We start from the raw sequence: 70963 nt of genomic DNA on the forward strand, positions 1-70963 counted from the left end.
GATCTTTATGAAAGATATTGAGGTTGATCCGTCATTGAAGCTTTTAAGTGGGAATGATACAAAACCTATCTGCAAGATTGTGGCTTCAGAAGTAGAAAATCAGGTACCTCTTGAAACTTAATTTATAAGTGAGGTGTTTTTTTACTTTTTATCTTTTCTTTAAGGGACCATATAATTCAATGATGAAAGCTGCTTCGATTCATGAAAATAGTATCTGATGTAGGGTGTATTAAAAACTTTGAAGGAGTAATTGGTGACTCCATAAAGCTGCTATGACAAGTTTACCCCTTGTATAACATCTTGTTCTATTATATGACCAATCTATTGTATTCATTTCCTTAGTATTTCGTGGCTTAGATGCTTGTGCTTCTAAATTTTTTTTGCCCTTTGAGGGTTTGCTGGTTGGTAGGGTGTGGGCATGTGGCTTTCAGGTGTATATATTGGACATTTGTGGATTTTAGTTTTAGCCCTCCATTGTTATCGGGTGTGTATATGTTTTATTTATCTATCTATCGATTTACTTACTAATTGTCATGTCAAGAGTCTATAATATTGGGTTTATTATAAAATTGCTCATGGTGGTTTTTTTTCTTTTATTTTTGATAAAATATGTTTATGTTGGTTTTTGCATTCAACTCTCTGGGTGTAGATTGGTTTTTGCAGAAAAGTTCCCAATTGATGTGTTATGTCTTATTGTATTGTATTTTACTATTGTTTTTGAGTACTAAGATTCATGTCTCTGAGTTTGTGTTCCAACTCTCTGGGTGTAGATTAGTCAATGCAGGTTGATGTTATTGATGTATTCTGTCTAATTGTAGTTGGAGTATTATGGCTATTGCTTCACTGCTGTTCTGTTGGCAAAAAAATCTGTCAAAATTGTAGAATGTAGTGGGCATTGGGGGTCAATGTGAACCTATGTGTGTATCCTCAGCTTCAGCTAAGCCTTCTAGATAATATCACCTAAATACAATGAATTACCAATTTAATATCAGATGTCGTTCTTGCTTGCTGTCTTACAATGTAAAGATATATTTTTGTTATACATAAGTTTGTTATAGATATATTTCCGTTATCATCTGATTATTTTCTTATCATGTATACAATTACGCAGTTTGCAGGTAGGTGAAGGGGGTCGATAAATGAATTGATCCACTAGATGCATACCCTCTGATGTCTGCAGCACTAGTAGCAAGCCTGATTTATTTTTTGGTTCAGACAGATCATTATGTTGCTTGAGATTTAAGTATAGAGCCGACTTTTTCTTATGTGAGCTAAGCTACTTCTGTAGAAGTTAAACATGGAACTACTGTTGTTTACGCATGAGGTTTTTATTCTCAAAAGAAATATGTCTGTAAAATTGTACCTGATTTTTCTGTCCCCGGATCAATATGTAGCAAGTTGAGACCTTAAAATTTATGCTTCTAAACATATCTCTTAATTTTATGCTAAAGCTTGACTCATTGAGCTTCCTACTTATGCACTCAATTTGACAATAATAATGATAGCAACAATCTACTTTTTCTACTTCTAGTATATGAAATTAAAAGAGGTTCCCTGTATGTTCATTTTATGCTTCAATGATGCACATATACCTTTGACTTTTGTAAAATAACGTCAATAATGTTCATATACAAGGTGCAGTCTGGAATTCAGTCTCCAAAAGTCATCACAGTCAATCACTTCATATATCAAACCCCTTGAGAAAATCTGCAATACCCGTAAACAATGATAGTATGAGAGTAAACTTCTCATTTTTCTATCGCGCCTTTGATTATCCCCATCTTTACAAATGTCAAACAAGAACTTTGATAAGCAAACTGCAGAAGATGAAGGAGCATATCCCCAAAAGATCAATTATTGGCATGCTTGGTGTCTGATTGCCGCCATCTCCCCCAGTTGTAGTTGTCACCCTCATTAGTTGTATTCTGATCCAATAACTAAAGTTCATGGTTATTGGCTTTTCCATCCACACTTTCTTCAGTCACATCAGAACTCTGAACATAAGCACCATATTTCTGAATGAGGGAGTACCAAGAGTTGACCTTTGAGTCTTTGGCATGAGGAATTTTCATCTGAACATGGTCGGGTGCTGGGTAAATTCCTCGATCGTTTTATTTTGGGACTTGGATCCTTCTTATGTGAATTTAGAAACCTCAGAACTCCTCTATTCCGTAAGGCAATTTCCAATATGATTCACAGGGTCATTCATGCATAATTCACTGTTCAACGCTTTTTAATTCCTTTGGTTTTCCTAATTGGCTACTCGAACTAACTTCTATTACGCACACATCCATCACTGAAATGAATACTTGGTGATCAGAAGGAGATTTAACAAATGGAAATTAAAAGCCAATGTCTAAGATTATTGATGACCATTGATATCATAAACATGATGAATTATATCTCAACACCATGGGCACCTAGATAGCTAGCAAGTGAATGCTGAGGCTGAGATAGACTGAGACATAAAATAGTTATGCCCTTCCAAAATTTAAAACAAAGGATTCTTAAGATAATGAACATTTAAAGAGGAAGCATGGCCATATATTGCTCACCAGATACACATTTAGAGGTGGGAAGTGGGTTGTTCAGACGTGGTACAATTCAGGCCATGTCAAGTCATGTTTGGGTATGTTCAACTGAATCAGGTCAGTTTGGGCCAAATCATATTTAATTCTATTGCCAACAATCTTACTATGTTAAATAAAACGTATTAGACATATTAAGTGTCGGCAGTCACCCCCCTACGGCCCTACACCCCTACCCCCATTAAAGCATAGGATTTTTATGGTAATGAACATTTATAAAACAAGAAGCATAACCACAAATTGCTTTAGAGGTGGCAAAGAGGTTTTATTGGTTGGTACAAAATTCAGGTCATGATAGGGTATGCTTCAGGTCGGTTCAGGCCAAATCATATTTGATTTTATTGCTAGTAAACTTATATGAAAGTAATCGTAATAGACATACTAAGTCTCGGCATCCTCCAACCCTCCCCCGGGGAAAAAATATAAAATATATAAAAATCTCTTCTGGTATGATATATTGGCAGATCCTACAATAAATTCAACATAAGGATGTACAAAGAAAGAAAACAGAAACTCTAACAAGAAAATTGTTGAGGAATCCATGCCAAATTTCAGACACCATCTCCAAATACAGAGGTATAGGACAAACACAACAACATCAACGGTGTCTAAATCATAGCAGACATGGTGATAAAAAGGATACCTGAGCTTGGAGAAGTAGCTTCACAAGACAGAGTCTCAGATGAACATAAGTTGTTTGACTGAGAGAGATGATTACTGGGATAAAGGTATTCCAACATCTTCAAAGATTGAGATGCTAGGTCCTCTGCTAGTTTATATTTGATCCAAGCTATGACTTTTAGATTCATTTGAGTTGTCAAAAATAGAAGGCTGCAAATCGAAGTATGGAGAATCTAGACTTGTTAATTTCTGTTACCGGCTTAGGAAATTAAGATGCATATCACACTGTGTCAATTTCTCAAAATGCTTGTTTAATAGACCATAAGGCACCAGAAGGAAATGCTTCCTGTAAAATTGCAGTAGTATAAAAAATATAGATTTTAATATTCCCTAGCCAAAAAAAGTAAAATTAATAAGCCTTAAAATTACACAATTTTAAGAAAACGCAGTGCTTGTAGAAAAACTTTATTTAATGCCAAAATAAATTCAGGAAAATTCATATTATATTATTTTAATAATATACATCCTCCGTTTGGTAACAATGGCAACACTTCCTATCTAGCAAGGAGTTAAGCCTACTACAATTTTATTACATCTCTCTCATTAACTGTAACAACCCGCATTACCGTTGACCGGGTAAACAGGGTCATCACTGGGTTCGTTTCTCAAGAAACTGAAATCACACTTCCAAAACTCAAGCAAAGGGGTCACAAGCTCCTTAACGTGACTAACTCAGCTAAATCCCAAAACCAATATCTAACTAAAACACACGATAATCATACAATCCTCTACAAGTCCGTTATAACCAGCACAACCAAAACAAATATACATTTATCCAAAATTCCTAATACAAATCTATAATTCCTATGTGCTCAGCTTAATACACATCCTTAGAACGCTATCCAACACTGCTAACCCATCGTTCCCGACCGGTTCCGATCTGTAAACAAACTAAAAGATGGAAACAACAGGGGGTCAGATTAAACTGAATGAGAAGTAACAATCCAAAACAACAAAACACAGTAATTCAAAACAATGGTTTAAAAGCAACATCAGTTCCCTAGATCTATGTGCGCACAGGGAGTCTAGTTTGAGAGGTGCCCCATAGCTCTAAGGCTATGTCGCTCTCGGATGAAGCTAGTCAATATCTCAATGACAATTCGCTTCAAAAACAGGGAGTAGGGAACAATGTTCCTCAACTCCGTCAATGACCAGCTCGCAAGCCCGATCCATTGACCATATCATAATATCAGCATAAGCATTCACAACAACATTTGTCACAACAATTTCCAATTCAAAAGAACTTTAGTAAAAAGTTTATTTTCAAGAAAGTAGTCTGGCCAGACCCTTTAAGGGACTGTTACCACTCACCAACAAGACGCTTCAAAGAGCCGTGATCGATTCGCAGCTATCAACTAGAAAGGTTCCTCGATGACGTCGCCTCCTGAAGCATAACAAACATAACATCACAACAAAGCGTTCGATACTACAAACTAATATATAACTTATTACATCTCCTCCTAAGACCGTAGCTTAGACCAAGATTCCACCCTAGCGTTTCTATTATTTCTAATTACAGAGATTACGCAAATTCTAACTCCAAATCTCAAATTCTTGTTTAAGACTAGCTTATATTCTTATAAAGATCATACATCTCCACCATTCCCTTTGTATTCCAGTTCAACCACTTCCATGCTCATCTTAAACACAAAACCAAGAAACTAAACCAAAGTTAACAAACTATCCAAGAGAAAGATTCAGCTAGTCTATCCAAGAATACTGAACTAACCAACTATATCATTCAAATACTCTACTACCAAAATCATAATCCACACTTAAATTCTCATCATCACATAACTAACTAATACACATTTCTCATAAATTTCCCAATTAAACACCAACATATATATACATTCAAACTCAACATTCAAGATCCTCCAAGAATCACATAATACCTTCAAGAATATCAAATTATTCAATATTTTACCCATAACAAATTCTCAAGTTAACAAACATCTAGTATTTCATCTAAGAGCATAATTTACTCAAGTACTTATCATTATCATCGTCAAAACCTCCATGAACGGCTAGCATTTACATGAGAAGTTCATTAACCCAATGAAGATCAAGACATCATCATCATCATCATTTACCATAAATTCCTAATTCCTAACAATAATTCGATAACCCAATATCTCATATCCAGCTAATAATCCCAATCAACATAACTCATCCAATTAGTTTATATAAATTCAAGATTCAATAAAATTTAGCGTTTAATACATGATAAAAAGAGTACTCAATTTGAACTCCAACTTTAATTATGAACAAGTAAATCAAAAATATCATTTTCGAATTTACAAGACACCCTGTTAGTATTTTGGGTATAACTTCCTCATACGAACTCATTTTGGGGCGATTCAAGTGTCCACGCGACCGTGACTCGGAGCTCTACAATTCTTGTGAAGGAACCAGAACCCAAAAACAATTAGAACTACTTCGAAAGTGGCCAAAACAGAACGTTCAAATTCCGGACTGAAATTTCAATAAATATCAAACTTTATACTAGAAATCAAATAACCCAAAAACCAATACTAATCAACACTAATAATCCAAAACCAATACTAATCAACACTAAAAAGAACCCAACTAGAGCCTTCAAAATGGATGAACAAAGAACACAAAAGAATTTTCAGATCTTTCTTCTTTAATGGAATAAATTCTACAAATATATTGATTTTTACATGTAATCTCGATTAGAAATAGTTAGGGTTCGAACATATGAGTAGAAAATCGATTATAAAAGATGAGTAAAATGAAATTACACATAGAAGTTAAGAGATTTAATACCTTTGTTTACACCAACAATTACAAGAAGAAGGAGGAAGAAGATGGTGAAGATGGTGCCGGTGCTGCTGTCGCTCGAAGAAGATGAAGGAAAGAATGAGAAGGAAGAAGAAGGGGAAGGGAATGGCGGTGAAGGAACACGTGAAATGAGTGGGAATTGGGAAAAAATTTCTGATTTTTGGGTATTAATTTCTTTTTTTTTTTTTAATGTCATTATTATTATTATTATTATCTACTTAACTCACTTTATTCACGATAATTTCTAATTAGTTAAAGGCCCAAAATGATTTTATTTATTTTTAAAATTCCCAAATGTTACATTAACCCCGGTACCCCACAACCCACTTGTACAAATATGTTATTATTTCTCTCTCCTATTATTATTATAAGGAAATAATTTTGACTTTTGGTACCACAAAAACATTCGGTATTCATTTTTGCTACCGCTCATATTTTTTTTTATATTTTACTACCACTAAAAATCACATATTTTAAAATTCACTATCAGTTAACGGAAGCTGTTAGTTTTACTGTTTGTGGGCCCCACTTCACCCCTGCCCCTCTCTCCTCCTTCCCTAGCCACCAATCCGCTTCCCCTTCCAATCCCTTGCCGGCCTCCCCCCGTCGGCGGCCAAAGCTTGGGGATTGGCAGGAAAAAGGATTGGTGGCAGGAGGAAATAAAAAAAGAGGGACCAAAAAATAAAAAAAAAGGGGAGAATATATAAATTTCAGATATACCACTGATGATTTAGTATATGGTTTATATTTAATAAACTTGGTAATTGGTATGTAGTAGCAAACACAGAAAGCTATGAGAATTATTGTTATTGTTGTTGGAGTTTGGTTTTGGGTGTTCCAACTTTTGGCATGCCAGAATAAAACTCTTTAAACAATCTGATTTTAGATTTGTGAGGAGCTAATTAGGAGGAGAGAGAAAATGAAATATAGATGTTGTTGTTACTCTTAAGTCTTAACTAATAATGGATGATCAGTAATGAGTAACGAAGTGTCATACAAAATTAAGTAACTAAGGAAAAATAATTACATGTCAACTACCTTAGCTTAGTTGGTTAAAATCATGTAAAATGATGCTTAAAACTTGTGATCATTTTTCCGATTACAAAGTAGAGTTTTTTATTTATTTTTTTTTTAATTTTTTATTTTTTTTTAATCATCAACTACAATTAATGTTTCTTTGTCATGTTTCAATTAAAAATTAGGTGGCCTTGTGCCTTGTGGAAGAAGGTGCATAAAAATTGAATCTTATGTTAATACTCCATTAGTTTTTATATCATTTTAAATTTATTTTTAAAATGGGATTTAGTCTGAATAAGACTTGGATAAATATCGAATTAAATTTATTTTGAACACCTATAGTAGTTGGATTGTTGGTTGTTAGGTTGAATGTTTATAGCGTTCAGACCAATTTATGGATTTCGACCATTAAAGTGATCAATATATGGTGAACAGGCTGCCTGAATACTATAAACATTGATACTTTGATGATTGTAATTCGCAAAAAAATATTAAAACTGTAATCAACAAAAAAACTAAACTTTAAAATGGTAATTCGTAATTAATTCTCTTCATGGTTGTTACTCTCACACCTACTAAGGTCAAACATGTATATTAATTATTGAAGATACTCCCTAATCCCTCCTTTGAGTTTGTGCTTTCCTTTGTGAAACTTAATAATAGTAGAAAATTGGGTTGTAGAAAAGGCTGCTGAAAAAGACTGTATATCAACAGGTACATTCACGAATATACATAATTAATTAACTACATTTACATAAACTAATTAACTAGTTTAAATAAAATAAATATACTCAATATAAAATACAAATTAACTACAAATAATCACGTTAACTACATTATGCTATAATCACATTAACCACATCAAAAAACAAATGTTAATGAACCATAATCAAAAAAATTAACAAATAACTTAAAAATAACTAATACATTACCTTAATCAACTTAAATTGAGCTAAATGAGTAGTGATTTAACAAGTAATGCCCTGCATTTGAAACAAATATTGAATATTACATAAAACCCTAATTTTCGTATAAAATAACAAAAAAAAAAAAGAAATGTATACCTTAGACAACTGGAAGTATATGTGTGACATTCGAAAATTTAAAATAAATAAAATAATTTTTGGGCTATAAACTAATTAGAAAATTACCATGAATTAATTGAGTTAAGTAGGTAATAATATATATGTATATATATATATATATATGTATATATATATGTATATATGTATATATATATATATGTATATATGTATATATATATATATATATATATATATATATATATATATATATATATGTATATATATATATATATATATATATATATATATATATATATATATACATATATATATATATATATATATATATATATATATATAAAGAAATTAAATACCCAAACTCAAAAATCAGAAACCCACTTTCCCTTTCCCCTTTTCCCTTCCCGTCCCCTTCTCCTCCCTTATCCTCCCTTCTCCTTTCTTCTTTTTCCTTCCATTCGCATAAACCCAAATCTCAAGAAACATCACACTCTATTAAACACCTTAAAATCTCAAGAACCATTATCCTCCTTCTTCCTTGAATCTTCGAAGGATTTGGGCTGCGAAAGACCAATTGATTTTCCTTCTTTCGTGATTTCATTTAAGAAGTGATATAGCAATCGAAACTTTCCTCCCTTGCCTCTGAATTCTGCCGAAATAGGGGGAAATCGAGAGAAGCTTGGTCTTGTTGATTAGGCATCGAAATTTCAAGCCGAAAATCAATTGTTTTGAATCTGATTCTCTGTTTATTCCTTATTGCTGTCAAACAGAAGGTAAATCCTTCTTGAATCCTTTTGTTTTTCATTGATAATTATACTCTTATTCATATGCTTTCAATTGTATAATTTGTTAATCATGTGTTAAACCTTAAATTTTAATGAATCTTGACATTTATATTAACTAATTGGATGAGTTTGTTGGTTGGAATTATTAGCTGGATATGAGATATTGGGTTATCGAATTATTGTTAGGAATTAGGAATTTATGGTAAATAATGATGATGATGATGATGTCTTGATCTTCATTGGGTTAATGAACTTCTCATGTAAATGCTAGCTGTTCATGGAGGTTTTGACGATGATAATGATAAGTAATTGAGTAAATTATGCTCTTAGATGAAATACTAGATGTCTGTTAACTTGAGAATTTGTTATGGGTAAAATATTGAATAATTTGATATTCTTGAAGGTATTATGTGATTCTTGGAGGATCTTGAATGTTGAGTTTGAATGTATATATATGTTGGTGTTTAATTGGGAAATTTATGGGAAATGTGTATTAGTTAATTATGTGATGATGAGAATTTAAGTGTGGATTGTGATTTTGGTAGTAGAGTATTTGAATGATATAGTTGGTTAGTTCAGTATTCTTGGATAGACTAGCTGAATCTTTCTCTTGGATAGTTTGTTAACTTTGGTTTAGTTTCTTGGTTTTGTGTTTAAGATGAGCATGAAAGTGGTTGAACTGGAATACAAAGGGAATGGTGGAGATGTATGATCTTTATAAGAGTATAAGCTAGTCTTAAACAAGAATTTGAGATTTGGAGTTAGAATTTGCGTAATCTCTGTAATTAGAAATAATAGAAACGCTAGGGTGGAATCTCGGTCTAAGCTACGGTCTTCGGAGGAGATGTAATAAGTTATATGTTAGTATAGTAGCATCGAGCGCACGCTTGTGACGCTATGTTATTCTCATGCTTCAGGATACGACTACTTCGATGAACCCTTCAAGTGATCGCGGTGTACCAGACTTAGCTTCTTGAAGCAGCGTTATCTGTGAGTAGTAGCAGTCCCTTAAAGGGTCTGATCAGACTACATTCTTGAAAATAAACTTTTTACTAAAACTCTTTTGAATTGGAAATTGTTGAGACAAATGTTGTTGTGAATGCTTATGCTGATATCATGATATGGTCAATGGATTGGGCTTGCGAGCTGGTCATTGGCGGAGTTGAGGAACATTGTTCCTTACTCCCTGTTTTGAAGCGAATTGTCATTGAGATATTGACTAGCTTCACCCGAGAGCGACATAGCCTTAGAGCTATGGGGCACCTCTCAAACTAGACTCCCTGTGCGCACATAGATCTAGAAAAGTGATGTTGCTTTTAAACCTATGATTTGAATTACTGTGTTTTGTTGTTTTGGATTATTGCTTCTCACTCAGTTTAATCTGATTCCATGTTGTTTCCATCTTTTAGTTTGTCTACAGATCGGAACCGGTCGGGAACGATGGGTTAGCGGTGTTGAATAGCATTCCAAGGATGTATATGAGCTGAGCATGTTAGAGTTTTGTAGTTTTGTACTAAGCTTTGGAAATGTATTAGTCTAGCCTATATTGGTTATGTTGGACGTTTATAGAGACTTTTATGATCACTGTATATATGAGATAGATGTTTGGATTGAGAATTAGTTGGTTTAGTTATGATTTAGAACTAAAGACTCTTTGCGCAAGTTTTGGGATTGAGATTCGAGGTTTTTGAGAAACAGACCCCGTGATGACCCTGTTTACCTAGTCAACGGTAAGTCGGGTTGTTACAATATGCTAGACCACTTTACTAGTGTTGGATAGGAAGAGGGAGGGATTAATTGAAGGTTTAAAGGTGTTTTAATGGAGGAAAATGGGAGGGTGTTTTTCGAATGAATTTAGGATTAGAATGAATTAGGGAAAATGAGGAAGAAAGGGGCAGAAACTGATTTTAAGTCGTGCTTATTCGTTGTTAGTAACAGCGAACAGAGGCTTTGCAAGCTGGTCAAAATTGGTAAAAGCCTCTGTTTGCTGTTACTAACAGCGAACAAAGACTTTGACTTTTTTTGACCAGTTTGCCTCTATTCATTGTTAGTAACAGCGGACAAAGTCAAACCACAGGTTTGGAAAAAAAGTGCTTATTCTGGAATATTTTTCAAAAACTTTCTATTTTTTGAATTTTTTGTTTTTTGCTTATTGATTTTAATTTTTCTATCTCTGATGCCTCTTTAGAAAAAGATGAAACTCTCATGTTTTTTATTTATTTATTTTGTTTTTTTGAAAGGATTTATTTATTTTGTTTGGGCCATCATCTATTTATTATAATACTATGTTTTTCTTTTTTTTTTTTTTGTTAAATGAATACGTCGATCAAAATAAGTTCAAGCTAGCTAAAGTGCTAAGACTTAGAGGAAAGGGATTTATATACAAATACATTTTATGAAACTTTCGGACTCCCATCTAACCATGTGAGTCAGAGAGTTTTCATCTCTACGAACAAATTAAAATTAATATTAAAACTAACAAACGACTCCATAAATGAAAAAAATATTAAAATTATCATAAAAATTGGGTCCACTCGATGATTCCTAACCTAGTACATTTCAGGGGTCTTTAAAGGTAAGCGAGATGTTCGACCATATTTAGTCCCTTCTTTCTCCCGTATATAAAAAAGTTAATCAAAAAAAATATTTTAAGCTTATTAATAAAATAAATATATATATTTACTATAAATAAGGCATAAAATAAAAGTTTTGCACAAGACCTCTAAATTTTTCAAGACGGCTCTGGTATAATGTTGCAATTACGGTAACAACTCGACATAACTCGTGTTGTAGGAGACCGTCTCATTATTACACATATGATGAGACTGTCTCATATAATAGATCATTTTTGTAATTGACCACGTTTAAATTGTATTTGGTCATTTTTACACACTAAATTTATATAGACAATCCAATAAAAATAATTTCCCAATAAGAAATACCGTCTCATATAAAAATTTGTTTAACTGTAAATGCACATGCATGCAATAGAAGAATAGAACTAAATAAAAGTATAGAAGTAATACCCCAAATTTTAATACAAAGAATGGTGAGAATATTAATTTAGAGTTTTGTTAATTTTAACAGTATTAATAATTTATAATAACTCTATTAATCAAACTTATCTTCTCATTCTATGATCTGGGGTTGACTTCTTAATTCTGATGACTTTCTTTGTGTTTTTGTACGGAAATGAAGACGTTCATGGTATATTCTATGATACCATCCCTATCATGAGCTACGTACTAAATATAATAAAAAATTTCAAATCAAGACCTATTATTGCTCATCACGATTCAAGTCCAAATTTGTGAATGTTGATGGTATGTTAATCGATTAGCAACGACAAAACAGACTATTGTCTAGAGCTTTTAATTTTTAAGGGTTTAGAAAATTAATTTTACGTACAAATTTGATATTCACTTAAATTAACTTAAATGAAATTCAAATATAATTTAATTTTTTTCTAAATAATATATGAATTATCAGCAATTATCAACCATAAAAACAAAAGAAATGTTATAGTATTTACTATGCCTTAAGTTTATATAGACGCTTTTTCATCTTTCGCTCTGAGCCATAAAAATAAAGGAGACGATTGCTTATCGGATTGCTTGTCTCAAGAGAGTATAAAGGAGTAAGACGAGCCATAAGTTTCGATCATTAATATGAAAACCAACTTATAGTAAAATCTAGTCAAATTACATAATTATGAACTAAAAATTAGTTCTAGTAGACCAACTCTTTTTCTTTTAAACACAAAATATAAATCCTAGATTATTCTAGGAAATGGATGTAGCCAAAATTTTGACGAACATAATAACATTTGGTATTGTTTGCCGCTTATTTTCTTGCAAATTTTTTTTATGTTACATGAGTTATTATATATATATATATATATATATATATATATATATATATATATATATATATAATGTGAAATTTTATTATATTTGTCTTAATAAATACTAAAATTTTAATATATATAATTTTTTTTCATATTTTATATATTTATAAATATTAAGACCTAAATTATGCTTTAAAAACAGTAAAAAAAATGTAACTACCTTAATAAAAGGCCGGGAAAGAGTATTAAACAATTAATATATTAGTGATGATCAAATAAAATAAAGGTCTTTGAATTGGAGAAAGCCTTAGTAAATAACGGTTATTTGTGAAGTTAACAAATCACCACTATGTGGTAGAATTTAATAAGGTGAGAGTTTTGTGATTTTAATTTACCTTTTTTATTTTATTTATCTTATTATTATTATTATTATTTTTTTATGGTGATTTACAAATTACGATTATTGACAAAGAATTATTATTTAAATTGCCCATTAAAAAATAAGACCAAACGCCAACGAAAATGCATAGCCGCCCACCTAGCTAGTTGCCAGTGATACGCTTAGCACTCAGCACACATAAATACATGATGATATAATAATTTTTTTTTTTTAAATTTGTTACACTACGAAAATTAAGATTGAATATATTTTTAAACACTCCTAGGCCCGACAATATAATATTTTCAACTTGTTACTTCCTCCGTTACATTATACTTACTACATTTGACTTTTTACGCAATTCAATGTGTTATTTTATTCATTTTACATGTTGACTTATGCACTTCTAAAAATTATAAAAAGTTAATATTATGAAAGTATACGATTAGACGATTCAAACAAGATCCCACTTGACTATATTTTTACTTACGTATTAGCCACAATATATAAAATAAGCTTGAACGATGAATAGTGTCCAAAATGAAATGTAGCAAGTATTTCAGAACGGAGGAAGTAGTATTTATCCTTTTCCTACCGGCTCCTCGTATTGTGCAGATGTACGTGTATTGGTGCATAATTATTGAAGGATACATGTAATTAATAGCTTTGATGTACCTTAGCTTATGAAATCGAGCTAAATATGTTAAATTTTGATAAAATACAATGTTTGATTCATGCATTGTCATCTTGAAGTACACTTTATGAGGATTTAAGATTAGTAGAAGAACTTTTCTTTTCTTAAAAAAAAAAAAAAAAGATTAGTAGAAGAAGGCGATGGTCCAAATAATACTTAATATTCTACCACCAAAAGACCAGAAAGTTTTGTATAGATTAGAGGGTATTTGGTAAATGACTGATATCTGATAGCTGATAACTGATTATAGTGGCTGATTTGACCAATTGATTTTATTAACTGGTTTGATAAGCTGATTTTGAACCCGCTGCTATAAGCAGCTTGTTCAAAATAGCTTATTCGTATCAATAAGCTGTTTCAACCACCTAATTCACCAAACACTAGCATTAGTTGGTTTGACCACCCAACCCTCTATTTATATCAAAATAAGCTAAAATTGCTCTATAAGCTAATTTGCCAAACACCCCCCTAGTTTACTCTATTTAAAATGTAATAACAACCTTAAAAGTTAAAAAATAAAAGGTACAAAGATAATAAATTTTCCTACTTGATGAGTAGTCATTGAAAAATATTTTACTATTTTTAGATTAATACACACTAAAATAATATGGAATAAGTTCATATAAAAACTTTGACCAAAAGACCTCCTAAAATGTAGAGTAATAGTTTTTGATTAAACAAACCATCCTTAAAGGTGCTTATTGTTAGATTCCTTTGGATTATTCTCATTGGAGATTCCTTGTGAGAACCAAAAAAAAGTGTTCTCCAGCTTAACTATTCATTAAAACCAAATTCAGCAATGAAAACCGGATAATTCAAACCGAGTATCTCATATCTAGATATTCGATTTTCTACTTTTTATTTTTTTTATTTTAAAAATATATATACAAATGTTTTTTCATAAATTTATTTGTTTTGGTTGTTAAATTTACTAATATTAACAATTCTCAATTACAAGTAAATTGTATAATTAATTTATTGTTAATTAATTTAGACTTTTGAAAGTCCAATCATATTTCCAAAATGATGTGTATTCTAAGTTTAAAAAATAAGCTTCATTTTTGAAATTATTTAAAAAAAAAAGTTTGAATAAAGAAAGAAACCGAAATGAGCTTAAATAGTTATGTCGAAAAAACATAAAATTGTTTTAAAAAGGTCGAAAACCGGATATCCGGTTTGGATTGAACTTGAATCCGTGTATCCGATTTTCGGACGGATAGTGATTTTCACTATCCGAAAAACCAGATATCCGGATTTTCGGATCCGAGGTGATTCGGTATCCGATTTTGAACATCCTTTGTAGGCCTTGTGTTCCTTTTATTATATTTAAAAGAAAAAAAATGTATTCTACTAATATTTAGTTTTGAACACATGCATTGAAAATTACGTGAAAAACAAATGAAAGCATCAAATGGAAGCCAAAAGTGTTATTAAATTTGAAAATAACAACTTCACCAATCAATTGTAGGATTATGTTAAGAAATAGTAGATGGGTAAAATTATATAGGTTTTGCATCGCATTCATTTCAGTTTGGGCGGGTATGAATATGAATAGGTGGGTAGTGGGTGGATATTGGTACGAAAAGGCTTATCCACCATGAGTTGTGGCCTTTGGGTAGATCCGTTAATGGTGTATATGAGATTTTATCTGCCACATATCCACCAGTCGCACCCCATACCCACTCAACCTGCTCCATGTCTACCTATTTTATGTCTACAACTTACTACTTTATATCAATTTCATATATTTTTATTTATAACTATAGACAAAAAATAAGGATATTAATTTTATTTTATTACATTATTTTGTATGATTTAAATTAACAAAATTAGATGTACAATTAATTTTGTAAGGAATTACAATTGTGTGAAGCGCATATAACGAATAAAGTGAATGTGAGACGGACATAAGGACCCATATTAAATATGCTCAGTTGAGCATAGTGGGTGGATATAAGTTTGAATGCATGTTAATACCCAGATAATTAAATTAACAAGTATGGTGTATAAAAATTTTAAGTGACTATGAATATGGGAGTGCATACTAGACCCACCCCTATTTTACCATCATACTATTTCACTAACAGTATCCCGCACAAGGTAGGATCCGCCCATGCTAATAATCAACCAAAAGCTTAAAACCAAATAGCCACAAAATTAAAGCTAAAACTATAGACAAAAAGGAGATATAATAGAACACTAAGCAGATGCACCAACAGGAACAGGGTCCTCTAGCCTAGAAGAGCCATATAGAGTCTTTTCGAACCGAACGATCTCGTTCTTGGAACCGTAGGCGACTTGGGTTCGGTCATCAAGGTTGTTGATGACCTTGTCCAACACAGATTGGGTTCCATCACTCCTGTAACCACCAACCTTCTCAATCAACAGCCCTAAAGGTGCTACCTCAAACAATAATAAACTTAATTTTGCCTTGGTTGAAGGTGATGCTACATTTGTGAATTACCCTTCTCCTTCACTATGATCTACACACATTAATGTGTTATGACATGTTAGATTTAAACTGAAAAATATACTTATAAATTTTCTAAAAATTAAACTCCCTTTCTTTCGTTTCTTTAAATTAGTTACACTATGACTATGACTTTGAAAGCTCTTTGATTAAAACGTAACAAACTTAATGCTTATATAATTCAAAGTTTGAAATATTTTCTAATTTACTGGTTAAAATTGATTATATCCTTATTAACGAACACCCTAGGATCGTTTGTTTATTCATGAGAAGACTAACCGAAAAATAACTCCTCACATGCAAAATTATAAAAGATCCTCTTCAATCAAAGAACTCTATCGAATGTGTGATAGCATACTATTGCACCGGGAACATCAATGTAGCCGATTATTACAATTGCTTAGGATACCTTTTTAGCTACTCAGGTCAATTTCTTAGTTTAAGATCCCTCTTACGTACTCTTACCGACTGAAATCAAAGAACTAGTAGATCTATAATGCCCAAAATGGTAGTGGTAAATTTCTTTCTTTTAATTCCATTATTATAGTAATGAGTAGAGACCAAAATATTATGTGTTCCTAATATTTCAATTAACTAGTTTAATTAACAATAAATCTATGTTTGGGTTGAAATAGCTTTGACAAATCAATGATTGCATAGCTAGAAAGCAACAAGAATGAATAGGAAAAGGAGTTGTCTGAAACCTGGTTAACATCAGGAACCATTCCTCCTGTGTATTGTAGAAATATATTCTCTAATCTTAGGAAATATTTTTCTGATTTAGTAAATAATTAATTTCCAAATTAGTCCAATATATTTAGGAAATTACTGATTTTCCAAGGTTTGTATTTCCTTAATTAATTCATAGAACTTGTATAAATTAGGGGTTGTAATTACAATCAAAATTAATACAAAACAAGTATTCATTAAACCCTAAAATTCTCAGTTTCTTCATGGTATCAGAGCCAAAGGTGTTTTCCGGGACCGGCAACACCAGTGGTTATCATCATCTACCCTAAACCTTAAACCTTACCTGTAACAATGGCAAAAAACAACCCAAACCAAATCGTAACCATGGAACAAATGGAACACATGTTCAGATTGTTCCAACAGATGCAAAAACCAAACGTAAACCTTGAAACCATTTCCCTAGACCTAAAATTGGCCGAAAAATTAAACTATCAAAATTACACCACTTGGTGTAAAATGATGCAGATAGCTTTAGAGTGCAGGGGCCGTCTCAGCCACATCATTGACGACCCTCCTAGCATCTCTGATCCAAATTACAAAACATGGAAACAAAAGGACTCAATAGTCCTATCATGGATAATCTCAAATATAGACACGGAACTCATAAACCAATTTCTAGATTACACAATTGCAAAATATTTATGGAAGGGGATCGAAGTTCTGCTGAGTAGTGGAAGGGATGAACTTCAGATCTTTGATCTGAGTTCACAAGCAAACAACATGAAACAAAACCAAGATCCAGTAGAAGTTTTTTATGGAAAGTTGACCACAATTTGGAAGGAAATAGACCGACGACAACCAAATCCAATGATACATGCTGAAGATATCACCATTTTCAACACTTTCATCCAAAAACAACGTCTTTTTCAATTTTTGGCCGGATTGAATGAAACGTTTGATAAAGAAAAGAGAGACTTACTGAATCTTGACCCTCTTCCAACTGTCGACATGGCATATGCTACAATCAGGCGAGAAGTTTCACGGCGTGGTATCATGATCCACGCATCATCATTGGGAAAAAATCCCTCAGAAATTGGAAGTGGGTTGGCGGTCAAACATCACCAGTCAAGTTCATCATTCCGGCGTGAAATGGAGGACAAAACTCACCTCAGGTGTAGTCACTGTGGAGGAAGCCGACACACAAAGGAGGGATGTTTTAAAATCATTGGCTACCCAGAGTGGTGGGAGGAACACCGGCAACGGAAAGCCGCCACCAAGGCTCCGACCAGCAGAACCGGCGGCAAGGCTAACATGGCTACCAGTGTTCTCCACATCTCCGATGAACCAACCCACAGAAAGAAGGATAGGGATGACAAAAATGGTGATACAGGTGAACAGCCAGGAGAGAAAGAAAGAGACGGACTAGAAGAGAGAGAAAAGGGGAAGGGTTTAGGAAGGATCCAGAAACACTCAAACTCCCCCCACCTATTTAAACCGGAAAACCCTAATTCCCAAAACTTCCCTCAGCCCAATTATAACCCCAAGCCCATTTATAAACCCATAAGACCCAACACTCCATGCAAGTCACAAAAACTTGGCCTTTTATGTAAACCAAGTACTTCCTCTCAGTGGATATTTGATTGTGGGGCCACCGATACAATGACTTTTGACCCCTGCGATCTTTTATTCACTAACCCTCAAACCCGGACCCATATCCAAACAGCCAATGGGGAGTGTGTGAGTGTTGATCAATCTGGGCCAGTTACTATTTCTCCGTCTCTCAAAATTAAAAATTGTCTTTTAATTCCTAGCCTATCTCATAAGTTACTATCTATTAGCCAACTTACTCGGGAATTAAATTGCACTGTGCTTATGTCTTCTTCTGGTTGTGTTGTGCAGGATGCTCAGACGGGGAAGATTATTGGTCGTGGTACTGAACGGGATGGCTTGTACTATGTGGATGAGGCGATTCAAAAGGGTCACACTTTGCTTGCTCATGGGTTCCCTAATCATAAGTTATGGACCTGGCATCGACGTCTAGGTCATCCATCATTAGGGTATCTAAAGCATCTTTTCCCGTCATTAGCTAAAAATACAGTAACTTTGGACTGTGAAGCATGTGTCCTTGCGAAAAGTCACAAACATTCTTATTCTCCCAGTTTTAATCATAGTAGTGAACCATTTGTTTTAATACATTCTGATGTTTGGGGACCTGCGCCTGAATTTAGAAAACACAATTATTCATATTTTGTTTCATTTATTGATGATTGTACTAGAATGTGCTGGATATATTTCTTGAAACACAAATCTGAGGTTTTCGATGTCTTTGTCAAATTTTACAATATGATTATTACACAGTTTCAAGCTAAGCCTAAAATTCTTCGATCTGATAATGGGGGGGAATACATGAACCAACACATGGAAAATTTCTTCACCACCCATGGTCTCCTTCACCAAACCTCTTGTTCCCACACACCTCAACAAAATGGCATAGCTGAAAGGAAAAATCGCACTCTCCTTGAAATGAGTCGAGCCCTTATGTTTGAAGCCCATGTCCCATCTTATTTTTGGCCTGAAGCTATTGCCACCGCTGCTTATCTCACCAACCGACTACCTTACAAAGTTCTTAAATTTAAAACTCCCCTTGAAGCCCTTAGTCATCACTTCACTATTCCCTCTTTCCACTCCTTACCACCTCGAGTCTTTGGGTGTGTTGCATATGTTCACTTACCCAAGCCTGTTCGAACCAAACTTGAACCCCGGGCTGTTAAGTGTATATTTGTGGGCTATGGTACAAATAAAAAGGGATACCGGTGCTTTGATCCAAATCAGAATAAGATGTATACCACAATGGATTGTGACTTCTTTGAGCATTCTTATTTTTTCTCCCAGCTTCGTCCTCAGGGGGAGATTTCATGTGATGACTTAAGCTGGCTTATATACCCTTTAACTGATGATTTGAACCCAAAAGAGCAAGTAGGTAATCCCACAGACATTGCTACAGAAAACATAGTTCTTCCTTCTCCTCAGACCCTTCCTACCTTGTCTGAAGCATCTCATGATCAAGAAGTTGCCTGTGAGCCTCAAGAGGTATTGACTGAATCTGAACCTCAAACTAATGATGACACATCTGGCTTTGTTAATTCACCATGCAGATATCAATTACCCCCAAGAAGCAAAAGGGGTATTCCTCCAAGAAGATATGATCCAGAGTTCGAATCACAGAGATCCCGGTATCCTATCAACCGAGAAGTAAATAACTTGGCACAAATAGCTGTGGCATTCCAGACCAACCTGTACTCAAGCTCCTTGCCTAAAAATACTGAAGAAGCCCTCCGAAATCCAAGGTGGAAAGCAGCAATGGTAGATGAAATCTCAGCTTTAAAGAAAAACAGTACATGGGAAAAATGTGTGCTACCTAAAGGAAAGAAACCAGTAGGATGCAAATGGGTTTTTACAATAAAGTATCATGCGGATGGAACCATTGAGAGATATAAAGCTCGTCTTGTGGCAAAAGGATATACACAAACATATGGGATTGATTACTCTGAAACCTTCTCTCCAGTCGCAAAAATAGATACCATCAGGGTCATATTTTCCATAGCTGCAAATAAAGATTGGCCTCTCTACCAATTTGATGTAAAGAATGCTTTCCTACATGGCGAGATCGAAGAGGAAGTTTATATGAGTGCTCCACCAGGTTTTTCAGATGAATTCGCTCCAGGAGAAGGATGTAGGCTTAAAAGGGCATTGTATGGCTTAAAACAGTCTCCAAGAGCTTGGTTTGGTAAGTTCACCGCAGCAATGAAGAAATTTGGGTATAAACAGAGCCATTCCGACCATACCCTATTCCTAAAGAAAGACAATGGTCAGATCACATGTCTTATCATTTATGTAGATGATATGGTAATAACAGGGAACAATGAAAAGGAGATAGAGGAGCTTAAGAGGAAACTATACTTGGAGTTCGAGATGAAGGACTTGGGGAACTTGAAATACTTCCTTGGTATAGAAGTTTTCCGATCCAAGAAGGGAATTTTCATCAATCAAAAGAAATATGTCTTAGACCTGTTCGCAGAAGTAGGCATGCTTGACTGCAAACCAGCAGAAACACCAATCGTTGCCAATCATAGACTCCAGACGACTCCTGGAGGAGAACCAGCAGACAAAGAGAAGTATCAGAAACTGGTGGGAAAATTGATCTACCTCTCTCACACTAGACTAGACATAGCATACGCCGTTGGGGTCGTGAGTCGATTCATGCACCTACCACAAACTCCACATATGGAAGCAGTGATGAGAATCTTGAGATACTTGAAAGGCACTAGCGATAGGGGAGTCTTCTTTGGTAAAAATCATCATCTTGACCTCGTAGCTTACACAGATGCAGACTGGGCAGGTGATCGAGACAGCAGGAAATCTACATCAGGATACTTCACCCTTGTAGGGGGAAACTTGGTCACTTGGAGGAGTAAGAAACAAAAGGTAGTCACACTATCAAGTGCAGAAGCAGAGTTCAGAAGGGTAGCAAAAGGAATAACAGAGATCCTATGGCTAAGGAAACTCTTATATGAACTCGACTTTCCACCAACAGGAGCTTGCATGTTATTTTGTGACAATAAAGCAGCTATTGATATCTCAGAAAATCCAGTCCAACATGATCGAACAAAGCATGTGGAAGTTGACAGACACTTTATAAAAGAAAAATTGGAGAAAGAGATCATCAGCATTCCACACGTAAGATCAGAAGATCAATTAGCAGACATTCTCACAAAGGCCGTTTCTGTTGAAGCCTTCGAAACTACTTTATCCAAGTTAGGTATTGGGAATCCCATAACCTAACTTGAGGGGGAGTGTAGAAATATATTCTCTAATCTTAGGAAATATTTTTCTGATTTAGTAAATAATTAATTTCCAAATTAGTCCAATATATTTAGGAAATTACTGATTTCCCAAGGTTTGTATTTCCTTAATTAATTCATAGAACTTGTATAAATTAGGGGTTGTAATTACAATCAAAATTAATACAAAACAAGTATTCATTAAACCCTAAAATTCTCAGTTTCTTCATGTATCTCAATGTATATTTTTCTCTCACATAATATTGGATCAGCTGCACATACACACACATACAACACATACAAAAAGTGTCAAAAACAAACCCATTATAATACTCCAGCCATACCCCTTTGAACTATTAAATCTGCTACATATCTGAGTTAGTTGCATTAAATTTGTTACACTTTAAAGTTAATAAAACGTAGCGAGCTCAATAGGAAGGTGGGAGTAAACAATATCATATTGTCATAGTCAACATGGTCATATCAATAACCTAGTATCTCGCACAAAGTTAAGGTCAGGGAAAACTGTAATACCCCAAATTTAGCTTTAAAAAGGATGGATTAACTATTCATATCAACAAGGTGCATCTTCTTTTTATGGGAGCCCATTTGCTACGAACTCCACAGTTAAGTGTGCTTGGTGGGGAGCAATCTTAGGATGGGTGACCTCTTGGGAAGTTTTCTCAGGTGCGCACGAGTGAAATCAAAGTGCGCTGGAAAGACTTGTGTTGGTATGGGAAACCAGTTTACAGTCTCCATGAGTAGTCACTGACGATCCGGGGAGCCAGGGTGTTAAGAAACAATATCATAGTGTCATATATGCAAAATTAGATAATGATTTATCAAAACCTTGTCATAGTCAGCATTGTCAGATGTGGCTCTCAAATTTCCAGGGCAAAACAATTTTCCTTCACCAATTTCTGTTGTCTCCTTCACATGTTGCCACATTCCTGATATCATCAAGGGGGGTTTAAAATGTCGAATATGCAACATTGCGAATGTAAAAGCAAAGAAATTGTTTCTGACTGACCAGTGAAAACAAACAAGATCTACAACTTCACATAGTTAAAAAAGTGCGCATAGGCTACAGAGTAGTCCTTAAGAGCAAACCTTCGTCGAGAAGAAGAAATTCATGGGTTCCAGGGTAGTCCTTAAGAGCCAAAACATAAGTAGTCCTAGGACCATAAATTCCCATGGCAGCTGCAACCTGATCCCTGCCTGTTACACCAGTTAACTTGTCACCTGGCTACACCCCGAAAATGGTTCCTACTGAGAAATTTGTATCGACGATGCTGGACCCATCAAGGGGTCAAATGCTACGCTGAATCCGCCTATAAATTTGTTTTAAGCAACCATGGAAAAGTTGTTACAAATATAGCTTACTAGGAACAAGAATCTAATGAGATGGTTTATCAATTGTAGGGAAATAACCTTCAACTGGAGCTCCCATATCTTGAAGTTCAGGGACTTCTTCTGAGCAAGCATACTTGCAGAAATGTGAGTAATTCAAAGCCTGCGTCAACGGATTTTGATTATATGATTTCATACAAGAGATTATTCAACTAGATCTTCAGAATGTTCTAAATTTTTTATTGGTTGGTCAAATAGTCATTAAATGTGTTTGGTAAATGACTTAGCCTTTCACCTAGCTTTTTTCCTTGGTTGGCGACACGTGATGGTGTCAAGAGGAGGTTTGATGATGTTAGGTATGTGCCTAACTTTAGGAGGAACCTTATTTTATTGGATACGTTAGAGGCTAAGGGATGTTCTTTCAAGACTTGTAGTCACGGTGGGTAAGTTACTAGATGGAGCATAGTATATGTTTCAAGTCGGTGGTGTTTGCCTAGGACACAAGATTGATGATGATGTTTGTGAGACAACCAAAAAGATCATCACATCTAAAGATGAGGGTAGATTCGATCTTGAGAAGATATTATTAGGCCAAGTACCGAACTACCAATTGATGGAGGTGATTTTAATCACCTTATAGCTCATTCGAGCATAGACTAGTGTGCTCAAACGAGCAGCTCTCATGCTCAAACGAGCAAACTATGGCAGACTTGCGATCTTGTATACATGTTATATCTTTTGGGGAATATTTTCCTACTGATTTGATGAACCATATAAAGGGCTAAAATCAATATTAGGCTATTGTGGTGTCTAATACAAAATGAAATAGGATTTTGAAAGTAAGAGCTTTATCAAATGAGTGATCTTTTGAGCTCTAGTGAGAGAGTTCTTACTGTGTGTCGTATGATTTCGTTAAGGTATTATTGAATATTAATGATATATATTACTTTTTCAGGGGAGGTGTCTAACACATCATTAAATAACTGTACGTTTTGCTCGTGTGTAATTGTTTCTTCATTGTTAGCTCTATTTTTCGAAGTTTCAAACTAAGAAAACATGAATTAGACCCATGTTTAGAGTAACAACCTCAAAAAGAAGCTTATCAGCAAGCACATCAATAGCAAGTTGTTCATCCCCAAAAGAGTTAACACATTGAGTTCCACCACATGAAGCTGTCCTAACTTTAAACCCAATAGTCCTTAAAGCTTCTCCCATGCATATCAACAATCTAATTAGCCCTTTATCTGGGGTTGCTTTTGCTAGAAACTCCTCCTGCATTCATCAATCATTAATCAAATTAATTCCCTACTTCTCAAAGATCATTCAAACTTATCCATATCTGTCCCTTTGAGTTTGTTACATTACAAACTAAAGTAAGAATGTATTGATGTAATTTAGCAAATTCAATGTGACAAAGATCGTATATTATGTTGTCTGAATTGGTTTGAGAGCTTACCAAACTGTCACCAAGTTCACATTTGGTTACAAGGACATAGTTCTTTGCTTTGTTGATCTTGATTGATGACTTGGTTATTACCTTCAATGATTCTCCCAACAGGGAACTTGATTTTAAGTTCTACAAATATATAAAAAGTATATTAATATGACCATTTAAATGAATATGTTTAAACCAATTCCTTAAAAATTATTTAGAGAAAATACTTTTCAAGAGATTCAATTTCTATAAAGAATTAATATTTATTGGTTTCAAATTATAATTGAGTAAAGTAAAATGACTCATTAAATCACGAATACTTTTTATATATGTGAAATCAAGGTCAATCAAAAATTATCTTTTTATCAATTTGATCGTTAATAAGGGTAATCTAGCGTATATTCAATCTTTCTAACTCCACCTTTGATGAAAATGGCATTCAGATAATGAAATGTTAATGTTGTATAGTTGTATTTCTATGTAGCACATACAATGTACATTATAAGTTAAATTATATAGGTTTAATATGTAGCTTAAACAAGTTGATAATGCCAAGAAAAAAGCTATATATGTACAATTTCTATTCAAATTTAGTTGTACTTAATAATGGCTCATACATTATTTCTTTCATTTCAATTTATAATGAATTATAGTAAATTATATTTAATTTAATTATTTCCATTTCTTAAAAAATCAATTTAAAAAAAAAATTTATAATGGAAAAAATGCATATATATGAGCTATCAAATTATAGATAATAGCTCGTATAATTATGCGCACTTTTTATATTTTCTAAAACTTCTGAACCCTATTTAAATGCAAGCCATTAAATTATATTGGATTAATAGAATATTGTAATTATAAGCAGTTGAAATTACATAATATAAGATGACTAAAAAGTAATTAAGCATAGAATTGCGCATAGTTATATACCTTAGGATTAAAAAATGAAGGCACAAGTGCAGAAGAGTGTTGAGAAGAAACTCTAGGGAGCAACATGCTCCTTGAATAGCAAGCCATGCTGCTCTCCATAGCTTATTTACTGTGTTTTGGTATGCTTGAGATTTTTTTCTGATTTTTTTTTTAGCACCAAGTAATTAAAGCTACCTAACGAGTAAGGAGGTAAGGAAATGCAATGAGGGAACTCAAGACTCAACAATAGGATTGTAGATAAGCTGTTAATGGGTTCTTGCCACGTGTCTATCTACCAAAAGATAGATTATAAAGCTTAAAGATTGAGTGAACTACCATCTCTCACTAATTTGTGGTTATCACCATACTTTAGGATGTGTGATACTTAATGTTTTATGTTAATAGTGGATATTGGAGAGGTTATTCAAAAATGAATTTTACTCTTTGAAATTAAATGATCATTTTAAAATAAATTTATAATTATGTAGATTAAAAATTTAATTTGCAGATAATTTGAATAGTTATCTCTCGATATGTAATATATATATATATATATAAACTTACAATTCAACTCTACCGATTTCGATCCTACCCCTTCATTAATTGTAGATAGGATCTCGATTCTAATAATTTTGCCATAAAAAAAATGAGGGAGTAAAAATTAGTAGCACATTATATTTTAAAAGAAATACCCTTTAGTCTTAAATCAAAAAAGTAAAAAGCAAAAAATATAATGTAGTAAATTACAAGATAATTACTTTTGTTCTTCTAAATCACCATCAATGAGTTAAACAACAAGAGAAAAAAAATATATGTAGATGAAAATTATAAAAATAATGAAAATTATAAGAGAAAAATATAATTATAAACAACAAAAGAAATCAAATAAGATGAACAAAAATAAAAAATATACTCGGTAAATAGAGACCAACGAGAGGAGTAGAGGTTTTTTTTTTTTTATAAACGAGAGGAGTATAGCTTATTAAGTGCACTTAATTAATTGATAATTAATAATTATAACATGATATTACACAAGGCATCACAAATGAGGAAGGAATAATTAATAATATATACTCCACCTATTTAACTACTTATTTTATTTACTTTTTATATCTACTGAGACAACATTAAACACTTAATATCACAAATTGTGAAAAATTAAAAGTTATAAAAACTAATATTAATAATCTTTCGCAGAGAAGAATGAAACAAGATTTCACTTGTACAAATTAAGAGTTATAAGTAAATAATAACAAAAAAAGTAAATGCAATGAGTTGGAAGAATAAGAGGCGTATTAATTTAAAATAAAAAAAGGAAAATTAAGCAGTAAGCTCTTCTTCCTTGTGAGTCTCAATGGTACAGTCACTGGTAGGATAAGCAGCACAAGTCAAAACCCATCCAGCATCAATCTGGTCATCTTCCAAAAAACTTTGGTCAGACTGGTCAACACTACCAGCTTTGACTTTTCCGGCACATGAGCTGCACGAGCCAGCCCTACAAGAGTAGGGCAAATCAATCCCTGCTTCCTCTGCAGCATCAAGTATGTACATGTCATCTGGACAGTCAATTTCTTGGGTACCCTCAGGTGTAATAAGGGTAACCTTATAGGCCATTGCCCTTCCACCACGGGCTTTTGACTTAAGCCCGAATAAAGCCCGTCCCATGTTGGTTGGGAATGCAGCCATCATGGGTGGTGTTTGGGGTTTTGGTACCAAACTTGCTGCCATCATTGTTGCTGTTGCTGCTGCCGCCGCCATTATTACTATTTTTAGTAAGTTTTTAGGGTTGATGGGTTTGGGTTTGGGTTTGGGTTTGGGAGAGAAATGGAGAAGGAAGAAGGGTGGTGATGATGATATAAATGGAGGAATTTCATGATGCCTTATCTGCCACGTGGTGGGTTTATGTTGAGTTTGTTATCTTGATTTTCTTATCTTATGAATGAAGGTTGAATGAATTATAGCCGTTGGTTTTGTTTGGCTTGTGTAGTGCACTAGTGTGCTTGCCACACTATTGTCATTGGATTCTTATGATTTATGAAATATTTGTATTACTAATGTAATAAGTAATAACCACAAGTTTGATGTTCTTTCCAAAAAATAAAAAAAAAAAAGAACACCATTAGTTTGATGTAGTGGGCTGTGTGCATAACAGTTTGGATTGACTTCACTTTGCTACTTCTTTGTGGACTGTGGTTTTGGTAGTAAATTTAGGTTCCATGTTGAGGTTTGAAGAGTTTATGCCAAAATATTAATTATGGATTACTAATTAGTCAAGTTTGGTCGGTTTAATTTGCGCGTATATTAATATTTTAATTTTTTGAGTATTTATTAATTTTGACCTTAAAGATATTAATTTTGAAAATTGATACTTTTTAGGTCAAAATTAATACCTTTAAGATCAAAATTGAAAAATACACAGGTTATTTGAGGTCGTCTCGTCCAAGATCAGCTGATATACTATTTCCTTTGTTTCCTAATGAAGTTTTCATAAAGAATGTTTACGGAAATTAAGAAAAATAAAATCTTTTATATAGTAAATATATTATTTTATTGAATTAATTTGATTGAAGAATAGTGGGACATAAAAATTTAAAAATATTAAAAGAAAGTTAGTTAACAAAATATAGAGATCACAATTAATAAAAAAATATTTATCTAAAGTGAGTGGGAAATATATATGATTATAAGAAATATAAAAATATTGAAATAAGTTAGTACAAAATATGTGAGGACCATAAGTATTATTTCCTTTTTTGCTTGTTGTTTATCCACTTTACTTTTGGCACACTTTTAAAAGCAAATTTTGAGCCTTGATATCTCTTAGTACGCATCATAAAAAATTATAAAAAGTATATATTAAATTTCTTTGCATTAAGGCGAATCTAACAAGATCCCACATGAATATAATTTGTCTTTAACATGTACTTCAAAAATCAAATTTAATTTCTTCTCTCATAAAGTGGAAAAACTTAAAGAAGACAAACAAAAAGGAACAGAAGAAATATTAAAATATAAAAATAAGGAGGAATAAGGTTATCTTTGTCCAAAATTTATGATATACATTGAACATTTTAATGGGAACAACAAATAAAATACCCAAAATATAAATTTGATAGAAAAATGAGGACCATGAACATTAAAAAAAATATTTACATGAAAAATATTTGACCACAACTAATAAAAAAATAATTTTATAAAGATAGTGGTGTATATTAGAGGTGTTCATGGGGCGGGCTTGGGTGGGTATACCCGCGGGTAATTGCCATAAAATCTACTCGCGGGCAAAAATTTACAAAACCGCGCCCGCATTTGCGGGCATAATTTTTTGTCGCTACCCGCCCATTTTTTAAGCGGGCGGTACCCGCGGGTAGGCGGGTATTTAGTACATAAATATCAAAAATATAATTGAAAATATAAAGTTGGGTTTTGATAATAATTAAAATACAATACAATGTCCAAAATACTCCAAAAGTCCAAATACATAAAAAGTCTCAAATTATTCAAATTACAACCATATAAAAATACATAAAAAGTTTCAAAAAACTTCGTCAATGGTAACACAATCGTCATCTTCATCCTCCTTTTCATCTTCTTCTAAACATGGCTCGCCATAATTAAACAAATTCGAATTACTGGAAAAGTGAAAGTGAAGTGACATTAAAAGAGGCGCTTAGCCGCTTACTTCCTTTTTATTTTTTTCTTTTTTTTTTCTCTTTTCGGTTACTTAAAATTTAAAAATTAAATTGATTATTAAATATTTAATATATATTAAAGTAAGCGGGCGGGCGGGTATACCCGCGGGTATTTTTTACGTGTCGCTACCCGCCCAATTAGCTTGGCGGGCGGGTATTACCCGCCCAAACTTAAATTTTTTTTAAAAACGCTGTCCATGCCCGCCCGTTTTTCGAGCCGGGCAAACCGGGCCTGGCGGGTAGCCCGCCCATGAACAGCTCTAGTGTATATGTGAGGACATAAGAATTAAAAATATAAAAATGTTAAAATTAGGTTAATACAAGATATATGAATACTTAAAAAATATTAAAATATTAAAATAAGAAAAAACAAATAATTTTTGTCAAAAGTTTGCAATATAAATATGAGAATTTTTATAAGAAAAATAAAACATACGGCAAATGAGAATTTTTTAAGAAACAGAGACAGTGTTTGTTAGGCAGTACGGTAAACTCTGAGTTGAGACTTGAGAGCAAAGCCAAAACTACATATTTTCTCCAAAAGTAGTTCCTCAGATCTTACACTTTTGTGCAACAACCGACCCAAATTGCTGCTATCAAATTTCTGCTGGTTCTTCATCTCCGAATTACTTAGGTACACATTTCACCTTTTTCAGATTTTTTTTAGGGTTTCTCAATCTTGCTTTGGATTTTTTTCCTGAAATTTCTTTAATGCAAATTGAGGGCAATTGTTAATTTCATTTTGTTCAAAATTAATGCTAGATCTTATTGAATTGGAGGAATTCGCCAATGAAGTTATTATATGTGTTAACTTAGGTTTAGTTGAACTGCCTGAAAGTCAATTCAATTGGTGATTGCGTTTGTTGCCGTTATGGGAGAATTGACGTATGAAATCGGACAGAATGCGTATATAAAGATAGTATTACACGCCTTAAAGCATAAATCGAGCGCCGTTAATGGCGTTTTGGTAGGAAGATATGATGCTGGCAAGGGAATTGTCCAAATTTCTGATGCTGTCCCTCTTTTTCATTCCAACACTGGTCTCCTTCCGTCCTTAGAGATCGCTCTGATGCAAGTATGTTCTTTCTCTTCTCATTTATGGTGTAAGTTTCATTGTTGTTTGAATATTTTCAATCTTATATGCAATGGACGAGGGAATTAATATGTTATGCTATTGCATAAAATCATAAATGAACCCCATCAGAAGGGTGAAAGCAAAGCTACTGTAACTGATATGTTATGCTTTTGCTGTATGCTAATATGCAAAATTTGGAAATTATCCGAGCGATTTCTGTTAGAGTGGTTAGAAGAGATAGCTAGTGTAACTGATTATGTGGGATATAGTTGATGTTGCAGTGGGTTTCACCATCTGGTTCGATGATTGTGACAATTTATGTGCAACTCTATGCTGTGTGCGGATGTTAAAACTTAAAATTTGTGTCTTATATCAGATATATAGCAATTTGCATGAGTAATTTGTAAGTGTGATTGATCAAACTAATGTTAATTGAATGAACTTAAAACTATTTTGGAATATAATGTAACAGTTGAATATTTTAAATATCCTATAGTTGGATAATAGTGTGAATTGTTATGAGCAGACCAATAGGGATTATGCTGGACAACTTTTCAAGAAATGATGTTCTTGCTCTATGTACAAATGAAAAATAGATAATGTACTGATCTTCTGTCCTCTGAATTAGATAGAAGAGCATTTTGCCAGTCAAGAGGTGAGCTTGGTGGGATATTTCCATGCAAATGAAAGATCTGATGATTATGACCTCAGTAACGTGGCCAAAAACATTGGCGATCATCTTTGTCGGTACTTTCCCCAGGCTGGAATCCTTTTGGTATGCACAGTTACCAGACCCAGAACTTCCATAATGTTTATTCATTTTGGGTTGGGGGAGAATTAATCATTTTCTATTCTCTATTTCTGATCTATCTACTGCTTGATTGTGTAGCTGGACAATCGGAAACTGGAAGCTTTGCCTAAGGTGAAAGACCGAAGCCCCGTGATGCAGGTACTTTTGTTATATCCTGCATTATACAGAACACTTGTGGTTCAACACCTCTTTTCCATACTATGGGGAGCTCTGAATTCTGAAGGACATGTATAAATACACACACCGCCTACTGTTTACTTTCAACCTTGTAATTTGCTCTGTTTTAAATGACTTGTAGTTGTAGTTCTTCATCATCCTATAGATATGATGCACAAGTGCACACTTACCTGTTCCTTGAGGTAATAGAACTTCTACAACCACAACCACTAAAAATTGGCTCTAGTAAACATTATTACATTAATTTTCTAAAATAATTATATCCTTAAAAATTCTGGATGACAGTGGTTCATTTGAGTTGGCTTATCCTTTAGTTGCATTGCTTGTTCACTTGGTAGTAGTGTTTGCCTCAACTTAGTTTACAGTGGAGTGTGAACTATATTTGGCTATTCGCTTGTACGACTATCTAATTTGAGTCACTTTAGACCTAAATAGTATCTTAGCAATTTGACAATCTTCTTTTATTAACTTATCTTGCATGTATCAGTTATATTCAAGAGATGGATCCAAATGGAAGGTAGAAGAGAACAGCCATCTAGTAATGAAGGAACCATCAGCAAACATGATATTGTTGGACTATGTATCAACTCAGAAATGGGAAGGGATTATTGATTTTGACGATCACCTTGATGACATTAGCAAGTAAGTTCATGTTAATTTCTGACTTGCATCGTGATGGAAATTGCTGGAAATGATTTCATGATCTTAAATGAAACCAATTTATACTTGTAGGGATTGGCTTAATGCTGAATTGTTCAAGTGAGATATCTAGAGTTCCATATTTCATATGAGCTTGATCTGGCTGCTTTTCGAACATGGCACTCGGGCTAAGAAAAGCGGATGGTCAAATGATTTTATTGGTTCAGATCTCGTAGAATTCTCCTTCGTTGTCTTTCTTATTATTTTTTGAAGTTTTGGTAATCCAGAATTTTATACACTGCCTTTTGGCTTTCTTTTCATTGCCAAGGCTATTTAAGAAATTGAAGAAACCATAATTACATAGACTTACGTTCCTTCATATTTGTTTGTCGTCTTTATTCTTCTTTCAGTTGGTGGTGGTTATGTTCTTGATAAGTTGCCATCGAATTTGTTTATAGATCCCTCCCTCTAATCCCTTCATTTTGCCTATGCCGTTCATTCTTACAACTGGGGGATCCATTCCTAGAGCCCAAACAGGCCTATATATGGGTAAAAATCGCCAGAAACTCGGAATTAACAGCCCGTGGGGTTGGACTCGAAGACTGCCCCAAACTGGCCTGAAAAGCCCAGAATTTGGCCTGTGAGCTGATGACTGATGGGCTATATTCTCTTATCGAATATCGACTGTGCCTCCAGCGAGGTTGAATTCTGTGACTTTGTTATCGAGCATCACAGGAAGATAATATTGAAAGAATATTATAGATTTATGAAAAATATTTTTAAAAAAATGTCTACTCCTTTAATCACACCAAAAATTATCATGTCTGTAATTATCTGAAGAGAATACTTAAGTATGTTTCCAGGTAAGAAGAGAATACTTAATTAATGATAAAAAAAAAAAAAAAAAAAAAGGGGGGGGTGGGGGGTGGGGGAATACTCAAGTATGTTTCCAGGTAAGAAAAAATGTGATTCCCCTCTTCCAATAAAAATTATATGAAGTATGAATCATGGAGATGCGAAGCATACATTCAGAATTCAGATACATGGGGCATCTTTGACAACTGAAATCTTTAGTTCGATTTTTTATGCTGTAGATGACGTGGCACACCGTTTGTAATTGTATATGGGATCATTAATACTTTAAAACTTTTTTTATTGTATATTAAATAATTATTTTTGTTTTATTGATTTAGTTCCATTCAATCAAAAAAGCTCTCATAAAAAATACTTAAAGGAAAACTCAAAAATTAATTACGGTTTTAGTAGATGATAGATTTTCTTTTAACGATGATTTGTTATTTTTGGTGGAAAAATATACATATTACGGAGTAGTTTATTACTCCTTCCGTTCTTTTAAGTTCTTTCACCTTACTATAACGAGTAGTTTCATAAGTTTTTCTATTTTAGAATACTTTCTATTTTTAGAAAGTTTTTATCCCACTTTTACCCCTTAAAACCCCCCTTTTCTTTTAATATACCTCTTTACTTTTATTTATAATTATTTTCTCTCTCATACTTTCAATACAATTATTACTTTACACTACTATTTAATTAAAATAATACCTACTATACTACTATTTTAATTAAAATAATACCCACTACATTACTATTTTAATTAAAATAATGCTCACTACATTATTATTTAATTAAAAAATACCCACTACAACCCAAAGATTCTATCTTACTTAATATGTGTGAAAAAATCAAAATGGAAGATCATATGATCGGAGGGAGTATTAGTTTGACATGCTATATAAAAGTATTGTTGGATGGTAATATCAAATATGTGAATACAATAAATGGGTCTTGTAGTTTTCCCCTCGAAGAGAAGTCATACGTAGACATCACACATGAACAGATGAACTTATCTAATTCTAATTTCATGTTCCAATGAGCTATTTTATACGTACTTAACATATTGCAATAATGGGATTTTATACAAAAATCAAGAAATTATATAGATTATATTAAAAGTTAGTTAACATGTAAATGAGAATAAAAAAAAGTGGTAAAAATTAATCTATAAAAGAAATTGTAGCAAAGTAAAAGAAAATAAATTAAAAAAAACATGTGACAATCTCTTAAGGACAAACGAGTTAGCAAAAAGAAACAATGAATTTTTCAAGAAAAAGATTGATATTTTTACAATAAATGGATAAAATTTAAAGAATGTGGAGTATAAATTAAATTAAAAGAAATTATTAAATCATAGTTATAAATAAAAATAAGACACAAAAACCAAATAATAAATAATGCTAAACGAGTCCACGAAAGTACATATAATTCATCTATTCTAAATTACTCGCACTCAATTGTGATATATATATTGCTAGTCTATCAAATATACTTCATTATATAATTATACTCATTACTAATATAATTATACTATTACTAATAGTGATATTCTCATATATATATATATATATATATATATATATATATATATGAAGTATATTTGATAGACTAGCAACAACTCTAAAAATTATTTTTTAAAAAAAGTCGCGCAACAAATAATGCATTACGATTTGATTTTCTAGTAGTATTGGTATTTGGTGGAGTATATATAGGGTGTTATTATAGTTCGCCAATTTTTTTTTAATAGTTTTCCGGTCTGTTTTCTCCTTTGCGTTTCCCTCTCTCTTCTTCCACTCAACTTCGCATATTCCGATCATTCTCTTCTAGAAGTATATTCTACACCAATTACCAATTACCAATTACCAATTACCAGCTTCTGCATTTCATCTTCATCCCTTTCTTTTTCTCTCCTCTTCTTTCCCTTTCACCATTTCTGCTCTTCAGATTCTCTAATTCAAGGTTTGTATTTCTTCACCAACCATTGTAAATATCTCAACTTCTTCATTTTTACAGCTTTTAACTTCTATTTTTGAATTGACCCATGTTTTATTTTTGTTGTTTTTAGCTTATTTTTTGTTGCTCAGGCAGAGACCTAAAGAAAAGGACGGATAAGCAAGTGGGGGAGCCGATTCTGTTTATAGAAGATAAACGATGTCGTTTAAAGGTACCCAACAGAAATGCAAAGTGTGTGATAAGACTGTTTGTTTGATGGATCAGCTTTCAGCTGATGGTGTTGCTTATCATAAGTCTTGCTTCAATGTAATCACTGCAAAAGCAAGCTTCAGGTTTTTCTCTTTTTATTTGTCTACTCTCATAATAATATTTTCCTGCTTTTTTTGGTCTTGACTTGATTGTTTAGTCTAATTTGTTCCAAGTTTTAACCAAATCGTATTTGGCGAAGTGGGCAACTGATATTCATTGTTTTAATTGAAATTCTAAGAATTTGATGATTTTTCTTGATTTTGTTTTGTGCATTTAGAGTTGTGTATGTGTGTCATTGTATGTATATATGATCTTTAAAGTTGTATGGTTTATCTTTAGGGCATTTTGATGGTAGATAGGTAATTAAGCTTTTTTAATGGGTTTACTTCTATTTAGATTTAAATTTTGAATTTATAGGTCTTGGTGCTTTTTTTGCACCAAAAGAGAAAGGGTATTTTGCTGCACTTTATATGGGTGGTGATGGCGACCGAGCGGGTTATCCGGAATCGAACCGGTCCCAAACCGCTTGAAAACTGTTCCGGAACTTAAATCTTACGCTACAGGTTCCAAACCAGCCCGAACCGCGGAACCGTAAAACTGCCGGAAAAAGTTGCCGGAACCGTGAAACCGCCGAAAAAAGCGCCAAAACCAGACCAAAGAACCACGGGCCGGTTTACCCGGCCCAACTGATCCTGAGAACCGGAACCATGCGGTTCACCCGGTCAAAAAATAGTCGTTACTAGCCGTTGGGATTTTTCTAATATATACTCCACAATTTGAATCTTTTCATTCACAATTCATCTCTTCTCCTACTCTCTCTACTTAATCACACAATTATTTTCGTAATTACATAATTAGTCTTTTAATTATTTCTTAATTACATTATTAGTTTTTTAATTATTTATTTATTTCTTAATCACATTATTATTTCAATATTATTATGTCTTTTTTTTGAAAAAAACCTCTAAAAAGGTTACTAAAGTGACAAAATTATTGCGAGGTTCTAGCTCCAAAAGAAAGGCCACTTCAACTCCGTCGGTATCAACAATACCTTCGGTTAGTAATTATAATTATGAATTAAATTATCCAGAAGGGTACGACCAAGGATTACACGATTATGCAAAAGAAGTGGAAAGAGAAATACATATTGAAGACGAAGAAGAGGAACCAACAACCCCTATTGGGATACTTAGATCTCGACAATCATCAACGGAATCACATGAAGTACAACAACAACAACAAAGACAAGCTCGTGGTAAACAAGTCAATTTCCAAAGTATCGGTTAGTTTTATAATTTTATTCTTCAAATTGATTAAATTTTAAATTATTATTTATTTATATATTGTGGTATTTGAGTATGTCTTTATATTTAAATTTAGATGAAGATGAACCAATAAGAAACCTTTTTCGGCAATGCCACCTCCTAGTGGTAGAGCTGTTTCACATGTGTGGTCATATTTTACAAAACAACCAACTGATAATTCGGATGTTTTCTTATGCACTTGTCAAATTTGTGAAAGTCAAGGGGTAAAGCCCTTAGTTTTAATACAATTTCAGCAGAGGTAAATACTTTTTTAGTTTTTATACATGATATTTATATTTTGTAAATCAAGAATGTATTAATACATTCATTTATTGTGTTTTGTGAATACGTGTTAGATGGTGGTACGGGATATTTCTACAAACATTTGGCAAAGAAGCATGAAATCATAAAAGAAACTCATGCAGCAAGCGGCAGTGGAACCACAAGTGGAAGTCGACAGTGGAGAATGGACATCTTCGGCGGAGGTATGCCTTTTAAATAGTATAAGCGTAATGAAATAATTAATGAATTTTCTAAATATGTAATTTGTGATGAGTTGCCATTTAACCATGATGAAAGTAAGGCATGTGAGTATTTCACCAGAAAAACTTTGCAACCACAATATAGAGTAATCTCTAGGAACACTCTTAAACGACGCACAATAAAAGTATATGAATCAAAGCGCTATGAATTAGTAGAAATGTTTAAATCTTTTAATGGTAGGATTAGCATAACAAGTGATATTTGGTCTGGTCCCCCACATTTAGAACCTTATATGTGTGTAACAGCACATTAGATAGATCGTAATTAAGTGTGATTCTCTTTAGTAATGAGACATAAATTATATTCTAACTCGGTCTTTATTCTTTATAATAGAAGAAAGAAAATACATGTCACATACACTCTCATCACACAATTTATGTACATATGCTCATCCTCAAACTGTGATTAGTAATTGGTATGACTGTTTCATGTTGTGTTTAATAGTAGCATTTGAAGAAAAAGCACTCGTTTACTTCCATATATATACACCCAAATTTACTAAAAAAGACAGATGCCACGGAAGAAGAGAAGGGCAATTCAAAGAGAAGTCATGAAGCAAATTACTTGTATTTTCAGCCATGTCTCTTTTATCGTAGAAGACGGCTGCTTCCATCGTAAGCTGAGATGACACTACTGCTCTGACCAGAATCAATTTCACTTGTTCCTTCATAGGAACTTAAAACAACACTCAGGCTCCTTCTAGCAGTCTGAATGATACTCTCGATTTCTTTTACCACTTCACTCATTGAAGGCCGCTTGTATCCTGAATCCTTGACACACAAAAGTGCCAATTCTGTAAATTCTTCGATGCAAATCAAATTACCAGAACGTATGACAGGGTCAACGAGATTGTATATGTACCCTGTCTCATTCATTGTCACCTTAACTTCTTGGACAAGATATCCCTTGTTTTTTTCTAATGGTGGCCTTCCAGTTATCAGCTCGAGCATCACTACTCCAAAGCTATAGACATCGCTCTTCTCAGTTAACTGTCTGCCTGACAGGTACTCAGGATCTAAGTACCCCTAAAAAATGAGTATACATTCAAATAAATACACAGAATCAGATCACTAGAATGACTTCAGATAGAACTAACTAGGACCTTTTAGGGAGAGGGGCAATAAATACATGATTCTACTACCATTAATGAAGATGACTAACCATTGTTCCTTTAATTTGAGAGGTGGAATAATCTGTATCATTCCTTACTGGTTTGCACAGACCAAAATCTCCCACTTTTGCGTTCAAATAATCATCGAGCAATATATTTCCTGATTTAATGTCTCTGTGTATGATTGGTGGATCTGCAAGCTCATGTAGATATGCCAGAGCTCTAGCTGCACCAAGGGCTACCATCAATCTACTCATCCAGTCTAATCGAACTCCCGAACTCCCTGTAGTTTCTCATCAGTATACAAGTACTTTCAGCTCATCCAAGAAAATGCAACTATAAATTCCAGAAATTAAACTATCATCCAAGAAAATGGAACATTCATTACACAACATACTCAAAATATGACACCATTTAATAGCAGATGGGAGCTAAAGCTCAAATTAGAACTATCAACCAAAGTGATTCATGGGAAGAATCGAAAACATGTCTTGAAGACTTTAAACAGGGGTATGGTTTCCCGGAAGTAAATTTAGTGACTGCAAACCACGTAACTGAGCTAATGACTCTGGCAATGTCTTGAAGACTTTAAACAAGGATATGTTGTCTCTGCTATACCAAAGCCGACAGTTAATAGTCTAATTAATGAAATAGACACTACTAGAAAGTGAATGTTAATAGTCTATCTCATAAAGCAAGGATTTACCAACTTATACAACCTCAACATATTAGAGGAATTGCAAAATTTACATGACAATTTTCCTCAGATCAATTAATTGAAGTACTTGAGCTGGTTGTTAGTGTATCTTTGCTGTAGCGTTGCTAAGTATGGTAGCAATAGACGTTGTTGTAAAGGGCATAGGCTATATATATATATGCCACTTAAGCCGAACACAAAGTAAACTTTTGTATTGCCGTATTTGCTAAATACTTCTATTGCCTCTTAACAATTCATAGCCTATTTTCTGATAAGAAACCATGTGAAAATGCTAGTTTTTTAAAGTTTAAAGACACGAGTTAGATTTAAAACTATACAAGCATTCTTGAATTGCATTTCATCTTAGCTACATGCCTACATCAGGATTAGAAGGAAAAAAAGATTACCTCTAAGACTCGCTTTTAAGCTGTTATTTGGGACATATTCATAAATAAGCATCTGTTCATCTTTATCAATACAAAACCCAACCAAACTGACAATATTTCTGTGGTGAACCCTTGATAAAAGCTCAATCTCAGTTTTGAACTCATGCGCACTCTGCAACGAGTCTTTCTTTGCTCTTTTAATTGCAACTAGTTGTTCATTGTCAAGTTTCCCCTTATAAACCTGAAAGCAGAATGTCTCCAAATGATCAAAGCATATTACATATAGCTCTAAGTATAAAAAATTATACAACTAAATATTTCTGAATAATAAATTCAATGAAATAAAGCCATTAAAATTAACGAAGGTATTTTCAAGTGTTTATATCACTAGACAATGAAAAGAATGAAGACTTGACTGAACCATTCAAATAGTTTCAGTTGTAAACTGTAATCTTACTAACAAAGATATCCTACAACACATGAGGAGTAAGAAACACTGAAAAAGAGAGCAATCACCTTCCCATAGCCTCCGATCCCGATCTCACTTGCATGTGAAAAGTTATTGGTGTAACGTTCAACGTCTTCAAGAGTGAATACTTTAACTCCTTTCAGTTGTGGAAGGTCATCTTTATTCCAGGTTGCTGCATTTAAATGAAAAAAAGCAAAAAGTGTTTTTAAACACACTCCTAGAGAAATCAATAGTCAATTAACTTGTGCAGGATGAGCTACCAATCTTACCAAAAGGATTATTTAATTTAATCGCTCTTATAGCTATTTTCCTTTGACGATAAGCATAAGCTCCAACAAAGATTGTTATCAGCACGAGCACAAAGAAAGATATCGACGCACCAATAATGAGGTCATAATTAGGGTTCTTCATTTCACATTTGTCTAATTCGCATGACATTAGAATAGGAAGAGAGGTATCAAATGAACAAAAAAATAGATAAAAATGTAAATAATATTTTTCTTGACTAACTAAAAGTGTATTCTCACCTGGATCATTACAACCTAGAGTGAGCTTATAGGGTAATTGTACACTAAAAATATGCTCTTGGAGGATATTCCCAATGAAAGAGATTAATGATTGATTAAAATGTTCACCCTCAGGAGGAAGTATTGCTATTTCCAACACGAGATAATCATATGAAAGGTCTATCCTTGAACGAACCAAACATATTTCACTTATGTGGTGGGAACCAATAGTAGTCTTGAGAGTATTATTGAAGTTATAGTAAGATGAGGTGTGTAAATCAGAAAAGTTGTATGATAGAAAGATCAAACGACCAAGGTAGGGACGTTTACAAGCCTTTTTACGCTGGTTCTCGAAGCAAGATAGAGAAACACATTGTGTTTGTGGTATATACTCAAAAAAATCAATTGGTAGGTCATCGTTGCAGTTTCCTTGAGTTTCTCCTTTTCTGCAGACTGTTTCGCCATCAAATCTGCAAAAACAATTACATAGGATTCAGGAGTTGCTCAATTCAGGTAATTTTGGCTCAAATTAAGCAGTAAAAATGAAACGTACAGACTGAACTATACTTACAGAATCCTGTAATTGTATTCTCCTGCATTTATCTCATCAATGGAAGTATTCCGCAAATCTATAAAGCGAAGTTTACTGCCATAGCCAGTCGCAAGATTCACAGTGCCGTTGAGTTTGTTATTTCTTAGTAGCCTATTTTCAAATGTAAATTGTAATCAGCAACCCAACATGGAAACGCGTTATTGATGCATTTCACATTTATCTTTCAAACAAATAGCCAGGTCAGAAAGAGAAGCAAAAGATAATACAAGATGGCAAGAGAAACCATACACAGTTTGCAGATCAGACTGATTGAACAGTGTTGCTGGTATTTGGCCTATTAGGTTAGTGTTTTCCATCTTTCTGCAATTGAGCATTAAAAAAGTTAGATCTACGTGCACAAACATAGAATGTATTGTAGCATAAATGCAATATGCCATTTCTGTCATTACAATATCCTTGAACGTCATGACACCGGAACAAAAAATGCCAAAGTAGTCATTACATACCAAATCAACGTTACATAGCAAGAGCCAGTATAGACAAAACTCACAAGTAATGTGGTCTGTTTCAACAGTCTTTGACAACATATTCAACATTTTTGGCATCAAAACTTACTTCAATATCTCTTAGCTGTTATAAAGCCATAAGGTGTATGCTTACAAATGGTTCATGCTTAGAACTAGTCAAATAGCTTTTCTTATAAATGGAAATGTTTCTCCAATAAATCCCAACAAGAAATGTATGCTAAGCATTCTTCTATAAGATTTTCCTTTGTAATGTCCTCCAGGAAGTATTTTACCCAAATAATCGAGATAATTTCACTAGAGATGTATGACACAGCTCATACGATGCTCCCATTTCTGTTGCATTTCTTATAAATCATCATATGATAGTGATAGGAAGTATTACGGTCTTCCCTGTAAAAAATGGTCTCGAATTTCTAAGCCCTCTTCATTTTGTATTCGAAGAGGCCTGCAAATAGAAAATAAGATGGCTGAAAAAACAAATATTAAGCGATACATACAGTGTAGTTATATTCGGCAAAGTTGAGCACCATAGAGGAATTTTTGATTCATCAAAACTATTATTACTCAGATCTCTGCGAAGTGCAAATGTAGAAAATTAAAGTGTTATTGATTAAGCATATCTGTTAGATAGAAAACGGCAATCTTTGTTACTCACATATGCAAGGGAATGCATTTCTGAAAGATCAGGGACTGGACCAATCAAGTTATTGTTAGCCAAGTTCCTAGGAAACAAGATAAGTGATGATCAATTTACTCTAAATATCATTACAATGAACCAGCCTAGGTATTAATTCTGATTGGTTATGTATACTTACAATTCACCCACTTTTGCGAGCCTACTAAGATTCTGTGGAACTAAGCCACTAAGTTCATTCCTGTCTAAACGACTGCAACCCATGGTTAGATAGTAAGTTGTGTAGTAGAAAATCAGTTCAGTAAATTAATTTGTAAGAAAAACTTACATGACCTCAAAAGAAAGCACAAGTTCTAATGTGTCCGGGATACTTCCAGTTAGCCAGTTGTCATTGAAAATTCTGTCAGATCATATAACCAGCATTTTTGTTGGGTACTCGTGTTTATATTACAGTTGCAAGGCAGCAAAAAATTACAAGAAACAGTGAAGTTTTACTTTCCGGTGTACATTTTGGTTGGATTGGGCTTCATAACTTTAACTAAGGGAGGTGAGTCAAAAATCTTTGAACTTTGAATTTAAATGGAGTGATAGACTGTCTGATTGCTAAACAGCTTGCAAAACTAAGAAAAGAGATGGGAGCTTTGGGAAGGAAAGGAAGAATGCTGATGGTTTGGATTAACTACTATGATTCTGAATGTCATTGGATAAGGCTTTTTCTTTGAAATTCAAACATCTTGCTCTGATTCGCGGACTAAATTTTGTTCAGAAACAAATCATGTAGATATGAATTTAAAAAATTAAAACAAAACAATGGTGTAAAAATGTTAATTCAACAAGTCAAATGAAAATTGAATTTTCCAGAGGTATCATAGGACTTACAGATGCCTCAGTTTCATATCAACGTGAAAAAGTTCACGCGGAATTTCCCCAGAAAGTTTATTTTGTCCAAAATGACTGCAGACAGAGCATATTGGTTTACCATACAAGAAAAGGAAGTATCCAACAAATTCTACAAAGATGTCCATACAAATGTTCTGCTTCATGTAGCTGATCCAGGCCTGGTGTTGTCTTGCTAGATATTGGCAGTTTTCCGTTCAACTGGTTGTTAGTCAAATCAAGCCAGAGAAGTTTCCGGAGATTTCCAATAGAATGTGGTATTGATCCATTGAAGTTATTAGAATTGAGAAACCTATAAGACATCATGAAAACTTAGAGGGGAAAGTAGAAAAGTATTGACATCCACTGCTTATAGATTCTCGGTGAAGATAGAGATGGCCATGATTCGTTTCGGACCATTGAATCGGCCATCAATTTGGATCAAAAAACTTTGAACCGGAAACTAAACTGGTTCAACTGAGATTAGGTTCGGTTCAAAGTTTAATTCACAACCAGTTCAAGTTTAGTTCAATGCCAACTTATTTAGTCAATTTTTCACTTTTTTAAAAAATTATTTTTAAAATTCTTCTTTTTACATAAATGTAATTGTATTGCTAAGATACGGGAGTAAAGAAAATTAAAGAGAGAAGTCCTTACAATCTCTTGAGCTGAAGCATGGATCCTATTGATTCAGGAATTTGGCCAGAGAAACTACAGCCAGACAGAATACTTCATGAAGAAAAAACAGTGAGATTAATGATAGAATTAAATGTTTGGAAGGTGAATTATGTAGCATTAGAGAGGATAAAAATCTCACAGTATTTCTAAATTCTTCAGACTTCCAATATTTAATGGCAGACTACCAGTCAGCTTATTGTTGTCTGAAAGATCCCTGAACACAGAAAGCACTTTAACTCATTTGAGAAGAATTACAGATATATATAGTGATAAGGTGGCTATGATGGAACTAAGCGAACCTGCAGAGACATGCATCAATGAGAATTCATGTGTCAGATTAAGTAGACATTTTAAGATGAACTGTTAAGCACATTACCAAATTCAATAATAAATTTTGATCATACTGAATGTATTTGACTGTTAAATCTTAGCCCAAAATAAGTAAGTTGAACTAGGGAATGCATTTATCTGTTGTACTAATCAGTGTTTTCTTCCCTAATTAAAACAAAAACACATTGATTGGTAACTGATTGGTAGAAATATTGTAAGTTCTAAACACTGGCATTTTCTCACATCAGATTAGAACCACATACAGCTTCTTCAACTCGGATAATGACAAGACAACTTGAGGAAGTGAACCTATCAATTTCGCACGTGATAGTAATCTGCAATGTCAAGTAAAAATGTTTAGCAGGATCAGCTCTTACATAATTGTGAGTAAGACTATTTATAACTTGTAGAAAAGCACTAGCAGGCAGCAGCAGACTTTACACAGTAGTCACACGGGAGCCACTGCAGAAAATACCATCCCATTTTTCACCACATGGATCAGTTCCGTCCCAGTTGGATGGCGTGTTTTTCCATTGTTTTTTGAGAGATTTAAGCACGGCCACTGCATCAGCTCCACTCAATCAGAAACATTTTATTTCACTAGAGAACTAGATAGATGTGCCTCATTTAGTCGATGTGTATAAAAAAAACTAGTGCTCTTTTTCTGTCCGTTAGATGCAAAAGAGACTCAAGAAGTTAGAGGTTCAAGCAATTTTTCAATCTTCTCTTTGAGGTTCATGCAGTTTTTCAATCTTCTGTTTATAATGAGGGCAGATACAAATATAACTAGAATTAAGGTAAGCAGAAGCATCTTCTCCCAAAAAAATCGATAAAACGAGCAAATAATTAACAAGTAATCCTAATATTACTATTTTGGTCTTCTAATAAATTTTCTTTGCACATGAAAAACTGCAAAAGCCAATGTTCATAAAAAACTCAAAAACCATAAAAACAATTTTGTCAAAGCTTGATGAAGCTCATTCATTACAATTTAAAAGACAAAAAGATGCTTCAAACTCCATCCATTGACGATTTTAACTTGAAGAGTGAAAACTATAAAGCTCAATGCATTCAGGTGCCTAAAGATTGTATGTGCTCTTTGTACAGTTTAATTTCTCCAATTTTTGATTTGCAAAAGCCTAATCATGTATGGAAAGTCATAATTTAGCAATAATATAGAAAAGAAACAGAATTATTTAAACCAACTTACAATCATTCGCATCTGTTTGTGCTGTGGCTTCAATGCCAATATATGAAAATATAAGCAACATGCATGCCAAATTGCTAGAACTCATGGCTACAGTCAACCAAATAGTAATTGATTCGGTATTAGGGACTTCAAAGATGGAGTAAAATGTATTATCGTCATCTACCTCAGAATGCTGAATTGTGAGTAATATTTTATAAAATTTTATATTAATACAACTTAATAACAATTTGTTATAATAAGCTAAGTTCAAGCTGCTGAGGACTGAGGGAATAACAAGTGTACAAGGTCCCCTCTCAAAAGAACAAATGTTGCTGTCTATAAATTCTCCAATTTTATTAGAGAAAAGGAAGTTGGATGGAAACATAAGCATAGAGTATTACAAAAGCACAGACTTCGTGGAAACCCATGAGCATATTATACAAAATGCAAAAGATAATACTATCCAATTATTCCAAAGCTTGAACTTTGAACTGGACTTTTAATTTGTTTTGAATGATTCTACTAGTTTTGACCATATAAGAACAGGTGGAAACCCCTACCTGTTTCTCCTTGGATTATTATAATAACATTTACCCTTTCATTTTACTGTATTAGCGAAACTAATGAAGCTGAAAAACTAACCAACTTTCTGGCAATCAAAAGATCCTCCGATGTTGGACAATGTCACCCCTTGAGTTTAGCAACTCAACTCTTATCCAAACTTGCTTGCATCTTCAAACATCAAGTCAAAATATATTCTCAACAACTTCACAATATTTTTTAAAAATAACATCTTTAGGCAGGAAGTGAAGAAAGACAATGACTCAAGTTTTTATTAAATTAAAGACAAAAAAAAAAAGATAGTTTTGGCAAAAGAAAGAAGGGATTTCATTAATCAAGAATAATGTTTATCCTCAAAATATTTAGTCATAACATCAGCTACGCTCCTACGCCTTTAAGAGGACTAAACCTATGTCATCACAGCTCAAGAAAACAGATAAACCAAGTGACCTAATCTGAAATGTTATAATGCACAATAGGAATGACTGCTGCACATTATATACAAATGTGTAAAACACTATACTGAACAAAGTAAATCATGTATGTCACCAACAGGGACATTTGTACAGATGTTTGTTATCTAACGACAGGACCGCTTCCTATGATATCAAAGGAAACATTGTTATTGCTGCTATAAGGATAACCACTATCTCGTACTCCACCATAGCTCGCTGAGGTGGTAATTGATTCAACATCAAAGTTCAGATTAATGGCTTCAATCATTTTCTCGATCTCTTTCACCACTTCACTCATTGAAGGCCTATCATCTCCAATGTCTTCAAGACACCTCATTGCCAGTTTCACAAACTCTTCCGTGCCACTCAGAATGTCTGATTCTGAATGCATGGCAGGATCCACAAGACTAAAAACATTCCCTGTCTCCTTTAGTTCCTCCCTCACTAATCTGACAATGTATTTATTTTTCTCCAATGGAAACCTTCCAGTCACCAGCTCCAGCATCACCACTCCAAAGCTATAAACATCACTCTTCTCAGTCAGTATCTGGGTCATATAGTATTCTGGATCCAAATATCCCTGCACGAGCATGACAGGAAATGTATGAACACTCTTCACAGCTTTCTTCTTTCTCTCCCTCTACGAAAAAAAAAAAGAGCAAGTGTATAGGCATTAAAGACTAACCAGTGTTCCCTTAACTTGGGTGGTGAACTGAGCTCCATCATCACTAAGAAGTGTGGACAGACCAAAATCTGCCACTTTTGCATTCAGACGTTCACCCAAGAGGATATTGTCGGATTTGATGTCTCTGTGTATGATGGGTGGGTCAGCAAGTTCATGCAAGTACGCCAAACCTCTAGCTGCACCAAGGGCTATTTTTAACCTCTTCGTCCAATTTAATTGAATTCCAGATTTCCCTGCACTCAGATCATCAGCAAATGAGTAATTTCATCCAGAAGACAATGCAAGCATCAACGTTTCTCAAGTGTATCCAATACTCTAGTTGAGTGGGATTCACGAGATAATTGGGGAACTAATGAGTTCACAAGTTTTGTCTCTTAAGCTAACTCAGAGTGACTAATTCGAAGGTTAAAAGAAGGCTACGAAAGAGATACACTGAGGAGAATCTATATAAAAAGTAGCTAAGAATATTTGTTTTTGCAGCTGGAGAACAAATGCTGCTCTTTATTTCTGGGTAAATTGAATTTTAGTAACCATCACAAAGGGGAAAAGCAACCCAATGAAACAAAAGATTGCTTCATATTACAAATGGCACCTTAGTCTTTGCCTCATTAGTGCATTTTTATGCTCAGATCATGAACCGAGATTAGAATTAAATATATGCCTATTTTTAAAGTTCACCTTTATCTAAGGTCAAGCAAGTTATTACCTGAAAGAGCTTCTCTGAGGCTTCCATTTGGAACATATTCATAAATCAGCATCTGTTCACCTTTATCGTAACAAAAGCCAACTAGATTGACAACATTCTTGTGGTGAACCCTTGATAACAGTTCAATCTCAGTCTTGAACTCCAGGGCGCCCTGTAATGATCCCAGTTGAGCTCTTTTGATTGCCACTAGATCTCCACTTTCCAGCTTCCCTTTATAAACCTGGCCAGAATCAAAATGTGATGACAGTAATTTACCAACTGATGGAATTAGAGAACTTCAAACCGAAATATCAACAGAATAAGAAATTTGCATAATGAAGAGATTAGAAATTTCACTTGGATGCTAATAGAGTACTAGTGTAATACTGTCAAGATAAATATCTCATTAAATAGAGCTCTTGCAAGGGAAGATACAAGCTTTAAATATCAATTCTTTTAAAAAGTTATGCTATATATTTTTAATTAGACAATAGGGCTAGAGAATCTGCCATTTGGAAAGGATTGATTGAGATCAATTATAGATTCATTTGTCAATCCACAGATTCCCATTTCATTTCAAGCTATGGAGAGACTTAATTGACTCTAAAGTTATTTATGCCAAAGATTATAACACAAAAGAGGAAACTTGTTCATTAAGAATTGAAGCCTGGAGCATGCAACAAAATTGAAACTAGATAAAGTGAGCAACCAAGAGTAAAAAGTATCCTTTTCAATTTAGAAACAATTATCACATAAATAGCTGTAAACTTGAAGCCATATGGAAAGTGTTAGTTCTTCTATCTAAGCAAGTATTATTAAGTTCTTCACTCTTATAATAGATCAATAAATTCCCAAGTACTATTCTCTAAGCTATGAAAAAGTTTGCTAACAGTCCTTACTCCTTTATAATGAAAGACCAAAGAAATCAAATTACTGTTCTGGTGCAATTCTAAATTTAATATTACAATTCAATGAGTCCTGTTTTTAAGACCAGAAGTAAGAATAATTAAGGAACAAATATAAGGATTTGAGCATCTCCTGGTGAACTAGACCGGTCCAAAGTTCTGATGGCACAAAAATGATACTTAGCAAGAGAACAACCGTATAAAGCACCAAAAATTATTAAAAAGAAATTCAGGGGATGGCAACATCTACCTTCCCATAACCCCCAACTCCAATTTCACTTTCATGTGAAAAATTGTTGGTGCACCGTTTGACATCTTCAAATGAGAACCATCTAGCTCCCTTCACTTGAGGAACTTCACCTTCGTTCCAGGAAGCTGTGCTTGCACGAAAAACAAAAGAATGGCTAACAAAGACATGAAAGCCATAAAAAACATTAGAATTAACAGCTTATGAACTTACAGAAAGGATTGTTTGATTTAGCAGCTCTCTGAGCTATCTTCCTTTGACGATAGGCATAAACTCCAGCAGTGGTTGTAAGAACCACAAGCATAAAGCTACACATTGTTACTCCAATAATAAATCCAATGCTTTTGCTTCCCTCTGCAGCTTTTTTAAATGGGAATGAGAAAAGAAAAGCAAAAGTATTGAAACCAACACTAAGAATATCATACTTATTTTATATATAATTTTAACAGTCACCTGGAAAGGAATTATAAGACATATCCCTGAAGAAATAAGGCCCGTATGGGGAGTTGAAAATTTGGTTATTGAGAACATTGCCAATGGTTGAGATCCCCGTTCGATTAAAGTAAGTATCACCATGAGGGAAGAATGATATGCTCAATACAAGATACCCATTAATATCCATTGTCGAACTCACCAAACACACTCTTTTTAGTGGTACTCCATGAGATACAAGAAAAGGTTGCAAATCGTTTCTTAGAAACAAATAGTTGCTGTTATTCTCAAGGTTAGAAAAGCTGAATGTTCTGAAGATCAGGTAACCAAGATAAAGACGTTTGCAATCAGATGGAAGTTTTGAGTCTACAAAGCAACCCACAGAGGCACAATCTGGAAATATTGAGATATTTGAAGGCTGGACTGTATTGCATATTTGTGTGGCTTCTGGCTTTCGACAGAGTGGATTGTCATCAATCCTGAAAAAAATGTAGATAAAATCAATTAATTCTAGGATAAGAAATAATCCTAAATCTTATCGTGCTAGTAGATCGTCAGAGCTCAAAGATGAAATTATATAAAAGATGGAAACGGGAGTAATAGAGACAAAATGTTTACATAATCAAGTCTTTGCTGTCGACACTAGAGCTAAATCCATCAATGAAATTATTCCGCAAATCTATAAGATGAAGACTGCTGCTGATGTTGGCAGAAATTTCCACGGTGCCATTAAGCTGATTGTTTCGTAGTAACCTATGGTCATACATGGAAATTCGTAACTCAAATTAATTTTAAAAGCACAAACATGCACATGGAAAAATGGGAAGGTCAAGCAGAGCAAAGAGAAAATCTATAAGGAATCGCAGTCCTACAGAGTTTGAAGTTGAGGTAAGCTGAACAGTGCTACCGGTACATGCCCTTCTAATCTAGTTTTTTCCATCATTCTGAAAATTCATAATCTATTATTAGTCACACAGAAAGCTGACAATCTGACAATAATGATGTAAAAATTAAGTTGATAAAGCTAATGGTTTTATATCAAAAATGCATGGTCATTACATCATTGAGATACTGTAATGAAGCAGAAAGAAACAAGGATCTCAATACTTAAGTTTTCCCCAAGTCTAAAATCTAAATGAAAAAGATGCACCATGATAAAATATAGCTTGCATAGAAATGATTCATCTCCTCTTGCTCTCCTAGAAACATGCATTTTTCCTTCTACTATTCCAAAGATTATTGTTTCTTCGCTTTCAGCAATGTCAGTACTATATCGGCACAATCGCAAGTTCCCAACCCCTTGGATAAGGCCCCTGCTTAAGATTGATTGAAGCTCAGATACACACAATCTTGAGCAATATTATTGCAAAGTGTTCCTACTAGTCCAAATACCTCTACAACACATTAGAAAAAAAGTGGACTAAGATAAACTTAGAACTAGCCTATTCCTTTACTAAACACATTTTCGACATCCATAATACCTTCTAAAAGCCATGATATCTTTTTGTATAAGCCGTTCTTACAAATTTTAGTATCTTCATCATTCTTTCCAAACTGCGGAACTTTTGCAATACTTATATTGCATATATTGTGGGAATTCAAAAGGGATCGAGAGAAACTCACATTGTAGTTAAATTTGGCAAAGTCTGGAACCACAGAGGAATAGTGGTTGGATCAAAACTATTATTACTCAAATCTCTGCAAATACAGGGCATCAGCAACTAAGATAGGTTAAGTAAATTTCTACAAAGTATGAATTTTATGTCAATGCTTTGCATGCTCATAATGGAAGTCATAGTAAGTGATAGTATTAACAGTTTGGTTGAGGCAACTCACAAATATTGCAGATTCATTCCGGTAAAATCAGGTATTGCCCCACTCAAATAGTTGTTTGCCAAGTAGCTGCAATACAACATCATAAATTAAAATGAAAGAACTAATGACTATATGAAATAGTAAAGAATGAGCTCAAGTTGGCTCAAGGTATTCTTGCTGGTGTACTTACAGCTCAGTCACACCAGTGAGCTTGCTCAAATTTCGGGGCACAGAGCCACTAAAAAAGTTTTTATCTAAACGACTGCAAGAAAGAGAGAAACATCAATCCTAATCAATAACAAATTTCTTTTCAGCAAGTGACAATTGAAAGATCTGAGATACACTCACATGACTTCTAATGTCCGTACAAGTCCCAATGTGTCTGGAATACTTCCATTCAGCTGGTTTTCATTTAAAATGCTGTGAAAATCATCAAGGTAATCAATCAATCTCAAAACACGTCATGAAGAATTTAAAAGATTTTCTAGTAAATTTCACTAATTTAGAGTGAATTGATTCACAAGGGCATTTACTAATGACTAAAGAATGTGAAATAGTCCTTAAAAATGTTGAGAAAAAGGGCCAATTGCCAGAATCTTAAATTGAAATTAAGAGGCTTTCTATCCAGCCAGAATCTTCAAACCTTTTTTCTTAATAAATTTGTTTTGTCCGTATAGTATGAACTCAGGAACATACATACCACTTTCTTGGGGTAAGCATTTTTTTCTTGCTTACATCAAAGGAAGATTAGTTTCACTTTTTGTTTGGATTGTCCCAAAATGAAGTTTTCTTTGTTTGTCAGTAACTTTTTTCCTCCAGCATGTTCTTGCATTATGCAGCATTCACAGGACAGAGGACTTGGTGTTTCTAAAAGAGATTACTGTAGAAAGATGTAGGAAGTTGAGAAACGAATGGGTCAGAATATTATGCTTTTAGAAGTGATCATTGTAGGAAGATGAGGATGAGTGGACATACTATAAGAAGAGATCCTGGAGTCGTAGATGCAGAAAACATATTGAGATAAATCCATCAATGCTAATTGGTCATGCGGAGAGAGAAGACTAGAAAATGCTCCAGTGAAAACTAAAAAATGAAAGGCTGAAACTTAGAGGAGCTTAAACAGGAAGATATAAGAATGAATGAAAGATATGACTATAGATGGGGATGAATTAAGGGGGAGAATATACATAGAAGATCATCAGAATTGATTTTTTTAGTTGGATAAGCACTAGATATGGTCGAATAAGTATAATCTATGTTTCCAAAGATCCTTCGCATTGATTTGTTTTGGTTCATGTAGTCAACCTCATATGCTAGGATTAAGAATTTAACATTGTTCTGGTGTTTCTTAGAAAAATTTTGGCACAAAAGCATACACTCAAGGTAAAATTTAGTGATATAGTAATTTTGAGATATAAATTTAGAAATAACTTACAAATGCATCAGATCCATATTTGAGCTAAAAAGTTTAGGTGAGATTGCACCTGAGAACTTGTTCTGTCCAAGATGGCTGCAGATAGAACATAAATATTGTTGAATTCATCAAGGAGGACGCAAAAGAAATGGTATGCAACAGACTCAGTGAAGAAGCATACAAGTGTTTGGCTTTAAGCAACATATCCAGGCCGGTAGTAGTTGAGTTGGAAACTGGTAAATGTCCCTCTAGCTGGTTATCACTAAGATCTAACCAGACAAGATTTGCGAGATTACCTATGGAATGAGGTATGCTTCCGTTGAATTTATTGCTATTCAGAAACCTGAGCAAATCAAGTAACCATGGTTAGAAAAAAAAGGTGTAATGTACTAAGGTCTGGACAACATGCAAACATTTAATATCCAGTCCGTTTGATGCTTGTTTCAGACTATAAGTAGTCAATGTTTAGAAACAGATTTAAGATGAACAAAAAAGGTTTAAATTAAGATCCTTATCCCAATTTCAATGAGGAGAATCAGCAGGAGAAATATAGATAGTATACACTATAAAAAACAGAAATATTAGGTTTGATTCATTAATCCGAAAATACAAAGTGAGGTGAGTATAACCCGAAAGTGAGAAAAAAAGATGAAATGTAGATAGATACTTACAAATGAATAAGTTTCGTAAGTGATCCTATAGATTCTGGAATCGGACCGGAGAAATTACATGCCACAAGAACACTGCTATGAAAGAATGCACGATTAATCCCTCAAAAAAATTAGTTAGACAGGTGGTATTTATAAAGATAGAGGGAATGAATTGCTTACAGGTCTACTAAATTTTTTAAATTCCCAATATTTGATGGAAGAGGACCCGTCAGACCTCTGTTGTTTGACAGATCCCTACATACATACACAATAATGGTATGTTTATATTCATTGTTAAAAAGAATACATTTTTTCTATTATTTGGCAACAGAGGGGATTATTGTCAAACCAAATTGACAAACAAGATTTCTTGTAGTTTCATCATTTGATGCTTTGCCTCAAACTTACACATTTGTAATTTAGAAGTATCAGCAAAAAGTTTATGTTTATAAGGAACCTACTTCAGAAAATCTTTCCAGATAAACCCAATTTTCATAATATGTCGATATGTCCTTAAGAATGTAGGCATAAACATTGGTAACCAGTATTTGAGCTTATGCTGCACTAGCCGCTAGTCACAACTCACAGACGCTTTCTTTCCAACTTTAAGTTGTCAATCATCACAAAAATAGAGATAGTTACACTGAAAGTAAAATGAATCCTAAAAAAATCAAGCCAGTGATGTTAGATGATCAGATTCATACAACTTACAAAGTCTGCAATTCAGATAACAATGAAATATCTTTAGGCAGTGGACCAGCTAAATTTGTTCCTGGTAATATACTGCAATGTCAAATAAACAAAATTGAATGCTACATTAGCCTTATAAATCAAGTAAAAGACTGAATACCACTGACATTCAGTTTCTAAGAGATAAGAACAGACTCACATCTTAATCACACGTGATTTGTTACAGAAAATGCCCTCCCATTTCTGATCACATGGATCATGTTTGATCCGCCAGTTCGGTGGTGTATTTTTCCATTGTGTTTTGAGAGATCTCAATGCAGTCACTGCATGTTTGTTGAATTAATAGCTAACATCAGAACAACCAAAAAGGCAGTAGCCATTTTCAAGTACTGAAAAAGTAGAGTGGGGAAAAAGATACACTATTAGGCAATGGCTAACTCAGTGTTCTCCTTTTCAAGTATCAGTTTAATCAAAGCTATAGAGGTAGTGTCCATTGGAAATGCAACTGTATCCTTATATCTTCACTCAGTGATCTAAATAAAGCTAGCAATACATGCAGAAAATCTCATTCTAACGGATGATTGTGACTAACTAGTGACTAGATACACAGAGTGATGACAAACTGAACTTGCAGAAGACAAAATTAAAGGAATGATAAAACTTACAGGGAAACACTTCAAGGGGGATGATGAGGCTTACAAGTTCCAGGAGATAAAATGGAATTTTGGAGGGTTACACATGTACTTCTAAACAAATATATTTTGCACATAGGAAAATTTTCATGTTTAAAGAGCATCAAAGAATATAAACAAAGCAAATAAGTAATAACAATATCTAGCTCAAAAATCTTGTAGAATTACAAGCCATTGAATCAGGGAACAGAACCATGTAATCCATGAAGCAGGTCTTGCACCAACTTTTCTAACATGTAATCCATGAAAAATGAAAACCCACAAGCTAATAACAATCAACAACAATAATTTTAGCCTATTCAGAATGGAGAGGCATCAGTAAACAATGATCAATAACAAGTAAAAAGGAAGCAAAAGCTACAAATGATAGAAGGGGGAAACAAGACTTTTCAAAAATAGACAAAGATTTGCAACAACTTACAGTCAGTAGGATTTGTTCTTGCTACCACAACCCAACCATAGGAAAATATAAGCAGATAGACCAAAATTCTAAGAATCATAGCTATAACGGGAAATAGTTTTTTTTTTTCTTCTTTCCAATCAAGTGAGACACTCAAATTGGAATTGAAACAATTAAAAGGTGTAAAAGTTCCCGATGTCCAAACTATTTATTGATATCTAGAGCTAATAAATGACTTTCATGGTCAGACTGTCAATTTGTTGACAAGTTCATTGAGATATTATTTCCCTACCTAAAAGGCTTTGTTTTATGATGAGCCCATCCAACTTTGTGAGTGGTGCAAACTAATAAAAAGTACCAAAAAAGCATTAATAAAGTATTCATAACTTCTTTATAACACCTATCTAACCCTGATTCCAATATATATAAACACATTTTCTTGAATTTTACCAAAATATAATCAAAAAGCACTCACAAAAAATCATCACTTGAGGTCAATTGATGAAAGTGTACGCCTAATTTACTCTTAACATTTAATGATTTTAATTTTTAACACACCACCAACTTCATACCCAGAGAAATTATCCGTATTTTTTTGAGGCAAGGTAACTATTAAAAGAAGCACTAAAATATTACACCATCCAAATTCCAAATCAGAGAGTACTGTTTTTTTTTAAAACGCTTTGAAATATTGTGGATAGTTAAAAGATTTATACTCCCTTCATGTCCAATTAATTACAATATTTTTCTATTGTATCGCCTTAAATTAGTTACAACATTTCCTTATATAATAAACTTTTAATTATCAACCATAAAATCTAATCTAATAAACTTAAATATATCCAATTCTAATAAAGAAGTACATTGAAACCATGCACTCAATTTAATTACCCCAATTTTAAAGTATTAAAATTTTCTAAGCCTAATCTTCTTCTGTTAACCCTAGTTTTCTAAGCCTAACCCATGCAAACAAAAATACTATAATATTCTACTGAAAAGGTCAAAAAAACATGTGTAAATTAACAATTTGATCATAGTATTTTAGATAAAGTAAAGTTTGACGGAAAAAATTATGTATGCCTTTCCTGCGTTACCCACTACTACAAGACATCGCTTTGTATGATTAACATTGACAACGTCAAACGCACACCGTAATTATTAACAACTTCTTCCACGAAGAATTATCTTTCAATGCTCCATTATCTACATTGACTGTCCGCGGATCGTTGTAGAACTAGTGTTGATTTTGATAGTCTTTGACAATTAAAGATTCAGAAAAGTTTTTGAAATTAGGGAAAATTGGTTTATTAATTCTAACATTTTGTTCTCAATAGGGCGGGTAATTTCCCTGTTCATGTTGATGATTAGCAACAAAAACCTCATCTTACGCCTTCTTAGTGTTCAATACCGCCTAAAATGCACCGCTTTCTAATTTGGTCGGTTCCCTCCAATTTACACAAGGAGGATTTTGATAATGATTTATTTATAGTATTCGTATCTTTTATTATTACTTTCTTTTTTTTTAAGTTAGTTCTACTTATTTATTTTTTTATACATATTTAATTTGTCTTTTTTCATGTAGCTATGTCTCCTTATTTTTCTTGAGCCGGAGGACTCTTTTGGCCTTGCTCTCCTTTATGGGTATGAGTTACCATCGTCCTTCCCTCCCTAGAACCTGTCCGTAGTTTTTCTATGAGCTGGATACACTGGGTAGGATAATGATGATGATACTATTCATATCTTATCTTATTTTCGACTACAAATTACTCCCTCCGTTTCTTTTTGTTTGTTCACTTTATTTTTTTTTACGTATCCCTCCGTTTCTTTTTGTTTGTTCACTTTATTTTTTTTACGTATTTAAACGCAAATTTAAGCCTCGATATCTCATAGTAAGCATTATAAAAAAAATTGTAAAAATTATATATTAAAATTCTTTGCATCAGGACGAATCTAACAAGATCCCACATGATTACATTTTGTCTTGAATATGTACTTTAAAAATCAAATTTAAATTTTTTTCTCTCATAAAGTGGAAAAACTTAAAGTAAATAAAAAGGAACGGAGGGAGTACTAATTTTTAAACTTTAAATGAATGTTATTTCAGAGAAACACAGAATGTATCTATTATTATTTTTAGTAGTAGAGAATGTTAGTGTATAATATTATTTTGGAGGATGAGGCAAATAAGATTTAAAATAAATTAATTGTGTGGATAATGGAGTATTAAATTTTAAGTATCACGTTAGTTTTAGGCAGAGGTGTTTTTTCAAGTTGGTTTCGGGTTAGGTGGTACGGATCAGTTTAAAATCGAATTTTGTGCCGACATTGATTTTTACATATTTGTAAATTCATTTTTAATTCGAGTCAAATTGAATTTAGTTACAAAATCGGGTGAATATCGAATTGTCAAGTCTGTTTTGAACTACTCTAATTTCGGATTAATAGATTAGTGTATGCAAGGGTGGGGAGTGCTCGGAGAGGGGGCGACGAAAATTAAACTTAAATTCTGTCAACTGAAACAGTACTCCATTCTCTTCACTTTAATTTTGATAAATTAAGTTATTACTAAAACTAGGTAGAGCCATGGTTTTAGGTTCGGCACAAAGATGACTGGACCAATCAGCAAATGATCATGCCTACAACAAGAATGACTGGTGCTTATTCTAGACTATACATGAAATTGTGTACAACAGTCAATAAACAAATCAAATGTCACTCTTATGTACTACTTCATGTGTTCTTTTGAGTTTGCTCCAGAAGACTCGAATAAGTGAACACTTTCGGAGTCCTATGATGCAAATTCAAAAGACAGAAATACTCGGTAATCGACCTCGATAAAAAATGAGAAGCGTAAAGGATACCTACAATAAGATGAAATCAAATCGATTATTACAAAGGTTTGCTTATTTGATAAAAGGGCTGCTCGCAGTAGCGCTGCTACCAAAGGAGACGTTGCTGTTGCTGCTATATGGATAACGATATCCTCCTTCGAAGCTTGCTGAGGTGGCAACTGATTCAACGTCATCATTCAGATTGTTCGCTTCAATCATATTCTCGATCTCTTTTACCACTTCACCCATTGACGGTCTTTCATCCGACATATCTTGGAGACAACTTAAAGCCAGTTTCACAAACTCCTCCATGCCTATCAGAGCGTCTACACGAATAGCCGGGTCCACAAGGTTGTATATATATCCGCTCTCTTTCATTGTCTCTCGTACTTCTCGGACAATGTATTTGTTGTTCTCCAATGGCATCCTTCCAGTCACCAACTCGAGCATCACCACTCCAAAACTATAGACATCACTCTTTTCAGTTAATATGTTGGTCATGTAGTATTCTGGATCCAAGTAACCCTGCTCGACAAAAGAAAATCGTTGACAACTAGTAAGACAAATACATTATTGTAATTTGCAATAAATGAAAGAAAAATGGATAGGCCTCGAGGACTAACCATAGTGCCCTTAACTTGGGTGGTCACTTGACCTCTATGATCACTTAAGAGTTTAGACAGACCAAAATCCGCGACTTTTGCATTTAAGTGATCACTCAAAAGGATGTTGTCGGATTTGATGTCCCTATGAACTATGGGCGGATCAGCAAGCTCGTGCAAGTATGCAAGACCTCTAGCTGCGCCAAGGGCTATTTTCAGCCTTCTTATCCAATTTAATCGAACTCCGGATTTCCCTGCAATTAACTCATTTGTGACGGTTTTACTCAAAAGTCAAAACAATGCATAGTTTAGCCCTCGAAATGACTCGAGCTCAAGCAGATTAGATTAACTAGAAGCGGAAAACTGAGGTCAATACGAACATGTTTACTAAATAAGGTTGAAGGTCTGCTAAACAGGGACGAAACCTTGAGTGATTGGGGATGTATTTTTCTGGTTATTTGGGACGAGCATTTTGGGGTCGCGGAACGTGATTACATTGGGTAAGAGTGGGAAGACTTTCACATATAATTGAAATTTTTAATACAGTTAAAAACATAGTGTAAAAATGTGGTAACGGTCGCGATCTCGGTAACAGATATCGTAACGTCTAAATATCGGTCGCAACCATAAGAATTCCCTTGATACAGCCTAAAACACGGTTTTTTTTTCTTTACACTTTACAACGTGGGGAACATCGGTTTGTTCATTTTGAAAACCTTTACAATGCGGCTGATGCGATACAATGCGGCCTTGTTTTTACACTATGGTCAAAAGGGCTGTCTAAACTATAAGGGTGTGTTTGGATGGAAGGGAATGGAGAGAAAGGAAGGGGAGTGAATTTAAAGGAATGAAGGATTCCTTGTTTGGATAACAAAATGGGAGGGAAGGGATTTGGAGGGTTAAACTGAAGCCAATACAAACATGGTTACTAAATAAGGTTAAACAAAGATCAGCATACAACTAAGCCTCTATGTTCTGTTCATTTGAATTTTAACAAAGCAAAGTAGTACCTGAAAGAGCCGCTCTCAGACTACCATTTGCAACATATTCATAAATCAGCATCTGTTCACCTTTATCATAGCAGAAGCCAATAAGATTGACAACATTCTTGTGGTGAACCCTTGATAACAATTCGATCTCAGTTTTGAACTCTAAGGCACCCTGCAATGATCCCTGCTGAGCTCTTTTTATGGCTACTAGTTCTCCGCTTTCCAGTTTACCCTTATAAACCTGCAAAGAGTCGAAATGTTAAGTTTTCAATCAGCCATGAAAGATCTTAGAAAAATTGTAGATGGTTCCAGCCAGAAACTTCAAACATATAAGTCAGTTAGAAATAAGAAATATGCTTAATCATGAATGTGTCCAATTTAAATGGCGCCAAAGATTTTTTTTTCTTTGGTTTTAAATTATAATAGGGCATCAGAACAAGTACTATTTTCAAAATGAGAACAATGGCCTTGAAGGAAATTAATGGGGGTCATGAAGAGGAAGAAGAACAATACTGGAGGAAGAAGAACACGATAAATGGAAGAGGAAGGAGCTACTGGGTTTTAATTAAATGGAATTGGCGTAAAATGATAATTTCCATACATAACGGAAAATAAACGTTTTTTCCCTTACAATGTTAATGTAGTTAATTTTTCAATAGTTAGTGCTATTTTGGGGAAATTTTTTTAAGAATTGCTACCACTCGCCTTTTGCAATAGTTGGTGCCTACCATAAAGAATTCCCAAATAAAATTAAGGCGATGACAACATACCTTTCCGTAACCCCCAACTCCAATCTCACTTTCATGTGACAGATTACCGGTGCACTGTCTGACATCTTCAAATGAGAACCATCTGGCTCCCTTCAACCGAGGGACATTACCGTCATTCCAGGATGCTACAAAAGAAGGGAGAACGAGTAAGCTTAAACACGCGCAAAGAAGGTGAAACAAAAAATAAACTAGAGTTGATAGCTTATTATTGAAGGCTGATCTTACCAAAAGGATTGTTTAATTTAACAGCTAGCTGAGCTATCCTCCTTTGACGATAACCATAAACCACAGCAACGATTGTTAGCAACGCAAGCACAGAGCCAGCTATTGATATTCCAACAATAAGGCCAGTATTTTTTCCCGGTCCTGCAGTTTCATCCAGACGAACATGAGAGAAGAAAAGGAATACACACACTAGAGGTTCTCAAAAGAGCATCATCTCTTTTACCTGGAAAGTTGGTATATGACAAATCACTGTAGTAATAAGGTCCATATGGTGAAGGGTAAATATGGTTATTAAGATAATTATTAATGGTAGATACTCCTGTTCGATTGAAGGAATACCCATCAGGAGGAAGGAATGATATGTTCAATACAAGGTACCCATTAAGATCTATCATTGAACTCACTAAACAAACTCTATCTATAGGAATTTGAAGCTTTTCAAGTCTAGGTTGCAAAGATTCTGTTAGGAAGGCATAGTAGAGACTGTTCGTCAGATCAGAAAAGCTGAATGATCTGAAAAACAGGCTACCAAGGTATGGGCGTCTGCAATCAGATAAAAATATTGGGTCCGAAAAGCAAGGTAGAGGAGCACAATCCTCTAATGGTATAAATGACCTCAAAGGTCGGCTATTATTGCAGATTCTTGCTGCTTCTGCTTTCAGACAAAATGGGTTTTCATCGAGCCTGCAAAAAATGTAATTTATTCAATTGAAAAGGGAAATTTTCATTGAAAAAGGACAGAAAAAAGAAAACGGGAGTAGAGACACCATGCTTACATAACGCTAATACTCCTGTTGACTGCTGCAGAACTGAATCCATCGATGGAATTATTCCGTAGATCTAAAAGGCGAAGACTGCTGCTGACACTGGCAGAAATTTCCAAAGTGCCATTAAGCTGGTTGCTACTTAGAATCCTACAGAAAATTAAGCAAGTTCAGATTTCAGAATTCATATTTATTAACTAAACAGCATAACAAAATCTAAAAGAAACATCGAAATTGCACTTTAATTAGAGAAGTAGCACGAAGAAGCTGAATGAAAGAGAGAAGAAAAAGGAAAAGGAAAACCATACACGGATTCTAGGTGAGGTAAGCTCAACAGTGCTGTTGATATGTGGCTTTCTAGACCAGTGTTTTCCATAATTCTGCACATTTGAAACCAACAAATTAGTCGCTCAGAAGAGTCAGACTTTTGTTTTAATACCAAAAAAGGAATTACATTAGTAGGGATAGAGATTGACCAGCACAAAAGCCGCGACGGAAAGCAGCTTTCAAGGAAGCCTTCCTTTGATTGTGCGTTTACGCGGTGTAATTACTTCTTCTATATGGCCTATTCTCTTTAGCAAGAAAAGCCGAAAAAAGAGTTTGAGGCCGGGACAGCATGGTCTTAAAATAGAATTTCTTATAATCTCCCAGATCAAATAACTCTTAAAAAGCCCCAGAAGTTTTAGCGCAGAACAAAAGCTCAACAAGTTACTAGTCACTACTCACTAGCGGTGGACATGATCATGAACAACTCGCTTTTTCGACTCAGTAGTTAGTCTTAGCTTGTGAGAGTTTACAAGCTTCTATAATGCATTAAAAGATGCATATTTTTTACGTTAACCTAAATATCCATAAGCTAAGTTTTGTTTCCTAGGTGAGAACTTAGGAGTAAGGAAATGTTTTTATTGTTGCTCAAAGTAGTAGTTTGGCTCAAATCAAAGTTCAACTTAATTTGGATGAACTAGCAGGCTTGAATTTTAATTAACGTGAACTCCAAATCTAGTAATGAAGTCGAGCTTGAGCTAATTTTGAACTTCAAGTTGAGCTTAAGATCAAAATTTGTGGAAAAAATGAAACGAAGATGGGTTATATTGGAATTTGAACTGGCTTGGCACATGCCTACTTGGCCCAATTTAAATCACTAGACAAAGAGACTCATAAAATTCTTATATTTCGGTCCTTTCAGATTATAATAAACTATATCAAAATGGCTCACAAAATCACGTGCACTTATTTATGTCAATCCTCAAACCCCACTTAATGGCATTGGGGTAATAGAATGTTGAAACTTGTAAGAGACTCGGGAAAAGACAAAGCATGCTGTCAGTCAATCACAAATCACAATTCACACAACACAAAATTTCTATGAAAACACAGCACCACAACTTATTCTCCTTGTCCTTTTAGGTGCCCACGAAGTGAATCCTTAGTTTTGAAAAGCGCGCCCAAGGCGCAGCTAGGCACGAAGTGCACCATGGCGATCTTCAAAGCGCCTTCAAGAGTCAAGGCGCCGCGCACACCAGGAGGAGACCACGAGGCGCACCTTTCTCACCTTCCTCGCCTCTGTCGCTTCGGTCACCTCACGTATATCAATTTTAAATCTGCCCAAATTGTGAATCTTCAGCTAGTCCTAACTCCTACGGTAACTTACTACTCCTAAGGGAAAAAATTTAGGAGTGGTCAATAATCCAAAGACAAAATATGACTTTTTGTGTTTTCAAGATCCATAAAAGCTTCTTGCATCCAGATATTTCTCTGTGTAGTATTTTACAAATTTGTATATCATATCGGCTACAATGCTTGCAGCTACCCATGTGTAAAGATCAGGCCATGGAGAAAATAAAAGGAGAAAAAGATGGAGAAACTTACAAGGTCGTTAAATCTAGTAAAGTCTCAAACCACTGAGGAGCAGCTGCTTTATTGAAACTATTATTACTCAAATCACTGCAAAACACATAGAGGGTGAGAAAAATATATAAAATAATTGGCCCGCTCATCATATAACTTGATAACAGTTCTTATAGTAAGTAATCTAATTAACAACAAGGATATTGCGGTTACTGACACATATGTAAGAAGATTCATTCCAGAAAGATCAGGAATTGGCCCACTCAAATTGTTGTTTGCCAAGTAGCTGCAATACAGTAGCATCAAAAATCACAATCAATCATAAACCATAGTTCATAAACGAGAGCGGGTTTAAAGTTTTTTGTTAGTTAACTTACAGCTCAGACATCCTTGTGAGCATGCTCAAATTTTGGGGCATGGGACCACTAAAGAAGTTTCTGTCCAAGCGACTGCAAACAAGAGAAAGATATATATCCTAAGAGATGACATTAGTTCTTGGAAAAAATGTATCTAAATTCCCCACCGATTGATATTCCGATTTCAAAATCCCACTTTCTATATTTTCAAAAAAAAATTCCACTATATTACCACTTCTTCGGTTATTCTTGCACAAACCCTCGACATGTTTTAACCTGTTCAAGTCATCTTATTGGTCTTCATATACTTATTCTTTGTTTAAGATAAAAGTTCACCCTCTTTTTCTCATTCCTTCTTCCCTAACCATCAGAACACCATAACCACTTTTGAACTCACCAACATGACCATTGAACACCTACTCCTTCCCCATCTTTCTCTCCTAACTTTTATGTTTTTATATCTTGTGTCTCTTGTGGTTATTGTTTAAGTCTATTTGAGCCAAACTTCGAAGAATTAGTACGAAAATTTTCACCTCAACGGCTGAACCATTGTATGAAAAACCATTTTCCTAAAATTGGGTTACATGGAATAATAATTGCTAAAGAAAGGTTTTTGATTTGAAGTAATAACAGGAACAGCAGTAAATTGTACTCTGTTGGGCATTTTATGAAGAAGTTATGGATTTTGAGCGTCTGACACAAGCTTAAACTATATAAGTTAAAGTTAAAAGTTAACTTGTTTAAGCAGTTGTAACTTGTATGTCATTAATGCATCTATGAGAAGACCATCATAAAAGTGAATTTTCAAGAAATATATAGAGGTGGGATTTTTAAAATCGTAACACAAAGATGGAAAGCTTAGTTTCGATTTATCCTTTATTCTTTTCATAAAGTGATACTTGAAAGATCTAAAATGCACTTACATGACTTCTAATGTCCGTACAAGCCCCAATGAGTCTGGAATGTTTCCATTCAGCTGGTTCTCATTCAAAATACTGTTAAAGTCAACAAAAGAGTATTTCACTAATCATGAAGCATAAGGTAAAACGAATGGAATGGATTCTCAGCATTGACCCATAATCGCCCTCGGTCCCATGAATTTGCCAACATTTTTTTTTTAATTGTCCCCACCATATCTTAATCTTTGTGCCGAGATCCATTGTTGCATAATCACAGGGACTGAGGGAGTATAAGGCAGCTAGTTCAACATGAATAGAAACCCAGCTTTTCAGCAAATTTCAACAATTTAGAGTGGATTCCGGTTTGACTTACAAGAACATCTACTAATGGGTCAAGAATGTGGAATAGTCTTTCGAGTTGGCAAAAAGATGCAAAGACCTTAACACAAGTTCAGAATGTAATATTGTAATGAATATACCTTTCTAATTTCAAGCATCCCAAAAAAATATCTTTCGTTTTTAGTTACATTTTTGTTCCAAGGCTTGTTTTGCAATCGTTTACGGTAGATGATTTACAAAATACTTAATCTAAATGAGAAAAACACTCTAAAAGAAGCAAAAATACTTGTCAACGAGACTCTCAAACACATATTTCATTTACTTTTATAATTAATTTCAGGAAAGGAACTTCAAAACAGACTCACACATGTTTCAGGGCCATCCTTGAGCTGAAAAGACGTGGTGAAATTTCACCCGAGAACCTATTATTTCCAAGATGACTGCACATAGAACACATAATCGATCAACCAATCAACAAAAATGCGACACAAAAACATGTACCCAGCAGCAAACACGGCATACAAGTGCTCAGCCTTAAGCAGCATATCCAGGCCAGGTGCAGTTGCATTGGAAACAGGTAATGCTCCATTCAACTGATTTTCACTAAGATCAAGCCAGATGAGATTTGTGAGGTTACCAATGGAGTGAGGTATGCTTCCACTAAAGTGATTAAGATTCAGAAACCTGTGGGATAATGTAACGAGGATACATAAGAAAGAAAATTGTAATGAACTTTTATAATAACTTTGTGACAATACACTTGCTTTAGGTTCTAATTACGAAGATAAGCCAAATAGTACGGAAACAAGGAATCACAAGACAACGAAACTCGATGCAAGAAACAGGAGTCCCATTCCGACCACAAACACCACATACATGACATTTTCTTCTCCTTATGCTTTGAAGATCTAATATATGTAAACGGCCTCCTCCAAATGTATCTAGCCACCTCACTCACAAATAACCTAGACAAAAGATATAATCAACCCCTATTATCGATCCTACTCAATGTATGTATCCCAAACCCAAATCCCTTACGTTCAAAGGAGTCATTGCCTTACAAACAAATTTTGCTACGGACAAACTTAACATTGAGGAGGGGGTGACAAGCAACAATGAAAGGGTTGTCAAAATATTTTCAAAATATGCATAAACATATACATATATATAGCACAAAGCTCCCCCTAGTTTCCCATCATTAGGTGGCTTCCAGAAAACATACCTAAGCATTATCAAAACAAGATTTACACAGATCGTATTTTAGAAGAAATCCTTACAAATGTGTAAGTTTCTGAATAGATCCTAAAGATTCTGGAATTGGGCCAGAGAAATTACAGCCGACAAGAACACTGCAATAAAAAGGCAATAAGATTAATCATAATAACAAGTGATATTAATACAGATATCAAGAATGAATTTCTCGTAGGCTGGCTTTAAAAAGTGTTCTTACAGACTATCTAAATTTTGCAGGTAACCGATATTTGCTGGAAGATGGCCCGTTAGATATTGGTTGTTCGATAGGTCCCTAAAAACAAAGTGATCGAAGAATAAGAAAACAAGAAAAGGGATCTTGATGCTTAAAACAGTGATAACTACCATATCAGGTACATGTCTACCACTTAAGTGAGGTACATACAAGAAATCAAGTGATATACGTGAGCAAATAATATGTCAATGGAGTAAGATCAAGCATCTTGCAAATTACTTGGAGAATTGTCTGTGCAATAATCTAGATTGGCAATAGAACATTATAGTACAAAAGGAGAAAGGCAAAAATGAACCTCCATTTCCGCTCTAAACCACTGCAAATTTGAAGGGATGGGGTCATCTCTTTTCTTCTCGCGAGCCTCTATCCAAAAGGAATTTGTCCTCCCTTATCGTTCCTTCCTTTCTCTTTATTTCCTCATATCCAAACAAAGTGTAAAGAAACTAATCTTTATTCTTCAGTTAAAATTACATAATAATCTTCTTTTGGTGAGAAGACAATCAATGATCTCTTTTTTCTTTTGCAACACTAACGGATATTCATTAACATTATTTCTTAGAGTAGGTTTCAGAACATCATTCAGTATATTGCCTTGTATTAACAAAATTGTCACTTGAAACCATCAGCATGACATTGTCAATTATCCAGGGAATGTAAACATGAATATTCTTTCTTTTTTTTTTTAAGTGCGCATTTTCCCAAGTAAAATGAAATTCAGAATGACTCCTTATGATTGAAAAATATACTAGTGACTAACATCTAAGCTTATTGCCCAACAGTACAGCTCACGAGAGTTTTCATTCTAACATAAGTTGTTTTAGTTTCACTCTCAGATTAGAGATTTGTGAGCAGCCAGATGCACATGGTTAGATACTACAGATTAATAGATCACTCAGATAATGAGATTTATGAATTAGTAACATCAGATTTTTACAACTCACAAAATCTGCAGTTCAGATAATGATACGATGTCTTCAGGCAATGGTCCTGCTAAATTTGTTCCCGGTAATATACTGCAATGTCAAATAAATAAAATTAGTAAGAAAGAGAATGAAAACCATTGAACTGACAGTTACCAAGAACAATAGACTCACATCTTGATCACACGTGAATCATTACAGAAAATACCCTCCCATCTTCGGCCACACGGATCCTTTTTACGCCAGTTGGGCGGCGTATTTTTCCATTGTTTCTTGAGAGATCTCAAAGCAGCCACTGTACAATAAACTATCGAATTAATATTTAAAATCAATATCAAATGATTGCAGACTTTTAGCCAATTCTCAATGGTTCAATTTCAAAAGACCAAGATTCCCTCTCAAGCAATGAAAAAAGTAGGTGTCTCTCTTCACATATCAGCCCAACCTAAGTGGATTGCTTTAGTTCATAAGAAATGAAACCATATTCATGCATCTATAGTGATCCAAATTGATGAATAAAACTACACAAGGGACTCGAGCAGGCAACCCGTCTAAATCTTGAATTGGAGTTTACCAATGCATAAAAGATGCTTTCCTTCACAGGGAACATTACAAATTTTACACAGTATATGCTTTGCTTAAGGAGATAAGGACAGAATTGAGAAGAATTTTGCAATGCAAAAATTTAACTCCAGGCATAGTGAAGTGCATGTGCTAAATGATGTTCCAAAAATGCTATAATAAATCCTTTAATTTTAGATGAACTTGTAATCTTCAACCTGCAGACAGTTCAGCTAGTTCTTTCTTAAAAGTTAACTCCTAATAGCAAACTTACAATGTTTTGTTCATTTATGTTGGCTCTAATCAAGAGGAACCAAATTCATTACCCACCAAGCCTAAACACTTTAAAATTAAATTTTTCAGTGATCAAAAATGGTCATCTATAAACAGTAAAATAAGAATCAAAAAGTTGAAAAACAAATGATAAATGCTTCATAACCTAGGTGAGATCTCATTTCAGTCATGCTATGACAGCAGACAGCTATTATCAAAACCTGATCCTGTATCAATCAATAGATTGACCACGAAGATGATCATTCTCATCATTCCTAATATGAAAGGCTAAATCTTAGAAAGCAACATTTTACTACCTAAACTGCTGGAAGAATGGAGAAAAAGGACGACAACAACAGCAACAATGTCAAAACCTTAATTCCAACAAATGAAATTGCCGTGAAAAGAAACAACAAAAGATAGACCAAACATTTCAGTAGGAAACTCTTTTGAATTCCATAATTGAAGATTGAAACAACTCTAGCACCAACTCTCCAAACACGTAAACCACAAAAGCCGCAAATTGCTTAATTACCTAATAGACTAATCAGAAAGAACAATTGGTCCCCCATACCATAAAGAAAGCACGAAGTGCGAATATTAAACACTACAACACACGGACTTAAGAAAAGAACCCAAAAACGATATGGATCAACTTACAATCAGTAGGATCAGTTCTTGCTTCCAGAAACCAACAATAGGAAAACACAAGCAGAAAATACAACAAGATGTTTGGATTCATAACTATAATCTGGTCACTAAATTTCCTCTTTAAAAATGCTACAATAGCTAACAGATTCCGCTGCTTTATAAGATATGTATATATATATATATATATATATATATATATATATATATATAGGGCTGAATAGTTCACTATGAATGCCAATTCATTGACAATTTTATTGATATTTTTCCCAAATCTCAGCAATCAATTTGCAGGGTTTTTTTTGCCTAGTTGTTTATCCCTCCTTCTCCCCCTAACAACAAGTACTACAAATTGACATAAACCCATCATAATTACCAATATTTTATTGAATTTAACAAGATTAATTATGTTTTAGCCAACCACTCTGTAGTGAACATTCAAAAAAAAAAGGAAAGGGACAGACTTTGTCAATGCCTAGAACAAGAAATATTCAAAATCAAATGGGTTTTACTTTTGGTAATCAAAAATCAAAGAGGTGATGTAATCTTTGATAACCCTAAGTCTAAACAACCATATTCAGATCATTACACAATTTTTATATAATGGGATCAATATTAACCTGAGATTAACGGTTTAATGGGTGAAGCATGGTGTGAATAGAAGTATATTAGCTGAGATTGAAGGAATTTAGAATCAAAAGTACCTAGAAAACATAGAATAAGGCCATTTGGAATACTGGCAGCGGCTTACTACCTTCATTCATCACTAGCTCGAGCAGATTGCCCAACTTTGTGAGAATCATGGGTTCATTGGTCCGGTAGTCGAGGGCTTTCCCTCTCATTTACACAAGTTGTAAAATTGATATAAAATTTAGTAGAAGTGAAAATTAAGTTAGAAAATGAGAAAAAATAAGTATACCATAGAAATGAATGGATAAAATGGAAAAAAGTATGATTGTGTTGGTTATATTAAAATAAAGAGTGAAATTATTGAAAAAAAAATGTAAAATATATATGTTGTGATTCATTAACCAATACTCAACCGAAACAAAAAAGCTCTTACTTTGGATTCAATTTTAACTCTAATCTTAGTCTTTGTTGAATGACACGTCATCACATTTTAATCTATGTTGTGCGACAGCGGAAGCAAAGATCGAAAACAATAATGAAACAATAAAGATTCAAACAAACAATAAAGAAAACCACACCGAGAAATTAACGTGGTTCACTATCAACGTGATAGCTACATCCACCGGCACCGAGAATAAACCTTTCACTATAAACCGGGAGATTACAAGATGAACACGAGAAACTACAACAATGGCTCTCCAAGCTTTTTCTCTCTTAGTTTTCCTCACTTTGTATTTTTTTTTTTTTTGCATCATATCTCTAATTCTAATTACATGGGGCCTTTATATAGTATACCTCATAATAAAAAGAAATTAGGGTTAAGAAAATACAAAAGAAACCGTCAAAAACTAAGAGTAACCGGCCAAAAACGTGCCAAGAAACCGTCATTACGCGAGCCGTGTAAAACTACGCAAGCCGCGAAATGAAGACAAAACGCACTCCGCGCCCCGCGAAGCTCCCTCTGTTCGAGTCACTATATTTTAACAATCTATCTATCTATACAATATACTAATGAAGAAATGATTAGGACACGTGTCGACCTTACAATATAAATTTTTCCACTCTTTTTATGTATTATTAGGCAAATATTTTTTTAGCATATCATGTAATATCTTTATCATTAGATTTGTTTAAAAAATTAGTAACAAAAGATTTTAATACTATATCTTATTTACTAATTTTTACCATATACAATCAATTAAGCTATGTAGTATCTTTTGATTACAATGGATAATTATCAGATAACATATTAATTAGTTATGTAAAAAAATTTATTTTCATTAAAATATTTTTGTAATAAATTAGGAAAAGAAACTAATTTTGAAAATAGTTTTTTTATAGATAATCATATACACTACTTGCATGGCTATATTAAATATATATATATATATATATATATATATATATATAAATTAAATATATTATACATTAATTATTTAAGTAAATAATAAGAAAAAGATGTTGGTGAAATAAATTTCAAATGATAATTCTATCACCTATGTTTGACAAAGTTATAAAACATAAATAAATAAATTAGGTTATAAGTTGATTATTATATTGTAAAATAATACTCCCTCCGTTTCTGAATGAAGTTCCCACAAGGAATGTTTACGGGAATTAAGAAACATAAAATCTTTTATATAATAGACATATTATTTTATTAAATAATAAATTTAATGGATGAAAAGTGAAGACCATAAACATTTAAAAAAAACATAAAATAAAAGTTAGTGGAAAAAATATGGGGACCAATACTGTAAAACCCCACCAATTTCGAATATAAAAACAAAAATAATAATAAAATATATATAAATAATCAATAAAAATAATAATTATAAAAATAAAAAAAAAAATAATAATAATAATAATCGATAAATATAGAAATATATATATTGAAAGTATTTTTTCGATGAATAGTTTTATTTGAATGGCACGATTTTGCATGAGTGACGTATAACGCACGTATAAAATTTAAAATTTGAAATTTAAAAATTAAAATAAAAAAATTTTAAAAAATATAAAATAAATCCACTTACCTTATTTGAGTGAACGGTTATGGCTTTTAAAGGGGGGAGTAATTGTCATTTATATGACAAAATTATTGCCCTAATTAAAAATGTCCATACTTAAAACCCTTAACCTATCATTAGAGAGTTATTTATAAGAATGAAAAATATGATTGGTTCATTCTTAGTCTTAGGTTGTAGTTTATTTTAATTATATATATATATATATATATATATATATATATATATATATATATATATATATATATATAACAAACGTGGTTTATATTTATTAAAAAAAAGTGTGTTATTTATAAAAATAAAAAAAATTGTTTCATTTTTATTAAGAAAAAAAATATATAAATCTATGCAATTATATTTTTTGAATAACTAT

At 33.7% G+C, this 70963-nt stretch overlaps 7 protein-coding genes and 1 pseudogene across 31 annotated transcripts in view; 3 read left to right on the top strand and 5 right to left on the bottom strand.

Annotated features, from left to right (window-relative positions):
- Positions 1-1436, top strand: part of LOC130803819 (uncharacterized) — a 3679-nt gene extending 2243 nt beyond the window's left edge. Inside the window, exons 4-5 of the mRNA XM_057668021.1 lie at positions 1-103; positions 1112-1436. The exon at positions 1-103 is cut by the window's left edge and continues 99 nt beyond it. Coding sequence (XP_057524004.1) covers positions 1-103; positions 1112-1126 — 118 coding nt within the window. The 3' untranslated portion in view covers positions 1127-1436. The remainder of the gene's footprint in view (positions 104-1111) is intronic.
- Positions 1437-14871: 13435 nt separating this feature from the next.
- On the bottom strand, positions 14872-26666 carry LOC130803522 (sedoheptulose-1,7-bisphosphatase, chloroplastic-like; annotated as a pseudogene).
- Positions 26667-26685: 19 nt separating this feature from the next.
- Positions 26686-27616, bottom strand: LOC130803521 (ferredoxin-1-like). The gene has a single exon (XM_057667654.1). The coding sequence runs from the start codon at positions 27293-27295 to the stop codon at positions 26858-26860; it is 438 nt and encodes a 145-aa protein (XP_057523637.1). The 5' UTR covers positions 27296-27616; the 3' UTR covers positions 26686-26857.
- Positions 27617-29661: 2045 nt separating this feature from the next.
- Positions 29662-32815, top strand: LOC130803526 (ER membrane protein complex subunit 8/9 homolog). 2 transcript variants are annotated; one of them, XM_057667675.1, is made up of 6 exons: positions 29662-29863; positions 29992-30304; positions 30933-31079; positions 31194-31253; positions 31780-31934; positions 32025-32815. In XM_057667675.1, the coding sequence occupies exons 2-6, from the start codon at positions 30101-30103 to the stop codon at positions 32053-32055; spliced, it is 597 nt and encodes a 198-aa protein (XP_057523658.1). In that variant the 5' UTR covers positions 29662-29863; positions 29992-30100; the 3' UTR covers positions 32056-32815. The 2 variants fall into 2 exon arrangements, with proteins under 2 accessions (XP_057523658.1, XP_057523657.1); XM_057667674.1 differs by having other exon boundaries at positions 29671-29863; positions 30046-30304; positions 32025-32310.
- A 1706-nt stretch (positions 32816-34521) lies between these two features.
- Positions 34522-44069, top strand: LOC130803524 (uncharacterized). Of its 17 annotated transcripts, none has more exons than XR_009039919.1 (7): positions 34522-34745; positions 34852-35071; positions 35996-36270; positions 36649-36777; positions 40457-40517; positions 40793-40898; positions 43851-43867. XR_009039919.1 is itself a non-coding variant. In XM_057667665.1 (6 exons), the coding sequence occupies exons 2-5, from the start codon at positions 34938-34940 to the stop codon at positions 40864-40866; spliced, it is 612 nt and encodes a 203-aa protein (XP_057523648.1). In that variant the 5' UTR covers positions 34522-34745; positions 34852-34937; the 3' UTR covers positions 40867-40898; positions 43851-44069. The 17 variants fall into 17 exon arrangements, 12 of the variants coding, with proteins under 12 accessions (XP_057523648.1, XP_057523649.1, XP_057523646.1 ...); XR_009039920.1 differs by lacking the exon at positions 43851-43867 and adding an exon at positions 42679-42699; XR_009039917.1 differs by lacking the exons at positions 40457-40517; positions 43851-43867 and adding exons at positions 42172-42265; positions 42679-42697.
- LOC130803527 (leucine-rich repeat receptor protein kinase HPCA1-like) lies at positions 37423-45182 on the bottom strand. Its single transcript, XM_057667676.1, has 18 exons — positions 44813-45182; positions 44044-44164; positions 43866-43937; positions 43412-43486; positions 43252-43323; positions 42746-42907; positions 42598-42672; positions 42047-42118; positions 41900-41971; positions 41736-41806; positions 41582-41654; positions 40846-40917; positions 40576-40707; positions 39768-40474; positions 39546-39670; positions 39051-39270; positions 37997-38229; positions 37423-37860 (listed from the first exon to the last, which is right to left on the bottom strand). The coding sequence occupies exons 1-18, from the start codon at positions 45180-45182 to the stop codon at positions 37423-37425; spliced, it is 3162 nt and encodes a 1053-aa protein (XP_057523659.1).
- Positions 45183-45660: 478 nt separating this feature from the next.
- On the bottom strand, positions 45661-54700 carry LOC130803523 (leucine-rich repeat receptor protein kinase HPCA1-like). Of its 4 annotated transcripts, none has more exons than XM_057667657.1 (19): positions 54444-54698; positions 53530-53653; positions 53352-53423; positions 52821-52895; positions 52662-52733; positions 52172-52333; positions 52012-52086; positions 50925-50996; positions 50767-50838; positions 50598-50663; positions 50385-50459; positions 49634-49705; positions 49380-49514; positions 48783-49240; positions 48543-48689; positions 48333-48457; positions 47199-47418; positions 46493-46725; positions 45661-46387 (listed from the first exon to the last, which is right to left on the bottom strand). In XM_057667657.1, exons 1-19 carry the CDS (start codon positions 54520-54522, stop codon positions 45929-45931), a joined length of 2793 nt encoding a protein of 930 aa, XP_057523640.1. In that variant the 5' UTR covers positions 54523-54698; the 3' UTR covers positions 45661-45928. The 4 variants fall into 4 exon arrangements, with proteins under 4 accessions (XP_057523640.1, XP_057523638.1, XP_057523641.1 ...); XM_057667655.1 differs by having other exon boundaries at positions 45662-46387; positions 52662-52736; positions 54444-54700; XM_057667658.1 differs by having other exon boundaries at positions 45663-46387; positions 48543-48683; positions 52662-52736.
- A 1999-nt stretch (positions 54701-56699) lies between these two features.
- On the bottom strand, positions 56700-68847 carry LOC130803528 (leucine-rich repeat receptor protein kinase HPCA1-like). 5 transcript variants are annotated; one of them, XM_057667678.1, is made up of 20 exons: positions 68638-68847; positions 66626-66746; positions 66473-66544; positions 65827-65938; positions 65496-65570; positions 65323-65394; positions 64568-64729; positions 64411-64485; positions 63731-63802; positions 62829-62900; positions 62669-62737; positions 62473-62547; positions 60912-60983; positions 60616-60753; positions 60063-60523; positions 59840-59980; positions 59615-59739; positions 58866-59085; positions 57877-58109; positions 56701-57778 (listed from the first exon to the last, which is right to left on the bottom strand). In XM_057667678.1, the coding sequence occupies exons 4-20, from the start codon at positions 65871-65873 to the stop codon at positions 57326-57328; spliced, it is 2562 nt and encodes an 853-aa protein (XP_057523661.1). In that variant the 5' UTR covers positions 65874-65938; positions 66473-66544; positions 66626-66746; positions 68638-68847; the 3' UTR covers positions 56701-57325. The 5 variants fall into 5 exon arrangements, with proteins under 5 accessions (XP_057523660.1, XP_057523661.1, XP_057523662.1 ...); XM_057667679.1 differs by having other exon boundaries at positions 65827-65947; XM_057667677.1 differs by lacking the exons at positions 65827-65938; positions 68638-68847 and adding an exon at positions 67946-68547 and having other exon boundaries at positions 56700-57778.
- Positions 68848-70963: the final 2116 nt, after the last annotated feature.

Source organism: Amaranthus tricolor, chromosome 17 (assembly GCF_026212465.1).
Source record: "Amaranthus tricolor cultivar Red isolate AtriRed21 chromosome 17, ASM2621246v1, whole genome shotgun sequence".
NCBI classification, from domain to species: Eukaryota; Viridiplantae; Streptophyta; class Magnoliopsida; order Caryophyllales; family Amaranthaceae; genus Amaranthus; species Amaranthus tricolor.

Coding starts and splice junctions, on each gene's coding strand:
- LOC130803521 (XM_057667654.1), bottom strand. CDS start 27,295: ATGGCGGCGGCAGCAGCAACAGCAACAATGATGGCAGCAAGTTTGGTA.
- LOC130803524 (XM_057667663.1), top strand. CDS start 34,938: ATGTCGTTTAAAGGTACCCAACAGAAATGCAAAGTGTGTGATAAGACT. Junction 35,072..35,995: donor ACTGCAAAAGCAAGCTTCAG/GTTTTTCTCTTT, acceptor GCGAGGTTCTAG/CTCCAAAAGAAAGGCCACTT. Junction 36,778..42,171: donor AATGGACATCTTCGGCGGAG/GTATGCCTTTTA, acceptor TTTATATTACAG/TTGCAAGGCAGCAAAAAATT.
- LOC130803527 (XM_057667676.1), bottom strand. CDS start 45,182: ATGCTTATGTTTCCATCCAACTTCCTTTTCTCTAATAAAATTGGAGAA. Junction 41,972..42,046: donor GTGCTTTCTTTTGAGGTCAT/GTAAGTTTTTCT, acceptor CATGGGTTGCAG/TCGTTTAGACAGGAATGAAC. Junction 40,918..41,581: donor TTGCCGAATATAACTACACT/GTATGTATCGCT, acceptor GCTCAATTGCAG/AAAGATGGAAAACACTAACC.
- LOC130803526 (XM_057667675.1), top strand. CDS start 30,101: ATGGGAGAATTGACGTATGAAATCGGACAGAATGCGTATATAAAGATA. Junction 31,080..31,193: donor CCCAGGCTGGAATCCTTTTG/GTATGCACAGTT, acceptor TTGATTGTGTAG/CTGGACAATCGGAAACTGGA. Junction 31,935..32,024: donor CACCTTGATGACATTAGCAA/GTAAGTTCATGT, acceptor TTATACTTGTAG/GGATTGGCTTAATGCTGAAT.
- LOC130803523 (XM_057667655.1), bottom strand. CDS start 54,522: ATGATTCTTAGAATTTTGGTCTATCTGCTTATATTTTCCTATGGTTGG. Junction 50,839..50,924: donor GTACGGACATTAGAAGTCAT/GTGAGTGTATCT, acceptor TCTTTCTTGCAG/TCGTTTAGATAAAAACTTTT. Junction 47,419..48,332: donor GAGTTGGGGGTTATGGGAAG/GTAGATGTTGCC, acceptor GATTCTGGCCAG/GTTTATAAAGGGAAGCTGGA.
- LOC130803528 (XM_057667677.1), bottom strand. CDS start 68,027: ATGAATCCAAACATCTTGTTGTATTTTCTGCTTGTGTTTTCCTATTGT. Junction 60,754..60,911: donor TTACCTCACCTAGAATCCGT/GTATGGTTTTCC, acceptor AATTTTCTGTAG/GATTCTAAGTAGCAACCAGC. Junction 60,524..60,615: donor AACAGGAGTATTAGCGTTAT/GTAAGCATGGTG, acceptor CATTTTTTGCAG/GCTCGATGAAAACCCATTTT.